The sequence below is a fragment of the Orcinus orca genome, chromosome 15 (genome assembly GCF_937001465.1).
Source record: "Orcinus orca chromosome 15, mOrcOrc1.1, whole genome shotgun sequence".
Classification (NCBI taxonomy): domain Eukaryota; kingdom Metazoa; phylum Chordata; class Mammalia; order Artiodactyla; family Delphinidae; genus Orcinus; species Orcinus orca.
This window is the reverse complement of record NC_064573.1, coordinates 21,894,988-21,967,076: the sequence shown is the minus strand read 5'-3', so window position 1 is coordinate 21,967,076 and position 72,089 is coordinate 21,894,988. Positions and strand designations below refer to the sequence as shown.

Sequence of the window (72,089 nt, the reverse complement as noted above, 5' to 3'; positions counted from 1 at the left end):
AAAGAAAATAATCAAAACAAAATGACAACCTACTAAATGGGAGGAGATATTTGCAAATTATATATTCAATAAAGGGCTAATACCCAAAATGTATAAAGAACTCATACAACTCAACAACAAAAAAATCAAACAACCTGATTGAAAAATGGGCAGAGGATCTGACATTTTTCCAAAGATGACCTGCAGATGGCCAACAGGCACATGAAAATATGTTTAACATCACTAATTATTAGGGGAATGCAAACCAAACCCACAATTAGATCACCTCACACTTGTTAGAACTGCTATTATCAAAAAGGCAAGAAATAACAAGTGTTGTCAAGGATGTGGAGAAAAGGAAATTCCTCATGCGCTGTTGGTGGGAATGTGAATTGGTGCCGTCACTATGGAAAACAAGATGGAGATTGGAAATTGAGAATAGAATTATCAGATAATCCAGCTATTCTACTTCGGTATTTAGCCAAAGAAAACAAAAACATTAATTCAAAAAGATACATGCACCTCCATGTTCATTGCAGCATTATTTATAATAGCCAAGGTATGGAAACAACCTAAGTGCCCATCAATGGATGAATGGATAAAGATGTGGTGCATACACACACACACACACACACACACACACACACACACACACACACTCACACACTCACACTCACACACAAGAATACTACTCAGCCATAAAAAAGATGGACTCTTGTCGTTTTGCTGCAACATGGTTGGAGCTTGAGCGTGTTATACTAAGTAAAATAAGTCAGAGAAAGACAAATACTGTATGATTTCACGCAAATGTAGAATTTAAAAAAGAAACCAAAAATTCTCAAAATAAATGGATAAACCAAACAAAAACAAAGATAGAGATACAGAAAACAGCTTAGTGGTTAGCAGAGGGGAAGGAATTGGGGGAACAAAAATGGGTAAAGGGGGTCAACTGAATGGTGACAAATGGAAACTAAATTTTTGTTGGTGAGCACACTGTAGTTTATACAGAAGTAGAAATATAATGTATACAGGAAACATGTAATATTATAAACCAGTGTTACCTCAGTAATAAAGTGCTTGCATATGCCAGATAGTAGGCTAACCACTTTATGAACTATGTTCTATTGGAGCCAAAAACAACCTATTTTATGATGAGGAAGATGAGGGAAAAAGTCACAAAGGAGTTAAATAACTTTTCAGATTTGTAGTCTTCACGTAGACCCTATCCAGTACCACTACTTGGAATAACGAGTTGATCATTGTTGATGGAGTTATCGGGGAACTGTTCAGCTTGGATGACATGTGTGTTAGCCTCACATCTCTACTATGTAACTCATAATGGAAACATGTCATCTTTGGCATGCAATAGTTACACTTTCCACCCACTTTGTTTCTCTGGGAGATACACTGTATTGGCAACAAGAGATCCGTAGTCTCTCTCCTGATAGTTTTGCTGAAGAAGGCACATAGATAACCAAGCTTGAAATTTTAGTCTCTTGCAGGAAAACGTACAGGCCTTGAGTCTGTGACCTGTATTCATTATGTAAACCAACTAACTCATGTCAACTGGGTCTGTTTCTTTATGAAGGGATGAGAGAGTAACTTTACATGTACTTAAAAAAATTTTTATTTTCTATTGGTGTAGAGTTGATTTTAATGTTATGTTAGTTTTAGGTGTACAGCAAAGGGATTCAGTGATACGTATACATATCTCTATTCTTTTTCAGATTCTTTTCCCTTATAGGAATTTTACATATTTTGACTTGAGCATTTCATTACTCATGTAGAAATAGTAGACAATTGTTGGATGTGTGAAAAGTATCGACTCTGAGTTAAAGAAGTAAAATGGGCTTTGGGATTGGGGCCTGAGCATTTGAGCAAAAGTAAGGATTAACTGGTAGGTGTGTAAAGGTTTGGTAGGGACATGACTTGCACATGTCAATGGGCAGAGCTCCTGGAGACCCTGTGATCCACTGTGTCTGGTGCAAGAATTCTTAATAAGATGACACAGTTCTCTCTTACGAAGAAAATGCCTCCATCTACGAGGGTAAGGTCTTTGCATTCCCTTGATTTCCACTTCTTTCCTTCATGCTGGTCCCACCCTGAAAGAACTCTCCCAAACCCTGGGTGGCAGGAACCTCGTAGAATGATAGAGGACAGGGCTGACTGTTGGAGGAAACCCTGGAGAAGGGAGTAGCTTCTAGGTCCATTTCTGCTCTGTTAAGTTCTGTCACTAGGAAATATTACTTAAAACCTCCTTGGACCTTAATTTCCTCAACTGTCAAATGAGAAGACTGCACCAGATACTGTCTAGGACTAGGTTATGTGTTACGAGGGATAGACCCCATTCTTGAAATTGTCACGATGGATCTCGATAGTGACAGAGTCTTTGATTTGCTTTTTCTTTTTTAACTCAAACTCGTTTTCTTGTTTAGAAATAAATTTATAAATAAGCAAACAGACAAATAAATAAAAGGGTGCAATTGCTTGCTTTCTAACAAGCTAGTTTTTGTGTGCTCTGGCAGGTGCTAACAGAGATTTCATACCCCTTAAGAATAAACCAGGTCTGAAAGCGATGAAAATCAGTATAAATTTTGAGAGAGGGAGCAAGTGAGAACAAAAGACTGAAAAATCTTATGAAAGAGTCAAAGATGTGGGATATTCTTTTTTCTGTCTGAATTAATAATATTGAACATACGTTCAGCTAGATAAAAAGGACCTTCCCTTTGTCTCTACTTGGTTAAAATATAAGAAAAATGTTACATTCTGTGTAAGACTTTCAGATTCAGTGTGACAATCATTTGAAATTCTAGTCAGGCTGCTTAGATTCTGTTACTAAAAAAAAAAAAAAGATTAAATCAGGAACTAAAATAAAGTGTCTAATAATTGCTTTGGGAAAAATATATTTGCTTCTATAGAGGAATGTGTCAGATACAGCTTAGCAAAATTTCGTAGTCGGGGCAGCCCTGGCCAGTTAATGGGATCAAATGCTTGGCTGACTGATTGATTATTTATGTGGAAATCACCATTATGATAAGAAAAAAGAAGTGGATTCAAGGGTTTCAAGTAAAAGGGCATCTGGAGGTGGCTAAGGGGCTAGATCTGGACAAGAGTGAGGCGAGGAGGGGGCCATACATCCCAGGTTAGAATAAACTGGGAAGACTAGTCAGTTTCTACAAGGAGGAGCTGGTTTGGGAGCCTGATGTTCCCAAACAGTGTCCACGTTCTATGTTGCCTGTAATCCCAGGTGGATTACAAATCACTCTCTTCATCTGCAAAACAAAATAGCCATTTCACCCAGATACTGCAACTCAGCTTCAGACAGACCCCAAAATTCTTAAAAATGCCAGTGCTGTTATATGAAGATTGAAAAAATGTTAGATAGAAGATGAAGCAGTTGCTGAGATACGAGAAACACAAGTCAAGGGACATTCCCTATATGTTCTTACGTTTGTTTTTTTTTTAACGTCTTTATTGGAGTATAATTGCTTTACAATGGTGTGTTAGTTTCTGCTTAACAAAGTGAACCATGTGAATGATTCACAACAAAGTGAGTAACAAAGTGAATCATGATTTGACTTTTCTGTCAAAGTGGATTTTTGTCTGATCTAAGGTAAACTTCCTCATTTACTAAGTAGAGCCATTCTCTCTTTCTGTGATTACTGTGTCACCTTACTGGGGAAAGGTAGCAGGACTAATAGTAGAAGTTTATTTTTTTTCACTTTGCCATTTAACCTTAGATTTCATGTTATTTTTATTCACATAAAATTAAACTTATAAATTTATTCATCATATCGTGTTTTTCAAATTGTTACATTTTTAAACTTTGTTCCTTTGATTTTGTCCCTCCAGTCTGCACATCAATATCAATATCTCCTTCCTCTTCCGATAACTCACAACACAATCTGCTGTGTCCTCTCATGTTTTCCCTCTACTCATCTAAGGAGCCTATACTCACATATGTACATACTGGGTTTTTCCTTGAGTCTTTGTTTGGAATTAAATGATATAAGGAATGTTTTCCTACAGCTTTTTGTACTCTACTTCATCGACATCTCTCATCTGGTGGCTTTAATTTTTTAAAATGACTACCTAATATTCACTAGTGTGACAGTGCGAAACATTGTTCAGCCTCTTCTCTAGTAGTAGGCAAAAAGTTTATTTCCAGTTTCTGTCCATTCCTAACAATTCTGCAGTAGGTTTCCAGGAAGAATTCGAAAGTGTTGGAGTAAAGACTTTATTACAATTTAACAGCTATTATTGGATTGTTTTCCAAAAGAACCACAGCAATTTGAGTTCTACTACTAATTTAAGAACTCTCTTTCCCCATAACCCTACCAACATTAGGTACTATAGTCCCTTTTAGTATGTATCAGTCTGATGTCAATAAAACGACAATCTATTATTTATTTTGCACTTACCTCAATTTTCATCAATATGAGAATCTTTTCACATATTTTTCCAATTTAGTTTTTTGTTCATAAATTTTCCTTTATGTCATCCATAATTTTTTTCCTCCTGAATAGCCATTCTTGGTAATTTATAAGAGTTCTGGATAAATTAAGGAAAATTTTCTTCTTACATCTGTTAATTTTACCTCCACATAGATGATATTGAGTTTATTTGTGGTATCTTTCTACGTGCACCCTTCTTTAACTTTTAATTTTCCAAAAAAGTTTTAAATTCTTAGCTTCTGAATTTTTAGTCCCAAGTTTCTCTGAACCCCCACATTGTACAATAATAGACTTCCTGATTTATTTCCTTCATGATGTTTATTAAATACTTAGTTTTAAAATTTAAGCCTTGGGGCTTCCCTGGTGGTGCAGTGGTTGAGAGTCCGCCTGCCGATGCAGGGGACACGGGTTCGTGCCCCGGTCTGGGAAGATCCCACATGCCGCGGAGCGGCTGGGCCCGTGAGCCATGGCCGCTGAGCCTGCGCGTCCAGAGCCTGTGCTCCGCAACGGGAGAGGCCACAACAGTGAGAGGCCCACGTACCGCAAAAAAAGATAAATAAATAAAATAAAATTTAAGCCTTAAATCCATATAAAAATTTTAATGTAAAATGGGGGCTCATTTTTGTTTTCTGGATAACCAGCTGTGCCAGCTTATTTATGAAATAGTTGATCCTTTTCTTACTAACTTTTGAAGAACTTTCATACTGTTTTCCGTAGTGGCTGCACCAGTTTACATTCCCACCAACAGGGCACAATGGTCCTTTATTCTCTACATCTTTGCCAGCATTTGTTATTTCTTGTCATTTTGATAATAACTATGCTAACAGGTATGAGGTGATATCTCATTGTACTTTTTTTTTTTTTTTTGCGGTGCGTGGGCCTCTCACTGTTGTGGCCTCTCCCGTTGCGGAGCACAGGCTCCGGACGCGCAGGCTCCGGACGCGCAGGCTCAGCGGCCATGGCTCACGGGCCCAGCCGCTCCGCGGCATGTGGGATCTTCCCGGACTGGGGCACGAACCCGCGTCCCCTGCATCGGCAGGCCGACTCTCAACCACTGCGCCACGAGGGAAGCCCCTCATTGTACTTTTGATTTGCATTTCCCTGATGATTAGTGAGGCGGAACCTCTTTTCATGTACCTGTTCGCCACCTGGTTGTCATCTTTGGAAAAATGTCAATTCAGATCTTCCACCCATTTCTTAATTAGATAGTTCCGTTTGGTTTGTTTGTTTGCTATTGAGTTGTTGGACTTTTTTTTATATTTGGGATATTAACCCCTTATCTGATACGGTTTTCAAATATTTTCCCCCACTCAGTAGGTTACTTTTTCATTTTGTTGATGGTTTCCTTTGCTGTGCAGAACATTTTAATTTGATGTAGTTCCACTTGTCCGCTTGTTTGTTTTCGTTGCCTTTGATTTTGGTGACAAATTCTACCCCCTCCACCCCCCCCCGCCCCCCCGCCAAAAAAAAATCATCATTAAGACTCGTGTCAAGGAGCTTAACTCTTACGTTTTCTTCCAGGAGTGTTCTGGTTTCAGGTCTCTCACTCAAGTCTTTAATCCATTTTGCGTTAACTTTTGTGTATGGTGTAAGATAGGTGTCCAGTTTGATTATTTTGCCTGTGGCTGTCCAGTTTTCTTAGCAGTTTTTGAAGAAATTTTTTTTCCCTGTTGTATATTCTTGTCTCTTTTGTCATAAATTTATTGACCACATATGTGTGAGTTTATTTCTGGGTGCTCGATTCTGTTCCATTGCTCTATTTTCTGTTTATATATTTGTCCTGCATCTCTTCATCTTACAAAACTCTCCTTAGCATGATAAGGTTTTAATTTTTTTTTTTACCAGCATCTCATGAATTTCTCTCTATAAAATTATACAGATTTTCTTTTAATATTTATGTTATTTAATTTTCTCACTTTATTGAATTTACTGAAACTGCCAAGTCAATTTTAAATAGTAGTAGTGATCATGGATTTCTGCTTTAGTCTTGATTTTTTTTTTTTTAGTCTTGATTTTTAATTGAAATATTTTTGTTACATATGCTTCTTGTGGTTTTTGATAAACAAACTTAATTAAATATGTCATTTATTTATAATCTTTTGTTTGGCATATCTGATGAATTTTGTGAAATGCTTTTTCAGAACCCCAAGGTATAATTATTTCTCTATTTTTATGTTTTGGATTCTGCTAATATGTTTTCTGGTATTAAAGCACTATTGCTTCCCTGGAGTAAATTCAGCTTCTTCATAGTGTACTGTGTTTCATGTATTGTCAGACTCTGTTTCATAAATTTATACTTAGAATTTTCACTATATTCATGAATGAAATTGGTCCATAGTTTTCTTTTTTATACTATCTTTTTGACTTTTGGTAATAAAGTCATGCTGATTTCAAAACTGAATTAGAGACTTCCATCTTTTGCTTAGAACAGTTTTTTTTCTTAATTTTCTAAAGGTTAGACAGATACTGAATGACTTTCCTAATTCTTTCTATAATTATTGATATAATCTCACTTTTGATGGTTCTTAATAAATGTTGGTAGTTTATGTTTGACCAAGAAGCAATCCATTTTCTCCAGGACCCCAAAATTTGCTGCCCCACAGTTGCAAATAGAATTCCTCTCCTATCTCCGCTTTTAAAATTTTTAAAAATATTTATTTATTTATTTATTTGGCTGCATCAGGTCTTAGCTGCGGCACTAGGGATCTTTGCTGCTGAGTGCGGAATCTTTCTAGTTGTGGCATGTGAACTTTTAGTTGCGGCATGCGGGATCTAGTTCCCTGACCAGGGATCAAACCCAGGCCCCCTGCATTGGGAGTCTTAGGGACTTCCCTGGTGGTCCAGTGGCTATCTCTGCTTTTAACTGCATTCTCAGGTCCAGACATTTTTATTTTTGCTCTTTTTACACAATCAGGATTACAAATGGCTTTTTATAATGTATTAATCCTTCAAAGATCTAGGTTTGGATATCTCTATTTTTTCTATTACTTTTTTATTTCACATTTCAGAAATTTCAGCTTTTACTCTATTTCCCTCTTTCTGGAATCAGTCGATGTTCCCCTTTCTCTCCAAATTTCTTAAAATAAGTTCTTAGTTCTAGTTTTTTTTCCTGCTTTAATTATGAAGGTTTTTTTAAGGCTATCCATTTTCTCCTAAATGCTCTTTTCCTTGTGTACTGTAAGTTTTGGTATAATGTATTTTCTTTTTAGTTAATTGCCTTATTGATAAATTATAATTTCCATTTTAATTTTAGCCAGAACTATGTGAGTAGTTTAATAAACAATTTTTTGAAGCAGCTAACATATTTTTGTCACAATTTTTTTTCTCTAATTTTATCGCCTTATCAAAGAATATGGCCTACAAATGTCTGCTGTAAGTTTTAAGGTTTTCTTTGTGTTCAAATATTTAATTTTTTTATATATTATAAGAATATATAAAAAAGTATGTTCTCTGAAAGATTTAAGGCTCTTTTCTAGCACTTAATTCCACTGTATTTTTACTTTCATTTATATTTTTTAGCTTTGATCTAGTGGAATTGACTAATCTGGAGAGAGTTTTGTTTCCCAGTAGAATTTTACAGTTATCCAATTATTCCTGCTCTTAATACTTTTTGGTTTACATATTTAACTAATACATTATTTGGTTTACACAGCTTAAGTTTAGGACCATTTGTATCTTTTTTTAAAAGTTGTTTGTTTACTATTTAAATTGACGGTTTTTACCTTGTTCATTGTTTTTAATCTTTAGAAACAAGTTGTTTGCTATTAATTTTGCCTCCTTTGCCTTCATATTGTTTGCACTGGACTGGTATCCCTTTGTTCGTTTCTTCATATCACACTTCTTTATCAGTTTATTGTATAGCTCTTTCCTCCAAATAGCCTATAGTCAGGATCTGCTTTTAATCCAGTCTGACAGGGCAATTGAGTATATTTTCGTTTAATGTTAGAACTTTTATGCTTGATTTTGCTTTTTGTATCAAAGTTTTTCAACTTGGGCACTACTGATATTTGGGGCCAGATAATTCTTTGTTGTGAAGACTATCCTATGCATTGTAGACTGTTTACCAGTATCACATGGCTTCTACCCACTAGATGGCTTTCACATCCCCCTCCAGTTGTGACAACCAAAAATAACTCCAGATGTTGCCAAATGTCCTGTGGTGGGGAGAAATCCCCACGCTTCCCCAACCCCAATTAACATCTGCTTTATACATTTTAAAACCCACAGTTGTCTTATTCCAGGCCTAGAAGCTCCACGCATAGGTTATTTGTGAGGGCAACTTCATCTGGGTTACATGTACCTAGGGTGACCAGCCCTCTCCTTTGTCTGGACTGAGCAGATTCCTCAGACATGGTACTTTCAGTGCTAAAATCAGGAAAGTCTTGGGAAAACCAGAGTGAGTTGGTCACCTTGGATGTACCTCTTCAGTCCTGTTCTTATACAGTATAGACTTGACCAAAGAGAACAGCACAGCAAGGTTCATTCAGCCACTAACCCAGTTCTCATTTTTCACTGTTTCCCCAATTGACGCATCCTGGTCTAAGTACATTCTGAGCTCAGAGTTGTGAAATTGTATTAAAAATCCTTAGCATTTGTCTCTGAGAGTCATACTAACATGCTTCTACACAGATATAAGGCCTATCCTGTACCCTTTTAGATATAATCATATCTGTATATTATATTATTTATTCTCTACTGTAGTTTACTCTTAAGTTTTCCTCATTTTGAAAGCCCTTCTGGATCATTTGTTGTTTCATTAATATTCCTCCCACCATCCCCCAAGTATTTTCCTCAGGATACTTAGGTAAAATACTTTCTGAGTTCTTGTTTATCCTTGAATAACTTAATTTTACTCTGTTAGGTGAATGGTAACTCTGCTAGGTATAGAATTCTTGAGTTCTTGTTCTTTTCTCTCTCGAGTTCTTTTTTTTCACGTGGTCTTCAAGCTTCTAGGATTGCATATGAACAGAATGATGCCAGTTTGATTCCTTTAGATTTGTGCTTTTTTCCCCTCTTTTTCTGACCATACCACACAGCTTGCGGGATCTTAGTTCCCCGACCAGGGATTGAACCCCGGGGCCATGACGTGAAAGCGCTGAGTCCTAACCACTGGACCGCCAGGGAATTCCCTAAATTTGTGCTTATATGATTTTTCTCTTGTCCTTGGTTTATTTTTTAAAGATAATAAGCACACATTACTCTTTTGTATCTATCTCCTCACTGCTACTAACAGTTTGGATCTTGTGATGATGGAGAGAGTGTCAGCGGAGGAAAAGAACTGCTTCTCACCTTCTTTATTTATTTTTAAATTAATTAATTAATTAATTATTTTTTGGCTGCGTTGGGTCTTCGTTACTGCGTGCAGGCTTTCACTAGTTGTGGCAAGGGGGGGCTGCTCTTCATTGCGGTGCCCGGACTTCTCATCGCAGTGACCTCTCTTGTTGCGAAGCATGGGCTCTAGGTGCACGGGCTTCAGTAGTTGTGAAGCGCAGGCTCAGTAGTTGTGGCTCACAGGCTCTAGAGTGCAGGCTCAGTAGTTGTGGCGCATGGGCTTAGTTGCTCCGCGGCATCTTCCCGTACCAGGGCTCAAACCCATGTTTCCTGCATTGGCAGGTGGATTCTTAACCACTGCATCACCAAGGAAGTCCCTCACCTCCTTTAACTTAAGGGCAAGTATCTATTTTTCAATAAATATTTTGTTTGGTTTTAAGGAATTCTCTATTTGTTCGTGAAAAAAAATCCATTTGGCATTTATCTGGGAGCTCTCATCCTCTGCTCTGCATTTCTACTGCCCTAGAGGCCCTCCCAGAGGAAATAGGCATGAGTGGGATGTAGGAGAGGAGGAGGGCGTCTTCCTGTTGCCCACATTCTGATGGTTATGAAGAACGTGAGGAGCTCTGCTTGTGGTCTAGAACCTCTTGTGGGTCAGAATGCCATCTGGATCATGTTTTCAAGAGAACATGACAACTCAAAGAATTATTCAGGAAATTCACATTCTGGGTCTGGTGTCTGAGACTTGATGTATACACACGAAATGCAGGAAAGATCCCTCCTCTCTGAGCTGAGCTCTCTTGCTTTCTATCAAAGCAATTTTTCGAAAAGCACAATTTATAACAATCCCATCTTCTGAAGAAACCAGAGGGAGTGGTAAGTAGATGAAACATCCGTGACCTCACAGCTGGAAATGGAAGGGAAACAAGTCAATTATAATGCTCTCAAAATATTAGGAGCCGTCAAGAATGCAGAGAGGGATTCTACTCCATGCTCTGGGGGCCCCTATTTTTGGATCAGTGGCTGTGAAAGTGAACTCATCCTGTAAAGTTCCATTCCAATGCTACCTTCACCGTGAAATTCTTAGCAGGAAATGGATTCTTGCTGCTCCAAATCCTGAGAACACTTTAGGTCACTCATGACACTCACGCTGTCTTAGGTCTTGAGCTATTTTTGTTCACATCTTCTTTTTCCTTCTCGGGGGTAGTTGTTACAGGCAGGGGTTGTCTGATCCATGGCTGTATTCTCCTTAGTCTTTAGCCCAGTGTCTGAAGTACAATAGGTGTTTAATACTGGCAGAGAGGTGGATGGATGGATGACTAAAAGAAAGAAACTTGAATCTTCCTATTTGATATTTTTCCCCCTGGGATAAATTTCCTTCATCTATCTTGTTAATGTTAGTTTTAGGTCTATATTCCATTCTGTTGCTATATGCCTTCCAGCCATCCATGGTTTTCCTTCTAATTTAGTTTGGTGTATATTTAAACCCGGATCAGAAAGATCTTGCATTAAATAAGCCTCCAGGGTGTCAGTAAACATCAGGTAGCTATAAGGTATCTTTTAACCATTAATTTGCTTTCCAAAAGTTTTCCGATTTTTCTTTCTCTTCACTTCCTCTTACCCTTCCTATCCTTGCATTGTCTTTACTACCCTTGGCCATCCCCTCTTACCTACCCCCATATACAAATATACCATATACCAAAACACTTTGTTTATGGACTAATACTGATATTGTGTTCCATTTCTGTGGTGAATTTCTTTAGATTTTTTCTTGTTGTTAAGATTAAAGATACTCTTCCCCCAGTAAGGAAAACATCTTAATAGGATATGGATTTTTAACGTGGGCACAGAGCCTAGGAGAGAATTGGGATTTTATAAGATTCCACTATATCACAGGGCTTTGAATATGCGTCTCTGAGTTACAACAGAAAACATTGACTGGAGTATTAATCTTTAACCCCTTCTTATTTTCAAACTATTTCTAAAAATCCTTTATTTTGATCTACATTTAAAAACAAATAAAAAGTGTTTTGCAAGTTCTAATGATTTCCAAGAATATTCCCTTAGCTACAGGTCTTAGTTACTGAGCTAACATTATGACTGAATCTACATATTGACAGGGTTTTTCTCCATCAGTCTTCAGAAAAGATGACCAAATGCATAAGACTTGAGGGAATTATGGGTCTGTGTAGAACAGGACTTCAGTTACTAGAAATTCTATATTCTCTGTTGGTTAGTAAAACTCTTCTTGGTTGAAAGGAAGAACAATCAGCTCAAACTAGGATGCAGAAAGGAACCTGCTAGATTTTCTGTACCTAACCACAGTGTTAGAAGGACAAATGTATAGTCATGCTTCAGTGCAACTGAATAAAGGGTGGGTACCAACAGCTCCTCTTTCTTCTCTGCTTCTTCTGTATGTTGGCTTCATTGATGCAAATTACATTCTGCCACAGAGCTGGAATCCTGGCCACCAGCAGCTCTGAAGCCCTGTATCTCTCACCTTGCTTCTACAGAGAGCCTGAAAGTCAATCTCTATCCAAATGTGAAAAGCATTGAGCAATACTGTAAATTGACTCATCTTGGATGAGGAATAAGGCCCAGAGCTATCAGTGGTCACCCCAGGACACTGTCAGTAAGTCTACGGTGATACCCAAATATTCAAACCCCACATTTAACATAGGAGTGGGACTGTTCCCAGAAAATTGGAGCTGCTATTCTGTGTAGACTAAATATTAGTCTTTTTTTTTTTTAATGAAGGATAAGGGGCAGAATTTTGAGAAAAGAAACTTTATGAGGAAGCATTTGTAAGGGATGAAAATTACTTCCTGCTTCTTGGTGAGGAGGTCTCCTGAGGGTGAAAATTCTAGGAATGAGTAGCAAGTAATCTCATTTTCTTCCTGAAGTTTGATTCAACTATCTTTCTTCCTTTAAACTCTCAAATTATAATCCCAGGTATAAAGTGTGTTCTCAGTAAACCCTTGTAAACTTGACTTAGAGCACTTAGCATCTGAGCTCCACTGTCCCACACATCATTACCCAAGGGGGGGCTTCAGTATTCACAGGACATGATTGTGGTTTCTCATGTCTGTCAAGTCATTCTGTATATAAGATTTGTGACGGGAGGAAATGGGAGGTAAGGATGAAGGGGATGTCCGGCTCAGAGTCTCCAAGACCTTAAATGTCCTGACTGAAAAGACCCCATGACGTGGTTAGGATGGGCCTGATCCTCCCTGTGTATTCAACCAGGTGCTTCTCTAAAGGTCTATAAAATTTGGTATTTCCCAGTTTTAAACTTGTATTTGAAGGTCCAAGAAGGCAAATTAGCGTTTGCCAATACTCGATGATACTCGAGTATTTTGTGATACTCGATGTTTTTTGTTTGGAACGAGGCCAAGAGTGTGTCCATGTAAGATGTCCCAGTTTGTCACAATCCCTGGAAATCGTGTCAAGGGAACTGGCATTGAAGAAAAGTGGACTGTTCCATGGACAGAAGCAACTCCTTCATTACATGTTCGACTGTCATGCCCCCAAAGCTTGCAGATGTCTATTCACACAAAATATCTTTATTGCCCTGAACTGAATTAATCCTCGTGGGGAAACTGAGAATCCTATCCTACTGTTCTTTTTCCTAGCCTCTTGGCATCAGAAAGACCTTTATGTTCATCTAGTTCAGTGTTTCTCAAACTCTAATGTGCATCAGAATAATTTGAGGAGTTCGCTGAAAATGTCGATTCCTGGCACCATCCCAGATGTTCTCGTGCAAGAGATTGGTAACGGAGGGCAGCAAGGAATCTGTATGTTTTTTGACAATCAGTTCAAATAATCTGAGACAGGCAGCCTGCAACCACGCTGTGACAAATCTAAGTCTGGCTCCATCTTCCTCCCGAAGGGTTGCCTTTTCTGTCAGTGGACATGTATCCTCATCAGCTGAGTAACCACCTGGCAGGAGAGGATTCCAGCATAAGAAGTAAAGCTGAACCACAATGAACATTTTTGAGTCCTAAAACCTACGTTTTGATCTTTTTTATAACATCAGTAATTGATCGTTACCCACACTCTTCTGTAATATTTCTGGTGAGATGATGCCCACTACATTACAAAATTGTCTTATTTTAAATCTAGATGAATCTAGTTAATCATACTTGATTAAATGAAAGTCATCGTCACACTGACCCCCGTTCTACTCTCTATGCTAACAGAGCACATCTCCTGCTTTGTCTGCAATGCAGCTTTTCAGGTATTTAAAGACATTCATCACATTCATCACACCCCACTAAGGGTTTTCTATTCCAAGATGAACTCTGCTAATTGTCTTCACCATTCTACGACATGGTTTCCAGGTTTTGATCCCCCAGGTTAATCTTCCAGACTTGTTCTAATCATTCAAACATGCATGTAGCTCAACACAGTGATCTAGATAGAGCTTAACTACTGGGAAAAACTAGGGTCTGGGTTTTGAGGAATGGGATGGTGGAGGAGGGCATGCGGACAGATTTCGGCCATTGCCACCTCAAACTGGGAGACCATACTTCTTTTTTTTTTTTAACATCTTTATTGGAGTATAATTGCTTTACAATGTTGTGTTAGTTTCTGCTGTATAACAAAGTGAATCAGCTATATGCATATGTATATCCCCATATCCCCTCCCTCTTGCGTGTCCCTCCCACACCCCCATCCCACACCTCCAGGTGGTCACAAAGCACCAAGCTGATCTCCCTGTGTGATGCAGCTGCTTCCCACTATCTATCTATTTACGTTTGGTAGTGTATATATGTCCATGCCACTCTCTCACTTCATCCCAACTTCCCCTTCCCCCTCCCTGTGTCAAGTCCATTCTCTACGTCTGCGTCTTTATTCCTGTTGGGAGACCATACTTCTGACTCTCTAAAAAATGACATTTGCCTTAAGGAAAAAAGTCAAAAAAATTTTTTTTGGCCCACACAGAGTCCCTGATAAACAAAACTCAGATTGTTTTTCTTTCTAGGAACTTCTGACAAGCAGGTTTTCCTCCATCTGACTTGAGTACTTGTTTTTTCTGAACTTACATGAAGTCATGTAAATGAAAGAATGGATTTATTTTGGTCAGTAAGGCATTCTTTAGACCATTCATTCCACCCCCAATCCCCATTCCATCCCCAACAATTTTCTCAGTGTGACCTAGACATAGAATAACTGTGAGTCCATATAAGATTTTGAAAATTTCTAACATGTAATATAGGGCTCCTTTAAAGTTTATCTTTTGCCCCCCACCTCCACTAATGGTAACTATGTGAGATGATGGATGTATTAACTTGATTGTGATAATTATTTCACAACATTATATATATGTGTGTGTGTATATATATATATATATATATATAAAATCACATTGTACACCTCAAATATATAGAATTTATTTGTCAATTTTACCTCATTAAAGCTGGAAAAAAATCCAAAATTCTGAGGGCTGAGAGCTAGCTTGCTTTGAATGTGGTTTCAGATAAGCAGCCACACAGACCAGCTGAATCATGCCGGCTACGTAAAGGTCTTTCTTCCCATGACAGAGTAAACCTGTTCAGAAGTGGGACCGGGAGTACTAGTCATTCTACAGAAACAGACATCAGACAAGATGATTAAATCCACACCAGCATGCAGAGGGCCCGACTTTTGACTACTAAGGTACAACACATCTCATAGGCACCTCATTGAAGAAAAAAAAAAAAAAGAATTATTTTTATTTTCAGAAAGATAAAATGGAATTGATCTTCTGGTATACGGAAATTCTTTTTCTTAATTTTCTAAATTTTTTGAATCCTGACAAGCTAGGGAACACCTTAGGTCCTTCTTCCTCCAATCCCCAACTTTCCTAAGACTGATCATCACAGAGCTTTTTATATTTTTATTTTATGGCAGCTCAAACAGAACTTGTGTTTTCCTCCGCATACCTAAGTCCCAAGGCCTTGCTGTGTATACAGTGTGGGGTGCAAATGCCATTTGATTAATGCGATTATTCCACACAGTTGCAGATAAGTTGCAGTTAAATATGAGAATACAATTAATGTAAAAATTTATATGCATTTCCTGTTTACCCTCCTCAATATACTTGTTTCAAATTATGTCACGATTATTTTAATGTCTATGTAACATATCTGGAGGTTATACCATGTTCCCCTATTTGTATCTCTATATACATTGTATATCATATATGTAGCTTATATATGTAACATAAAGCTTATATGTGTATATCTCTTTTTGTCTCTCTATCCTTTTCTCTCTCTCTCTCTCTCTCTCTCTCTCTCCCTCTCTCTCTCTCGTATAGGTATGTATGCATAAAAATTTGGCTTATGTCAGTTTTCCTGGCTTTAGTTTAGTGAGATCATTGTTGTTAATTTCAGCTGTGCTTAGAGCGAGGTAATTCAGGTGTAAATTAAACATCTAAAAGTTGTGTAACAGATGGAGGCTCCTCTAAAATATAAGACAGAGTGACCAAATGTCTTTTCCTCAAACTTGCCATCCGGGTCCCTGAACATCTTTATCTAAGAGACTCACTCTCAAACCCCTATTTAGAATGCCATGTACCTCAAATATATATTTTTCCATTCTAAGAATACAACCATTAGGGTGTCAAGAATTCATTTTCAGTTTGGGGTTAATATTCATCTAAGTCTTTGGCAGGGACAAGGCATTTTGATAATACGAATGCCTTTCTTAATTCCTCACAGCACCATTCTGAACTTTTTCTGATCAAAAAAGGAGAAAATAATTTCTCTTTTCCATTAAATATTCAGTGGGCAAATACTAATCTGAAAGAAAATTGAAATTCTCTCCATGGCACACTCAACAAATGACAGTTTAGATTATATTAGAAATACTGTAATTCTTTTCAGGTCAGTTAACTGAGTAAAAAATGGAAATCTAAAATGAAGCTAAAACATCATATTAAGTATTACAATGTGTACCTCCATCCCTCGGCAGCATGGGATGGTGGAAGGGCTGAAGGCTTTGGAGGCAGAACAGACTCAAGGGAAAATCTGGCCTCTGGCACACGCAGCTGAGTGGCCTTAGATGACATTCTTTGTGAGTCAGTGTCTTTCACCTGAATCCATCAGGTCTCTGGACCTTCCCCCAAGTGAAGGCTCTGATGAGACATTTGCAAGTCCAGAACTAAATCTAATGGGCCCTGGACCAGCATGATTTCCTCAGGGGTGGTAAACGTCCCCCATTGATGGAGAACCTCTGGATAGGATGCTCGCTGGTGATGCTGGAGGCTCAGCCCCTCTGTGGTCCTTAACGGGCTCCATTGCTCTGGACCGTGTTGGGGGCTGGAATACTTTCTCCAAAAAAGGCTGAAATGATTCTCTGAGCAGCTGTCTGTTCTCAAATAATTCTTTTGTTTGTTTATCTATCCCAGTAAGACATCCTTTAGGGCTCTTTAGTATTTGAAAGAGGTATTTATTGTGCTTTTTTCTTATCTGTTGTTTGCTTGTAAGTGTCCATGTTAGAATGAAGTGCTACCAGAGCACTGCTAATTGTTCTGCTTCAGGTTCATCCTTTTCCTGCTGCCCTGGCGGCCACATGATTGAGTCCTATCCACAGTGACCCCTCCTTCCCATCACCTGGTGCTGCATACTGTGCTTGGGTTCATGGTGGCTTCTCCCTTTTGACTTGTACCTGCATGGACCTGAAGCAGAACTGCAGCTTCACAGCTTCCTAGCCTCCTATTGTAGGTCACTGGAATTAAAGTCAGTGAGGGAAGAATTCTTTCTTTTAGACCCTCCCATCCTTCTCTACAACCTCCCTGAGGGACTCTGTTCTCATCCTTAGAAGCTTATTGGTGGTCCAAGGATCACTTCCCTTTTTAGGCTCCCATTTAAGTCTCTCCTATCTAAAAACGGATTCAGGCCCTTCTGTATCTTCCTTAAGGCCCCTAAAGTGTGAAGTTAATCTAGGGCTTGGCAAACTGTGGCCTGGCAGCCTAAAGCCTTATTGGAATACAGCTGAATCCATTCCTTTGCCCAATGTCTGTGGCTGTTTTTGTTCTGCAAAGGCAGACTGCAGTAGTTGCAACAGAGACTGTATATGTCCCATGGAGCCAAAAATATTTACTCTCTGGCCCTTTAAGAAAGGTTCCTGATCCCCGAGCTAATGTAAAGGAAAAACACCTGAGGTAAAATGGCAGTGGTGATGATGACTAGTGGAACTGTTCACCACAGATAGCCCATTGTCCTTTTAGTGGACACTTGCTGTTTAAACCCAAAGGAGTGATTCAGCCAAAGAACACAAGTAAGTGGGGAGTGGTGCTGTTCATGGCCTCTTGTAATTGCTGGTAAGGAGTTGGCCACTCCTCTATGATATATGTCAGGGTTCTCAAAGTGTGGTCTCCAGATCATCAGCATCTCCTGGAATCCTGTTGGAAATGCAGAATCTCAGGCCCCACCCCAGACCGATAAACCAAACTCTGGGGGTGAGGCCAATAATGTGTGCTTTAATAAGTCCTCTAGGTGATTCTGATGGATGTTAACATCTGAGAACCACAGATGTACATAAAAGGGTTTTGCAAACTTTAAGGAGTTAGATAAGTAAAACATTGCACATTCTGTTACATGTTGAACCAGACTTGATGATATAGAAAGAATTCTTTCTATTGAGGTAGAATTCTTGTTCTTTTCTGGTATTGAAGTAGCTAAATAGTGATGTCCAACATGCCATAGTGATGAACACATAGAACAAGGTTCCTGGGGTCTAGATTGCATCTGGAGAGAGAAATAAAAAGGTGAAGTTTATCACTGGGTAAATGGTTCAAGCAAAGAAGATTCCTCTGCATAAACTGTCCTTCACGATCTTTCAGGCTTTCTACTTGAGATTAATAGTAATCTGCAAATGTTCTTTGAGCAGTGGGTTCAGCTGTAGATATGATGATGATTCCCATTTTATAAAGAAATCATAAGATGGAAATGAAGCTTAGACATTAATTTATCCAAGCAAACCCAGCCAGTCAAATGACAGAACCAGGATATGCCCCCAGACTCTCTGTTGACAGAGGTAGTGCTCTTCTATAACACATGCTTTTCCAGGATGGAACAAATGGAAGGTTCTTCAAGACCTTAGCAATGACACCTGTTAAAACTGCTTCTGCTGAACTGTCCTGCATTTGTCTAGCCGAGTTTGGACTTAAGTGGATCTCTGACTGAATATGAAGTGATCAGAAAGCCAAGTGTCTAACAATAAGGATGTGGGTCCTCCGGAGTACAATGTGTTCTAATAACCTCAGGCAGGGTGGGAAATGGGGGGGGGTGCCCTACTAGATTCTCTGTGCTGTGGTGACCCCCAAGCATGTGGTAACCTGGGGAAAATTACTTCATTGCATCATAGCTTGAATGAACTCATGTAGGCCACAGATGCTCCCGGAACAAACCCATTTCACCCAGGGAGACTTCTGGGGAGGATGAAGCTTGGCAAAACACTTTTAAAAAAGTCAGTATTCCTATTGTTTTTCCTAAAATAAATTGCTGAAATTATCCCTCGATATAATGTTCTTGAGGATATACAAATAGTCTACAACGATAGCACATAGCAAGTATGAATTTCAGAATAAAAATCGAAGAAGCATCTCAGTGAATTGTGAACTCCTAGAGGATTCTTCACGTCCCAGTGCATGCCGCAGTGCCTTGAACACAGAAGGTGCTCAGCATATGTTCAGAGAATGATAAATCTGGCAAGAGACATTAATTATTATAGTGATGCTAGAAAGAGATTCCTAAGCACAGGAGTCTATTTTCAAGACTATTTTTAACACACAAAAGGTCCTATACTATTATGATGGATGTTAATAAATGGGTATGCTACAGATGTTGACAGCGTCTTAGTCTCTTGCCTATAAACCATCGCCTTGTAAACAAGTCTTTTTTTCCCCTCTACTGCTTCACTGTGGCCAGGTCACAGTAACCTTAGAAATGCAGGTTGCTTTTGCCACTTGATGGGTATCTTCCCTTTGACAGTACTGTCTTCTGCCCATGCCCTCCAGCCCAGATGCCCTTATAGTGCAGCAGGGGGAAAACAGTGGCAGGGGTAGGGGGAGAGTTACATTGCACCATCCTCTAGCCTAGACCTGGCCTCCCCTAGTCTAGGACCAAAGCCAAGATGTAAGAACACACTATATTAGGCTTTTCTTGATGCTGTGCTGCTGCTGTGGATGAGAATGTGAAGGAGAATGATGAAGAGGCTTAAAGGGGAAAGAGAGATGCAATCTTAAGCTCTGCCAGACACAGAGAACTTTGGAAAGAGTCCAAGTCAGCTTGGTGTAGATTGGGTCACCACTGCTGCTAACATAATTTCAGTGAAAATCCAGATCTATAGAAAAGATATAAGTAAAAGTGAATCCAAATAAGGTATTGATCTTACTTCCCACTCACCTCTCTTCTGGTGATAAATCACCCTCATCTCAAACTGCAGCTCCCCTGTGAAGAGGAGAACTTTATTTCTTGACCACGAAGATTTAACACAGTGGTCTCATCCCTTGTATGAAAGGGGCAGGCATTTCAGTGATTGAAATGGAGGAGCTGAGGACAGGGTAGTGATGTCTTGCAGAGCCCCATGTGGTGGCAGTGGTGGGGGCCTCTGTGAGAACAGCTGCACTTCCATGAGCAGTCATGGTCCCACAATAGATGTGACCACATGTGGCAGGGTTAAGGGGCTGGGGCAGGTGCTTGGGCCCCAAGGGGAAGACACTGTTGGTTGCCTACCAACCACTGTCTGACCTGTCTCCCTTGTCTCAAAGTCTTGTCTGGACCAGATAACAATGCACTCAGCAAACAGTGGCCCCCCTGGGCTATAACTGATGCACTACGATTGATTTAAGCTAGTTGTGGTTACCTTATTTTCCTCTTCCTGTGACTGATTTAGCTGCAGGCACATGACATTATTCTGGCCCTAGAGACCTAAGGAGAAATTCACTGGAGGCTCCTGGGAAAGACTTTCCTACCTAGTTTTATCTTTTTAAGGAAGGGGATTATCAATGCAGGAGAAGAGGTTTTCTGTCGCAGAATCTGTTGTATGAGAAGGTGATACCTGGGCCTGAGACTGTCATTTTGTGACTGTATTAGTTTCCTAAAGCTGCTGTAACAAATTACTACAAACTTGGAGGCTTAAAGCAAAAGAACTTGATTCTCTCACAATTAAGAAGACCAGAAGTCCAAAATCAGTATCACTGGACTAAAGTCAAGCCCCTGGAGGCTCCAAGGGAGAATTCTTGCCTCTTCCAGGTTCTGGTGGCCATCAGCATTCCCGAGCTGATGGCTGTATCACTCCAAGTTCCACGGTCATTATCTGAAAATCTTTCTCTGCTCGTGTTCCCATCTTCTTCTCTTCTATGTGTTGTCAAATCTCCCTTTGCCTCCCTCTTATAAGGATACATGTGAGTCCACTTAGAGTCCACCTGGGTAGTCCAGGATAATCTCCCCATGTCAAGATAGTTAACTGAGTCATATCTATAAAGACCATCTTGTACTATATAGAGTCATAGTCCCAGGTTTCAAGGATTAGGATGTGAATTTGGGGGGGAGGAGGGGACGTTTTTCCGTTTGCTGCAGTGACTATGAGGATAGAGCCAAAAAAAAAAAAAAAATGACTTAGAAGCCTCTCTGGAAACCTAATGCCACTGAGTTTTTGAGTTAAGCAGCCTTGGATACAGCTGCCACTGGACTTCAGGGGTCACATGGTTGAGGAACCGTCTAACATCAAAGATGACCCCGAGGGTCTTGGGGACATCCAGGTTATCGGTACAGGCCTGGGCGTCATCCAGGGGCAGATGCACACCTCAGTGAGCTCAGCCTCCTCTGCCAGGCACCCCACCCTATCCCCCCATGCTGCCATCCTGAGCGTGTGTCACCTCTGCGGAGAACGTATTCTGGCCGGAGCAGTCAGTCCCACGCCAGACTTGGATGTGGCGACCCGGTTGCTGATCAGATCAAAGGGGGCCAGGTGGTAGCCGCGCTCCTCCCAAGCCTCCCTGATGGCCCTTTTCTCCAGCGAGAGCCCGGGCTGGTCCATGAGCCTCACAGCTTGGATGCCACCTGGGCCGGGCAATGCCGTCTGCAGCTCCGGAGGCTGTCAGCGTCCTCGCCTGCTTAACAGCTGGCCAGACCCACTTTACCAATACCACGCTCCTCTGAGGAGAGTTGGACACGAGAGTGGTCATACTGTCATGTTTTGGTGAGGTCCCATGGCCTCAGGATGTCACTTGGGCCGCAATGCCATGTGAGCAGCCACAGGTAGGGGCTGCACGGTATGGGGTGCAGCACGGCCTGGGGCGGACATGGGCAGGGTCTGCCCTGGACTCCAGCCCCTCGCAGCCTTCTTTTTATATACGATAATTTACTCTCATTTTTAAAACCATGGTTTATGAGATATCTTGCTACTTGAACTTGAAAATACTTGGCTTGGGGAAAAAAAACATTTGAGATAACTTCGTGGCAATTTCTTAAAATATCTAGGGGAGAGCAAGGGGAGGAAGTTACATTTTTGAGGCTGGTTGATTTTTTTAGCGTATGAACTGTTAGGAGTTGAGCAGAGTTTCTCAAAGCTGGCACTGTTGATATTTTTAACCAGATGATTCTTTGTTGTGAGGGGCCGTCCTGTGTGTTGGAAGATGTTTAACAGCATCCCTGGCCAGTAGCATCTCTTTCCCCAGTTGGGACAACCAAAAATATCTCCAGACCTTCCCAAATGTCTTGTGGAAGGACCAGAGAGGGGCAGGATTCTTCCCGGTTGAGAACCACGAGGCTAATGAGATAATATTAGAGATTCTTAACAGAAATATGTATATATTTTGTAATAAGAGATGCCTGACGTCAAAACAGTGAGATAACATTTGGAGAATACAACTTCTTGTTGAGGGACTAAAGTTGACTTACGTGGAAAACGTGCCTGAGGTATGAATGCCACAAGATTACTTGTGGTAATATGGGTATAAGTTAGTTGATTGTGTTTAGGTATACACAACTAAAAGTAATTACATTTGGTTGTACAGAACATATTCATTCAGTGTGTTTTCACTCGAGCTGTTGTTATGCCTCACGCATCCCTGGAAGATGAGAAAACTATCTGAGGACTATTGTGGGTTTTTTTAACATCTTTATTGGAGTATAATTGCTTTACAATGGTGTGTTAGTTTCTGCTTTATAACAAAGTGAATCAGTTACACATACACATATATCCCCATATCTCTTCCCTCTTGCATCTCCCTCCCTCCCACCCTCCATATCCCACCTCTATAGGTGGTCACAAAACACAAAGCTGATCTCCCTTTGATATGTGGCTGCTTCCCACTAGCTAGCTATTTTACATTTGGTAGTGTATATATGTCCATGCCACTCTCTCACTTTGTCCCAGCTTACCCCTACCCCTCCACATATCCTCAAGTCCATTCTCTAGTAGGTCTGCATATTTATTCACGTCTTGCCCCTAGGTTCTTCATATCCATTTTTTTGAAATTTATTTATTTATTTAGATTCCATATATATGTGTTAGCATATGGTATTTGTTTTTCTCTTTCTGACTTACTTCACTCTGTAAGACAGACTCTAGGTCCATCCACCTCACTACAAATAACTCAATTTCGTTTCTTTTTATGGCTGAGTAATATTCCATTGTATATATGTGCCACATCTTATTTATCCATTCATCTGTTGATGGACACTTAGGTTGCTTTCATGTCCTGGCTATTGTAAATAGAGCTGCAATGAACATTGTGGTACATGACTCTTTTGGAATTATGGTTTTCTCAGGGTATTTGCATGGTAGTGGGATTGCTGGGTTGCATGGTAGTTCTACTTTTAGGTTTTTTTTTTGTTTTTTTTTTGTGGTACGCGGGCCTCTCACTGCTGTGGCCTCTCCCGTTGCAGAGCACAGGCTCCAGACGCGCAAGCTTAGCGGCCATGGCTCACGGGCCCAGCCGCTCCGTGGCATGTGGGATCTTCCCGGACCAGGGCACGAACCAGTGTCCCCTGCATCAGCAGGCTGACTGTCAACCACTGCGCCACCAGGGAACCCTACTTTTAGTTTTTTAAGGAACTTGCATACTATTCTCTATAGTGGCTGTATCAATTTAAATTCCCACAAACAGTGCAAGAGGGTTTCTTTTCTCCACAACCTCTCAGCATTTATTGTTTGTAGATTTTTTGGTGATGGCCATTCTGACCGGTGTGAGATGATATCTCATTGTAGTTTTGATTTGCATTTCTCTAATGATTAGTGATGGTGAACATTCTTTCATGTGTTTGTTGGCAATCTGTATATCTTGTTTGCAGAAATGTCTATTTAGGTCTTCTGCCCATTTTTGGAATGGGTTATTTGTTTTTTTGATATTGAGCTGCATGAGCTGCTTTAATCCTTTGTCAGTTTCTTCATTTGCAAATATTTTCTCCCACTCTGAGGGTTGTCTTTTCATATTGCTTATGGTTTCCTTAGCTGTGCAAAGGCTTTTAAGTTTCATTAGGTCCCATTTGTTTATTTTTATTTCCATTTCTCTAGGAGGTGGGTAAAAAGGATCTTGCTGTGATTTATGTCATGGAGTGTTCTGCCTATGTTTCCCTCTAAGCGTTTGATAGTTTCTGGCCTTACATTTAGGTCTTTAATCCATTTTGAGTTTATTTTTGTGTATGGTGTTAGGGAGTGTTCTAATTTCATTCTTTTACATGTAGCTGTCCAGTTTCCCCAGCACCACTTATTGAAGAGGCTGTCTTTTCTCCACTGTATATTCTTGCCTCCTTTATCAAAGATAAGGTGACCATATGTGCGTGGGTTTATCTCTGGGCTTTCTATCCTGTTCCATTGATCTATATTTCTGTTTTTGTGCCAGTACCATACTGTCTTGATTACTGTAGCTTTGTAGTATAGTCTGAAGTCAGGGAGCCTGATTCCTACAGCTCCATTTTTCTTTCTCAAGATTCCTTTGGCTATTCGGGGTCTTTTGTGTTTCCATACAAATTGTGAATTTTTTTGTTCTAGTTCTGTGAAAAATGCCATTGGTAGTTTGATAGGGATTGAATTGATTGAATCTGTAGATTGTTTTGGGTAGTTTAGTCATTTTCACAATGTTGATTCTTCCAATCCAAGAACATGGTATATCTCTCCATCTATTTGTATCCTCTTTAATTTCTTTCATCAGTGTCCTATAATTTTCTGCATACAGGTCTTTTGTCTCCTTAGGTAGGTTTTTTCCTAGATATTTTATTCTTTTTGTTGCAATGGTACATGGGAGTGTTTTCTTAATTTCACTTTCAGATTTTTCATCATTAGTGTATAGGAATGCAACAGATTTCTGTGCATTAATTTTATAACCTGCTACTCTACCAAATTCATTGATTAGCTCTAGTAGTTTTCTGGTAACATCTTTAGGATTCTCTATGTAGAGTATCATGTCATCTGAAACAGAGACAGCTTTACTTCTTCTTTTCCAATTTGGATTCCTTTTATTTCTTTTTCTTCTCTGATTGCTGTGGCTAAAACTTCCAAAACTATGTTGAATAAGAGTGGTGAGAGTGGGCAACCTTGTCTTGTTCCTGATCTTAGTGGAAATGGTTTCAGTTTTTCACCATTGAGGACAATGTTGGCTGTGGGTTTGTCATATATGGCCTTTATTATGTTGAGGAAAGTTCCCTCTATGCCTACTTTCTGGAGGATTTTTATCATAAATGGGTGTTGAATTTTATGAAAAGATTTTTCTGCATCTACTGAGATGATCATATAGTTTTTTATCCATCAGTTTGTTAATATGATGTATCACATAGATTGATTTGAATATATTGAAGAATCCTTGCATTCCTGGGATAAACCCCACTTGATCATGGTGTATGATCCTTTTAATGTGCTGTTGGATTCTGTTTGCTAGTATTTTGTTGAGGATTTTTGCATCTATGTTCATCAGTGATACTGGCCTGTAGTTTTCTTTCTTTGTGACATCTTTGTCTGGTTTTGGTGTCAGGGTGATGGTGGCCTCGTAGAATGAGTTTGGGAGTGTTCTTCCTTCTACTATATTTTAGAAGAGTTTGAGAAGGATAGGTGTTGGCTCTTCTCTAAATGTTTGATAGAATTCACCTGTGAAGCCATCTGGTCCTGGGCTTTTGTTTGTTGGAAGATTTTTAATCACAGTTTCAATTTCAGTGCTTGTGATTGGTCTGTTCATATTTTCTATTTCTTCCTGCTTCAGTCTGGGAAGGTTGTGCATTTCTAAGAATTTGTCCATTTCTTCCAGATTGTCCATTTTATTGGCATATAGTTGCTTGTAGTAATCTCTCATGATCCTTTGTATTTCTGCAGTGCCAGTTGTTACTTCTCCTTTTTTTTTCTAATTCTGTTGATTTGAGTCTTCTTCCTTTTTTTCTTGATGAGTCTGGCTAATGGTTTATCAATTTTGTTTATCTTCTCAAAGAACCAGCTTTTAGTTTTATTGATCTTTGCTTTCATTTCCTTCATTTCTTTTTCATTTATTTCTGATCTGATCTTTATGATTTCTTTCCTTCTGCTAACTTTGGGGTTTTTTTTTTTTTTTTTGTTCTTCTTTCTCTAACTGCTTTAGGTGTAAGGTTAGGTTGTTTATTTGAGATGTTTCTTTTTCTAAAGGTAGGATTTTATTGCTATAAACTTCCCTCTTACAACTGCTTTTGCTGCATCCCATAGGTTTTGGGTCGTGGTGATTTCATTTTCATTTGTTTCTAGGTATTTTTTGATTTCCTCAGTGATCTCTTGGTTATTTAGTGTGTATTGTTTAGCCTCCATGTGTTTTTATTTTTTACACATTTTTTCCTGTAATTGATATCTAGTCTTATAGCGTGGTGGTCAGAAAAGATACGTGATAGGATTTCAATTTTCTTAAATTTACTAAGGCTTGCTTTGTGACCCAAGATGTGATGTATCCTGGAGAATGTTCCATGAGCACTTGAGAAGAAAGTGTATTCTGTTGTTTTTGGATGGAATGTCCTATAAATATCAATTAAGTCCATCTTGTTTAATGTATCATTTAAAGCTTGTGCTTCCTTATTTATTTTCATTTTTATGATCTGTCCCTTGGTGAAAGTGGGCTATTAAAGCCTCCTACTCTGACTGTGTTCCTGTTGTTTTCCCCTTTTATGGCTGTTAGTATTTGCCTTATGTATCAAGGTGCTCCTATGTTGGGTGCACAGATATTTACAATTGTTATATCTTCTTCTTGGATTGATCCCTGGATCATTATGTAGTGTCCTTCTTTGTCTCTTATAATAGTCTTTGTTTGAAAGTCTATTTTGTCTGATGTGAGAATTGCTACTCCAGCTTTCTTTTGATTTCCGAAGTGGGTCTCTTGTAGACAGCATATATACAGGTCTTGTTTTTGTATCCATTCAGCCAGTCTATTTCTTTAGTTGGAGCATTTAATCCATTTACATTTAAGGTAATTATTGGCATGTATGTTCTTATTACCATTTTCTTAATTGTTTTGGGTTTGTTATTGTAGGTCTTTTCCTTCTCTTGTGTTTCCTGCTTAGGGAAGTTCCTTTAGCATTTGTTGTAAAGCTGTTTTGGTGGTGCTAAATTCTCTTAGCTTTTGCTTGTCTGTAAAGGTTTTAATTTCTCCGTCGAATCTGAATGAGATCTTTTTGGGGTAGAGTAATCTTGGTTGTAGATTTTACTCCTTCATCACTTTAAATATGTCCTGCCACTCCCTTCTGGCTAGCAGAGTTTCTGCTGAAAGATCAGCTGTTAATCTTATGGGGATTCCCTTGTATGTTATTTGTTGTTTTTCCCTCGCTGCTTTTAATATTTTTTCTTTGTATTTAATTTTTGATAGTTTGATTAATATGTGTCTTGACGTGTTTCTCCTTGGATTTATCCTGTATGGGACTCTCTATGCTTCCTGGACTTGGTTAACTATTTCCTTTCCCATATTAGGGAAGTTTTCAACTATAATGTCTTCAACTATTTTCTCAGTCCTTTTCTTTTTCTCTTCTTCTGGGACCCCTATAATTTGAATATTGGTGCATTTAATGTTGTCCCAGAGGTCTCTAAGACTGTCCTCAATTCTTTTCATTGTTTTTTCTTTATTCTGCTCTGCAGTAGTTATTTCCACTATTTTATCTTTCAGGTCACTTATCCATTCTTCTGCCTCAGTTATTCTGCTATTGATACCTTCCAGAGAATTTTTAATTTCATTTATTGTGTTTTTCATCACTGTTTGTTTGCTCTTTAGTTCTTCTAGGTCTCATTAAACGTTTCTTGTATTTTCTCCATTCTATGTCCAAGATTTTGGATCATCTTTACTATCATTATTCTGAATTCTTTTTCAGGTAGACTGCCTATTTCCTCTTCATTTGTGGGTCTGGTAGTTTTTTCCCTTGCTCCTTCATCATCTGTGTGTTTCTCTGTCTTCTCATTTTGCTTTACTTACTGTGTTTGGCATCTCCTTTTCAGAGGCTGCAGGTTCGTATTTACCTTTTTTTTTTGGTGTCTGCCCCCAGTGGCTAAGTTTGGTTCAGTGCGTTGTGTAGGCTTCCTGGTGGAGGGGAATAATGCCTGTGTTCTGGTGGATGAGGCTGGATCTTGTCTTTATGGTGGGCAGGTCCACGTCTGATGGTGTGTTTTGGGGTGTCTATGACCTTATTATGAATTTAGACAGCCACTCTGCTAATGGGTGGGATTGTGTTCGTGTCTTGCTAGTTGTTTGTCATAGGGTGTCCACCACTGTGGCTTGCTGGTCGTTGAGTGGAGCTGGGTCTTGGTGTTGAGGTGGAGATCTCTGGGAGATTTTTGCCGTTTGATATTGCGTGGAGCTGGGAGGTCTCTTGTGGCCCAATGTAGTGAACCTGACTCTTCCGCCTCAGAGGCGCAGCCCTGACACCTGCCTGGAGCACCAAGAGCCTGTCATCCACACGACTCAGAATAAAAGGGAGAGAAAAAAGAAAGAAAGAAAGAAGATAAAATAAAAAGTTATTAAAATAAAAAATAATTATTAAAAAGTTTTAAAGTAATAATAAAGAAAAAAGAAAGAAGGAGGAGAGCAACCAAACCAAAAAACAAATCCATGAATGATAACAAGCACTAAAACTATACTAAAAAAATAAACAAAAACGGACAGACAGAACCCTAAGACAAATGGTAAAAGCAAAGCTATACAGACAAAATCACACTCAGAGCTAACACATACACACTCACAAAAAGAGAAAAAGGGAAAAAAATATGTATATAGTTGTTCCCAAAGTCCACCTTCTCAATTTGAGATGATTCCTTGTCTATTCAGGTATTCTGCAGATGCAGGGTACATCAAGTTGATTGTGGAGATTTAATCCGCTGCTCCTGAGGTGCTGGGAGAAACTTCCCTTTCTCTACTTTGTTTGCACAGCTCCTGGGGTTCACCTTTGGATCTGGACCCGCCTCTGTGTGTAGGTCACCTGAGGGCGTCTGTTCTTCGCTCAGACAGGATGGGGTTAAAGTAGCAGCTGATTCGGGGGCTCTGGCTCACTCAGGCCGGTAGGAGGGAGGGGCACGTATGTGGGGCGAGCCTGCGGCGGCAGAGGCCGGCGTGACGTGGCAGCAGCCTGAGTCCCGCCATGTGTTCTCCTGGGAAGTTGTCCCTGGATCACAGGACCCTGGCAGTGGCGGGCTGCACAGGCTCCCCGGAAAGGAGGTGTGGAGAGTGACCTGTGCTCGCACACAGGCTTCTTGGTGGCGGCAGTAGCAGCCTTAGCATCTCATGCCTGTCTCTGGGGTCCACACTGATTGCCGCGGCTCGCGCCCGTCTCCGGAGCTCCTTTAAGCAGCACTCGTAATCCCCTCTCCTCGTGCCCCAGGAAACAAAGAGGCAAAAAAATGTCTCTTGCCTCTTCGGCAGTTCCAGAATTTTCCCCAGACTCCCTCCCAGCTAGCTCTGGCACACTAGGACCTTCAGGCTGTGTTCATGCAGCCGACCCCAGTCCTCTCCCTGGGATCCGACCGAAGCCTGAGCCTCAGCTCCCAGCCCCGGCTGCCCCGGCGGGTGAGCAGACAAGCCTCTCAGGCTGGTGAGTGCCGGTCGGCGCCGATCCTCTGTGCGGGAATCTCTCCGCTTTGCCCTCCGCACCCTTGTGGCTATGCTCTCCTCCGCGGCTCCGAAGCTTCCCCCCTCCGCCACCCGCAGTCTCCGCCCGCGAAGGGGCTTCCATGTGTGTCAAACATTTCCTCCTTCCCAGCTCCCTCCCACTGGTGCAGGTCCCATCCCTATTCGTTTGTCTCTGTTTTTCCTTTTTCCCTACCCAGGTACATGGGGAGTTTCTTGCCTTTTGGGAGGTCTGAGGTCTTCTGCCAGCATTCAGGAGGTGTTCTGTAGGAGTTGTTCCACATGTAGATGTATTTCTGATGTATTTGTGGGGAGGAAGGTGATCTCTACATCTTACTCTTCCGCCATCTTGTAGCTCCTCTATTGTGTTTTTATGACACTTGTGTTTTAGACTTTATTCCATAGCCTTGCCAACCCTTCTGGCCAGGATGATAAAGATTCTTCTGTCTGTGGAATAATCTCCATGTTAATTTTTTACACTTCCATACTTGTTTTGCTTAGGATAACACATGTGCAAACTGGATTTTCTGCATATATCTACCAAACTCCATTTGTAAATGTCTGTCCAGTGTCCCCATCTCTGAAATGTGTTTCCTTTGAGCTGTCCTTCTGTGTAACTGAATTCTGTGCATCCTTCAGGAGCTGGCTCTGCCCATGCTCACTGCAGAATGTTTCCTGATAACTCCAGTCAGTACTGCACTCCCACTATTTACTGCTTGGCATCTGTACAACTTCTTCACGTTTGATTGGAGATTTGAGATGGATATAAATCTTAGATTTTTCCTTATTTCCTGTGTCCAAGCCTTGTTTTCTCTGTCAAAGCATCAGCTCCTTGATGGAAGAACTCCCTGTCTTTACTATAATAATCTGTAACCCTTACTCCTCAGCAGCTCTGATTTAAAAAGGGTGCTGATTGGGGGCTTCCCTGGTGGCGTGGTGGTTGAGAGTCCGCCTGCCGATGCAGGGGACACGGGTTCGTGCCCCGGTCCGGGAGGATCCCGCATGCCGCGGAACGGCTGGGCCCGTGAGCCATGGCTGCTGAGCCTGCGCGTCCGCAACGGGAGAGGCCACAACAGTGAGAGGCCCGCGTAACGCAAAAAAAAAATAAATAAATAAAATAAAAATAAAAATAAAAAGGGTGCTGAGCACATGGAAGATACTCCCCAGGCAAGGTACTTGTTGAATAAAGACTATCTTAGTAGGGTAGCAGCCTGGATTTTTATTTCACTCCAAAAAGACTGCTTCCCATGGTGACTGTCTAGCATGGCTCTCAATCAGGAGTCCTGTTGGAAGTAAGCTGAGGTGGAAGGGTTTTATTCCAACCTGGGATAGGCTCAGGTGAAAAAGTTTGACACATAAATATTACACTGCATATCAAAAAATAAGTCTCATACCTTCAGAAGGCTGAGTTTGCTGAGCCTTGTGTGCTCCCAAAGCAGTTGACTAGAATCATGTATGGCAGGATTTTTCCTGAGGCAGCATCAATATGAGCAGCTCAGGATTTCGAGGTGTGGTTTCCTTCCCTCTCAAAAGGAGAGTTTCCTTCAAAAGTACACTCCAAAAATTTTTTAATAAAACAAGGTTTTCAATCTCATAAAAGGGCTCTGTTACATTGAGAAAGGGTACCCTTCTGTAAACAAAAGTGTGTTTGTCCTTAAACTCAGGGGCATTGCTTTCCTGTGAACTCTCAGCAATAGTAAATGAAATTTCCATATTTCATCAACTCCGAGACACATTCAAGAAATATTTTTACATGTATGAATTAGGGTACATCTTGCAATCATAATAGGCCAGTGATATTGGGCTATAGTGGTCATTTTGCGGCATGCATGGACATCAGAACTTGCAGAATGAAGGAATGTTAGGGACCTGGCAGAATATCCTAGAGATAACAGTTCATCAATTTAAAAATGAATTTTGATGAACTGAGTCATGGCACAGAGTAGAAATGAACACATATAATGGAGGAGGCATGAAGTGACTGTTAAGAGTCAGATGCAGAATGTGAAGCAGTGATAGAATTGGCTTATTTTTCCTCTTGCTGGATGCCCAGAGTGATGTATGGAAACTGGCTAAGTTTAAGTGAGCTTAAAAGAGCTCCTTTTATAAAATTCTGCTTTTAGATGATACAAAAGCATTGGACCATGTTTTTTTTTTTTTTTTTTTTTTTTTTGCGATACGTGGGCCTCTCACTGTTGTGGCCTCTCCCGTTGCGGAGCACACGCTCCGGACGCGCAGGCTCAGCGGCCATGGCTCACGGGCCCAGCCGCTCCGCGGCATGTGGGATCTTCCCAGACCGGGGCACGAACCTGCGTCCCCTGCATTGGCAGGCGGACTCCCAACCACTGCGCCACCAGGGAAGCCCTGGACCATGTTTTTTTTTTTATTGGCAGAAGTATTTCTTAGTGATACATCCTGTAATGGTACATCTAACATGCAGTGCTTTCTTAGATTCAGTGAAATCAGCATCAAGGGGGTTTTAATGACATGAAAAAATGAGTCAAAATTCTCATACAGTAAAAAAGACACAGTACCTTAAGATTTGGGCACAGAGTTTAAGAACTGGGAAGGAGTCCCAATTTCTAATATCCTTAGTTACTATTTAGCAAAGATGTTCATCCTCTGAATGACTCTTTCTTTACTCCTTGCTTAAGATTCTTGTATTTTAATTACTTCTGATAATTGGGATTCCATTGCTATCATTAATAAGAAGGGAACTAGTAATATTGGTGGGTCTTCTATGTTTAAAATGTGTAATCTTAGTACTGAAGCCTCAGCTGTCCTGCTTGCTGTGATTATATAACAGAGCTTCCCAACCATGTGCCATGAATCAGTTCAGGTAGAAAAAAATATTCATCCCTTTAGCCATAGAGTCTGGGGTGTCCAGAACACATTGGCAGGCTGTTTCTGGCCACGTAGAGCCTATATTTTCACTGCAGTGCTGTACAAACATTAACCTTTTTTTAGGTACATCCTAACATGGAAAAGGTTGAGAAGCACTGCTCAGATGGACAGGTTGTTAGTAGCTGTTCTGAAAGAATATGGAATAGACAAAATGAAGAACCCCTTGGTCACCGAGGCCCTGTCACTGATGGCACAGGTTATGTCCAAAAGTTTCCCAGTAAGAGTCCATACCATTACTACACTGGTCCAGGAGTATTTGTTTCCACATTTGCAATCCCAAGGAAGTCAGATAAGAATTTATACTCCTTTTGCCACCAGAGTGGAAGGAGGAACTTTGGTACTAAACATGAAAGTATTGAAACCAGCATCAGTTCTACAAAGGGGGTCCTCAGAATGGGGTCTTTGGACCAGCAGAATCGGCATCACTGGAAATTTGTTAGAAAGGCAGAAACTTGGGCCCCAATTCAGACCTCTGAATCAGCCACTCTGGGATGTGATCCCTTCTTCTATCCTTTAAGAAGCTATCCAGATGGGTTTTTTTGGTTGTTGTTGTTGTTGTTTTTGTTTGCGGTCCGCGGGCCTCTCACTGTTGTGGCCTCTCACGTTGCGGAGCACAGGCTCCGGACGCGCAGGCGCAGTGGCCATGGCTCACAGGCCCAGCCGCTCCGCGGCATGTGGGATCTTCCCGGACCGGGGCATGAACCCGTATCCCCTGCATCGGCAGGCGGACTCTCAACCACTGCGCCACCAGGGAAGCCCTATCCAGATGGTTTTGATGTTTGCTTAGGTTTGAGAACCACTGACCTATAGTTTCCAAAACATAAAAGATAACGGAAAAAATAGAACTCTTGGTCTCTTGCCTGAAATACCCTGGAATGTGGGCCCTAGAATAGGAGTCATATTTCTCCTGTCTTTTTTTGTGACTTTGGGTTAATTACTTAGTTTTATTGGGTCTCAATTTTTTTCCAGTGTAAAATGAAAGCATGCAATTATATCTTTTTGTTCCTTGTCATTTTTTTCATCGCCCTGTATTTTTAAATTTCATCAAGTGTTCTGTAGCACCTTCTGCAGAACCATGGAGGTGGGGGCATGAGTGGGAGATGGCAGGTTTTCAGGACCCTTTCATGATGCTGATGAAGGGAGGAACCATCTTCTTTCCGCATGGTCTGGCAGGAGTTCGCCCAAACAGGACTTTTCCTGCTTGATGAGTAAGAAATGACTGTGAAGACGATGTGGGCCCAAGACTTCATTACCAGCTTCTGGTTTCTAATCCTGGCCCTGATAGTAACTCTCACTGTGATATCAGGCAAGTCTTAATAACTCTTTGGATCTCAGTTCTTTTACCTGTGATACAAGAAATCAACTAAGGAAAGAGAGCTTTATGTATCTAGAACAATGATCAGAGAGCAGATAGCCAATAAATCCTCCATTTTCTTTCCTTCTCAATTCAGAAATTCCATTCTTTGGAATTCTTTAGGGTTAAAGATTGCTCTGCAGACATTGAGTCTTGATTGCCACATGATTATTCAGGTTCCTAAGCTTTTCCCCCGAAGGAAACACTTGTTGACAGTAGTCAGTGTTCTTGCTGGCTTGTGTAGTTGGTAGGCATATCCAGTGAAGTCTGCCTACCCACCTTCAATCCGCTATTTATTGCGAGCTGTAGGCACTTTTTTTTTTTTTTTTGTAGGCACTTTTGACATGGATGTGTGGATATCAGTAATATGTCTTACTTTAATTAAAATTGTTTTACCCATGAGAGATTAGAAGCAATTTCTTTTTGGTATTTACATATTATTTATTTATGATATTTTTCATAGACTCTCACAATTTTTAACATCAGTGATGTACCAGACACTTTCCAATAGGTTATTCTATTTAATCCTTACAACAATTGGTGAAATAGGTGTTATTGCCTCCATTTAAGATGAAGAAACTAAGACTCAGTTTGAGTAACTTTGCAAAGGTCACTCGGTATGTGACAAAACCAGAATGTCAACCCAAGTGTTTTCCTTTCCAGAGTCTACGTTCTTTGTACAGAAGCAAAGTTTTCCTAAAAACTCATGTTTGCTGGGTAAATGGCTTTAGTGTTTACTTAGGGGTTTCTCTAGTTGAGGAAGGTGCTGAGAAGGTGTTAAAATTCAAGTTTAATCAATCAGCCAATTACTATTTATTGAATGCCTGCTGGGTGCAAGGATTGCACTTGGCGCTATGGGAAGTGAACAACAACAAAGAAGCTCAAACTGATCATAATGTAGTGGAAGAAGAGAAACACACACACATAAAGTGACGCTCGACTTGTGAGGACCCAGAGAGAGTTCCAAAGGAGAGGGAGAGGGGAAGAGTGGCAGGAGACCAGGGCTACGCAGCTCCCTTGCAACTGGGCTGGTCAGGAAATGTTTTTTCTGACTTGGCACGTGTATCAGGTTTTACTCTGTTTCTGGCATTATCTTAATTTCTACAGCAGCCCTGTCCCCATTTTAGAGCTAGGTAAACCAAGTACCAGAGAGATGAATTGAGCCTCACCCATACGTACAACTGGCAAGAAGTAGGAATGGGAATCACACCTGGGTCTTTCAGAGTCCAAGTCTGATCCTCCTTCTATGACACCATTTATTAGAACTAACTCTAGAAAAGACTTGTTAACATTTATGCTTTCCCCAAAGTAGACTTGTAATCATGTAAATGCCAAGAAATGGGGGTTTAAAGACCAGAAGATGTTATTTACTTATTCAGAGTTTCAAATAGTTGCATAAGGAATGAGCAATGTTCTGGTGAAGGAGAGGTCTTTGGTTTTTGTGGGTTTTTTAAAGCTGTTATGCCAGTGTTTATTCAGGTATGTGCTAAGGATTCAGACATTAAAAAGAGCAGTTTAGAATCTTGTACAGCTCTTTAGAGAAAGTCCTACTCCCCAAATATTTATCCATGCACGAAATTGCCTTCTTGTTTGGGAGGGGAGGTTGCAGCCTTGGTTGGTGGAGGCTGCTGAGAGCCCTGGGCAGCCTTGGACAGTGAGGCTGGGCTGACAAGGGGTTAAACCTGATTGGGGATGGGGAGTAGGCCTTCGAGGGATAAGGGTCACCGCAGAGCTCAGAGCAATACCTTCTACTTGGGGAGTCACCAGTGAGGCCAGGCCGAGGAGCAATTTTCAGACATTTCAGAAAGTTCAGGCAGTTGCTAAGAAGCCTGTCGCTGGGGTGATGCCAGGAGCCTGGGCAGTGGCATCCGTCTAATTACTTAACTGCAGTTATAACTTTCATGGGCGTCAGCCTGCAGGGCTTTGATGGGAGGCAGCAAAACCAGACAGTTAGCAAGTGAGACTTGCCCACTGCACGAAAAGCAAATGTCACCACAGCCCTGAAGAGTGAAGCCACCCCAAAAGGAAGCACAGGCACAAACTGTTGGCTCAAGGAGAAAGTATTCAAGGGGAAATTCGAAGTGCTTGTTTTTATTTTGTTTTGCTGATAAAGAGCATTTTTAAAGATGAAGTCCTTTTGGAAAGAATGCAGGTTTTTTCTATATTTTTATTACAGTCATCTAAAACTTATATATGCTTATAGAAAAAAAAGGAAACAGGAATAAATAGAAATTGAATGGCTGAGTTTCAAAAAAAAACAGTATTTTGAATAAGAATGTCTAACCTTATCAAAGAGTCATCTAAGTGTAAGGGGGTCCTTACTGCTCATGGTACTTCTTGATAATGGAACAGAATTACCTTCCATGGTAGGCATGGGAATGGTCCCAATTTGAAAAGTCAAAATGTATTAAAATGTCCTTTCGAGATCAAACAAACTAAAAACTTGAAACCCTGTAATACCTACCACAAAGATATATGTGTATTTAACACTCAATAAATATTTATCGCTAAATCAATCTTTTTTTCAGAAGGCTTGCGTCAGAATCCTGATCTTCTGCATTCTCATAGTATCTCTGTGTTTAGTCTGGTGTTAATTTTATTCTAATACACAGGGAACTGTTATATACAACTATTCAGTTACTAGAAATACTCCATCACAGTGTCCCGTGCCTGCAACATTATTGTTAAGTGGACATGATATAATATGTATAATTAACAGATATGAATACCGCAAAATGGGCCAGCTAAGAACCAGTTTTTCCTAATGAATCACTGATAATGCAAAGTTCTCTTGGCTGTTCCCAGTGTAAAATATGCGTGGGTCACTACTTCCTACTTTTTGATTCCACCCTGGTTTATTAGCTTAGATACATGAAAGTTTCCCAAACGACACCGTTAAGCTATTTTGGCAGAGAGAGAGAGAGAGAGAGAGAAAGAGAGAGAGAGAGAGAGAGAGAGAGAGAGAGGGAGAGGGAGAGAGAGAGAGAAAGACTGGGAATTTAGATCTCCTCTGCTTCAGTCATCTTAAGGGTGGAGATATTAAAACCCATAAGGCGGGCTTCCCTGGTGGCGCAGTGCTTCAGAGTCCGTCTGCCGATGCAGGGTACGCAGGGTCGTGCCCCGGTCCGGGAAGATCCCACATGCCGCGGAGCGGCTGGGCCCGTGAGCCATGGCCGCTGAGCCTGCGCATCCGGAGCCTGTGCTCCGCAACGGGAGAGGCCACAACAGTGAGAGGCCCGCGTAACGCAAAAAAAAAAAAAAAAACCCATAAGGCAAGCAACTAAAAATAATTCAAGTAACTAAATTTTAGATCCAGAAAAAAACTAGTTATTATCAAAACCAGCCAAGCCTCTTCCTAGTGGATGTGGAATCTGAGGCCAGAGAAGGTCAGTGACCTGTTCAAGCTCGCCCAGCCAGTGGCAGACTTGTGCTGACCACCCAGGACCTCCTCAAGGTTATCAGATTAGTGCTTTACCCACCACGCAACATTTCACAGCAGTTTTTCTGACCATTGACTTGTGTTGCACGTGCCTTGGTAGCCATGCTGTTTTCCCTTGGAGACAAAGGGATGAACTGGATGGTTGATCAAGTCCCCTTCTGGCACAGGGGGCTGAGGCCAGCTGGAAGATTTCTGCAAAGCCTGTCATTTTCCTCACCAGTAAATGAGCAGTGCCCTCACTTACAAGCAAGTGCCACAAGGTTATAAAAGAAAGAGAACCAACAGCAAACTTTAGTCACCTTAGAGACATTTAGATGACTTCCAGGTTTTAGTTAACTTGAGCGTTACGTTAGCATTCTTACAGCCACCAGGCAAAGGTGTGACTCTGACCTGTTAACGGAGGTCCTCTTGGCCCTGTGCTGTGGCTCTCTGAATGAGGACCTTTGATCTCTTCTTATTGGATCGTTCTTCTACCTTCTCCCAGTTGGAGTAATTTCTGTCTCCACTTGGATATGAACAGCACTTTCTTATCATATGTTCTCCTCTTTTCCTCAGTGCTTCTGTGTTTTCTTGAATCAAAAAAATCAAGAGGGAAAAAAAATCTGCCAATTTTCAGTGAAATGATGAAGAAGGCTTTTAGCAGAGCCCTTTTCCTTTGTTCACGATTACTTCCATTTCCTTATTCTACATTCACTACCTAATCTATTCAGTATAGCTTTTGCCCTTTATGATAGGTGGTCTCCCATAGTCTCCACTTGCCCTTGTACATTAGCACCAAGCCTTTCTTTAACCCAGTCTTTTTACCTGGACTCCAGACCGTATCCGCCTGCCTACCAGAAACTTTCATCGAATGCACCTCACACTCAGAGCCTCCAACATGAATTTCTCACTCCCTCATTCCCTTTTATTCCTCTAGAATCTATGAAGTTACTCAAGCCATGTGCATAAGCTTTCATCATCTCTCTCTCACTATCGTCTCTTAACTCTACTTCCCAAGTAATGCTGCAAAAATCCCTTCCTTTCTCTTCCTATTGCAACAACCTTTGTTTATCTTTTCTGGAGTCATGTAACTGCCCACCTTGCTTCTAGTGCTGCCCCCTGAAGGCCAGCATCCATCCTGTTTGAAGTGTCATCTTTCCTAAAACACAAATCTTTTTTCTGCCATCCCCATGTTTATACGCCTTTGACGGCCATCATTGCTTTTTCGGAGTAAGTCAAAATTCCTCTCTCTGATGTGTCTCAGTTTGTTTTGTAGCTGATAGAATAGGTAAATTCTCAACATTGCTTCCAAATTCAGGGCGTTATTAACAGACATTTGATCAGAGGGATGATGTGAGTCCAGGAACATAACGCCTCCACCCCAGTTTTTTCCTGTCCCTCCTGGTAGAGAAATGTACCAGGCAGAGTTAGGGTTTTCAACCCTGCATACAGGGATAGGATGCCATGCGGATGACTTGAGTTGAGGCTCTTTTGTGTCTGCCTCTGTTGTAACTTGTGTGATGAAGTTAATTCTCAATAAATACTTTTGTTTCTTGGTAGACTAATTGCCTTTCATTTTAATAGTTGGGCTCATCAGAGCATTCAACCCTTGCATTTTAGGCAACGTCATACTGTCCATATATAATATGCTTTTAATAATGAAAGCATTTGACTCTTACCTAAAATAAGCAGTTCTCCTATTAGTAAACTTTTTAGAATAGTACTAATACATAATTTATATTATTGGCCTTCCGGAAATTTCTCCCAGGGCAGTATGCACTGGGAACCAGATCAAAGGGACGTCTTCTATCTGTTGCCAGCTTCTCTATCACTCTGTCCCTTTATTTTTTTAAAGTCAGGTTTATTGTGGTATAATTTATATGCAGTAAAATTCACCCTTTAGTTGCATAGTTCTATGTGTTTTGAAAGATGTGTACATTTGTTTAACGACCCACCATAATCAAGGTAGAGAACATTCCCATTACTCAGAAAAGTTCCCCCATGCCTCTTTGTAGTCAATCCCCTCCCCACACCTCGAGCCCCTGATCTTTTTGTCTGCTCTTATACTGCCTTTTCTATAACATCACATAAATGGGATAATTCGGTGGGTAGTCTTTTGACTTCAGCTACTGTCATTTGGTGTGATGCATTTTAGAGCTGCCCACGTCATGCACGCGTTACTTTATTCCTTTTTCTTGCTGAGTAGTATATTTCACTATTTGCATTTCACACTTCATGAGTACATGTGTACATATGCCACAGTGTGCTGATCCGTTCTCTAGCTGATGGACACATGGTGTGTTGGATAGACTCTGACACGGGTCCCCACGGTCCCTGCCTCCTGTGTTCATGCCTTTGATTAATCTCCTCCCCATAAGTGCAGGTGGGACCCGTGACTTCTTTTTAACCAATAGAATATGGCAAAGGTAGTGCAATGTCACTGTACTGATTATGTTACCTTATATAAGATTATCTTAGAAAACTCACTTTAGAAAGTCCCTTTGCTGGCTTGAGAAAGTAAGCAGTCATACTAAAGAAGTCCACATGACAAAGAGCTGAGGGTGGCCTCTAGGAGCTACAGACAGCCTCCAGCTAACAGGCAGCAAAAAGCTGGGGTGCCACAGTCTAAGTGAGCTTGGAAGCAAATTTTTCCCCAGTCAAGCCTTGAAGTGAGATTGCAGCCTTGCAAGAACCTAAGCAGCTAAGCTATGCATGGACTCCAGACCCGCAGAAACTGAGATAACAGATGTGCATTTTTAAAAGCCATTAAATTTGTGTCAACTTGTCATATTTGTTGTAACAGCAATAGAAAACTAATATGGGCTGGTTGTTTCCAGTTTTGGGTGATTACAAATAAAGTGTGGGTATTGACCTCTATTTTTATTTCTTCTGGATAAATATCTAAGAGTGGGGTTGCTGAGTCATATGGTTAGGTTAACTTTCTAAGTAACTGACAAACTGTTCCAAAGTGGCTGTGCTATTTTACATCCCCACCAGCAGTGTATGAAGTTCTAGTTGCTCCATATCCACAGCAGCAGTTGGAATTATCTGATATTTAAACGTTTAGCCATTCTAATAGGTAAATAATGGTATCTTATTGTGGTTTTAATTTGCATTTCTCTAATGAGTAGTGACATTGAGCATTTTTATGTGGTTAGTTTTCTATCCATCATCTCTTCTTTGAAGTATCTATTCAAATTGTTCACCCATTTTAAAAAATAATAAGTTTTGTCATTGAGTTGTGAGAGTTCTTCATGGATATTGGATATAATCTTTTAACAGATATGTGTTCTACAAATATTGTCTCCCAGTCTGTAGGTTGAATTTTCATTTTCCTAACAGCGTCTCTCAAATATCAGTAATTTTTAGCTTTGATGAAATCAAAGTTAATATTTTTGTTTGATGGATAATGCTTTTGATGTTATATCTAGGAAGTCTTTGCCCAATCCAAGGGTACAAATACTTTCTCCTATATTTTAGTCTAGCAGTTTTATAGTTTTACGTTTTACTTTTAGATCTCTGATCCATTTTGAGTTAACAATTGTACAAGGTACAATGCATGTGTTGTTTTCCTTTTTGTCTACAAATTTCAATTATTTCAGCAAAATTCATTGAAGAGACTACACCATTGCAAAAATCAGTTTCTCACACACACACACACACACACAGTTCTATTTCTAGACTCTCTATCCTGTTCCATGCATTTGGGTATTTGTCCTTTCACCAATAATACATTCTCTTGATTATGGTAGTTTGAAAAAAGTCTTCATAATCAGCAGTTGATGTTTTTCAACTTTCGTTTTTTTATTTTTTTTTGGAAATAATTTTGGCTATTCTAGTTCTCCTTCATATAAATTTTGGAATCTGTCAATTTCTACAACTCTGCCTACTAGAATTTTGATTGGTATTGCTTTTAATGTAGAGACCAATTTTAATGTAGAGACCAATAGAGAAGAATTCTCATGTTAACAATAGTAGGTATTCTAATCTATGAACATGGTATTTAGATCTTCTTTGATTTCGCTCAACAATGTTTTGGAGTTTTCAGAATATAAACATTACACATATTTCTGTTACATTTATCCCTAAGAATTGTGTATTTTTTATGCTTTAGTAAATGGTATTGTATTCTTAAATTTTCAATTTCTAATTAGTTATTGCCAACAGATAGAAATACAATTGAATTTTATGTACTGAAATTCTGCAACTTTGCAAATTCAGTTTTATAGTTTTTAGCAGATTTCTTGAGATTTTTCCATATTGATAATTGTGTTGTCTATTAATAGAGATGGTTTTATTTCTTTTCTAATATGTATGTTTTTAATTTCTTTTTCTCACCTCTTATTGCACTGACTGCAATCTCCAATGTGATGCTGAATAGGAGTGGAAGGAAGGCATCCTTGCTTTGTTTCCCATTTCAGGGGAAAAGCATTCAGGCTTTCACTATTAAATATGATGTTAGCTGTAGATTTTTTTTGTATATTACTTGTATAAAGTTGATTGTTTCCTTTAATCCCTAGTTAGAGATTATTTTTTTTAAATCGTGAATGTTTATTGAATTTTGTCAGAACATTTGTCTCCATCTACTGAAATGATCACATGGTTTTCTTCTTTAGTGTGATAATATGATGAATTACATTTACTGATTTTTTTTAAAAAGAATTTTGAATCAGTCTTACATTACCAGGATAAAACCCACTTGGTCATGATGTGTTATCCTTGATGTTCCCAGCTCTAATTTAGCAATACTTGGTTGAGGTCAACTCCTCTTTAATTTTGTCTTCCACTGTGCAATCCATCCTCTGGTCTTTCTGCAGTGCTTTTAGTTTCCTAACCTGGACTTACTGCCTCACATCTTGTCAGACAAATTTTGGGGTGTTTCCTTAGCCCACCAAAAGCCCAACTCATTAAGAATTGTATCCTCATTTCTCCCAAGAGGGTTGAGGCCTTGACAGCCATGTTTGTACTATATGACCCTGGCTATAGCTGATTGGACCAACAGCAGGCACCTGACCTAAGTTGGACCAGTCATTTCCTCTTTCCCAGGAACTTGGACCTGAGATTCAAAGATACCAGCTGGTTTGAGCTGATTGCTAGAAGTGAGAACATGTCAGGTCAGGAGCAAACTACCATTTTGGGATAGCCAAGTTGAGCCAATGCAAGAATACTAGAGAAAATACTTTGGTTTGGACAAACAGAGACAGGAGACGATTGAAGTTCTTCTTTTCTTTGGGTTTCATGATTCAATCCTATATTCCTCCTTCCCCATATATTTCCTTTCTTTCTCAAGCTACTTTTGAATCAGGTTTTCTACTTGGAAATAAAACTGTCTTGGCCAAGTTATACTTCAATGACTTTGCACGCTCTGTTCCTACAGCTTAGAGTGCCATACTCTAACTGCTTTGCTCCTGATTCTTCTAGAGATTTAAGCATCTTATGCTTGGGTTAAACTTATCCTGACTCTCCTCTCAGGTAGAGGCAGTGTTTCATTATGATACCTATCATTTACCCCTTCTATCACACTTATTAAACATTATTATAATACTTGAGCTAGATTCTGAGCTCCAGGAATTTGGTTTTTAAAAGTATTTTGTATCTCCTGGGACTAGTGTTTGGCCCATACTTATATCCTGGTAAATGCTTGGAATTAATAAATTTATCCAACGAGTTAATTCAAACACTCTGCTTTTGTAACCACTTCAAGGGCCTTTTATCCCTCACCTTCAGAAGCAAGGGTTAGAGAGGTAACACTTTCAACTTTTCTTTGTCTCTGTCTTCCATAGCACTGGTTCTCAAAAATGGTTGTATATTAGAATCATCTGGTGGAGCTTTTAGAAAATCTTGATACTTAGGCTGCTCCCTACACTGATTAAAGCAAAACCTCTAGGGAAAAGACCCAGAACTAGATTTTTAAAACCTTAATCACTTGGAAGGTGAGGCTTATATAATATAAGCAATGCAATACTGATGCCTGGATCACACTCCCATAAATGCTGAAGTAATTGACCTTGGGTGTGACTGGAAGGCAGGGGTTTTAAAAGCTCCCCAGATAATTCTAATATGGAGCCAACTTTGAGACCCACAGTCCTAGCAGTGTCCTTATTCTCTGGTTCATAGAACAGTTCTTTAGGAACTGAAAATGCATGGCAGTAATGGAAAGTTACACCTTCAGTGTTGCATGGGAAGCAGGTGGGGAAATCTAAAATTTAGATCATATGGCCTCATTTTGCAGGCCGGGGAACTTGGTACTAATTTCATGTGTCTGATGCAGGAATATCACTTACACACCTGCCCCAAGTGTTTCCCTCTCACAAACTGAATCATAACCCTGGTTATAGTTCACAAGGATCCATAGCTTGGTAAATACAAAGTAGGCCACAGATGCTGAAGGGTGGTGACTTGGAAGCTGCTGACAGAAGCAGCCCATAGCCTTCATTGCACTGTCCTTGGTGCTGACTTTGGTAAGGAAAGCAGTGCCTCTACATCTTGTTGATTTCTCTGTTTTGACTCTAGGAATTAATGGTGTTTCTTTGCTTAACTTAGAAATTAATGATGTTTACACTGATGAGGGAAAATTAATACTATTGCATTGTTATGAAACACAAAGTAAGGATAAGAAATATTTAGGTTAGTAATCAAGAACATATCTTCTGATGAGTTTGACTTGCCCCCTTTTAGCTAGTTTTATGCATGACTGCTTCCTAAGAATGCCCAGTGGGTTACAGATGACAGAAAGGAACCAAAAATTATGATCGCTTTACTGAGGCATGGCAAAGCTGCACACGGGTGGAATGGAACAGTGAAACAAACCCACGGTGGGATTTCTTTGTTCTCAGCATTCATTCTGGGCCTCCCTTTGTAATTTGCCTTTTGAGCATCTTAGAATCAGTTTTTTTTGTACCTAAATTTTTTCTTGTTACTCAGCTACTATGGTTTTACTGTTTGATGTCTCCCTAATTGTCATCCTTTCTGGACTCAAGCCTGATCTCTCTCAGGTACTTGATTTTGCAAAACCCAAAGCCTTCATCCTTGTTGCTGTTGGGCAAACACTTACAAAGCAATATCATAACATAATCCCTTAATAACACAGTACTCTGTTTCAGATAATTAGAATATACATTTCTTGCCTAGTCCTTTACTCCTTCTAACCAGCCCGCCGTAATGATAGTCTTTATCATAGTGGAGTTCTGTTAGTCACGTCTCAGTGGTTTAACCAGCCAAATGTTTACTTCATACTCATGGACTATGTTGATTGTTGGTTGACTAGGTTTGGTTCTGATTTGTCTACTCCCAAACTCAAGGTATTAGAGCAGCCACTGTCAACAATATTGTCAGTATCTGTGGCAGAGGGGAAAATAATGTAGGAAGTTATAGACTAGCTCTGTCATCACTGGTCACATTTCACTGGCTAAAGCATGTTTTAAGATCATGCCTATTTCAAGGAGACAGAGAGGGACCTTCAAGGTGACAGAGGAGTGAGACGTTGAGATCACCTTCCTCTCCACAAATACATCAGAAATACATCTACATGTGGAACAACTCCTACAGAACACTTACTGAATGCTGGCAGAAGACCTCAGACTTCCCCAAAGACAAGAAACTCCCCAAGTACCTGGGTAGGGCAAAAGGAAAAACAGAGACAAAAGAATAGGGATGGGACCTGCACCAGTGGCAGGGAGCTGTGAAGGAGGAAAGGTTTCCACACACTAGAAGCCCCTTCACTGGCGGAGACAGGGGTGATGGGAGGGGGGAGCTTCAGAGCCATGGAGGAGAGCGCAGCAACAGGGGTGCGGGGGGCAAAGCAGAGAGATTCCTGCACAGAGGATCGGTGCCGACCAGCACTCACCAGCCCGAGAGGCTTGTCTGCTCACCCTCTGGGGCGGGTGGGGGTTGGGAGCTGAGGCTTGGGCTTTGGAGGTCAGATCCCAGGGAAAGGACTGGGGTTGGCTGTGTGAACACAGCCTGAAGGTCCTAGTGCACCACAGCTAGCCGGGAGGGAGTCTAGGAAAAAGTCTGGAACTGCCTAAGAGGCAAGGGACCATTGTTTCGGGATGCGTGAGGAGAAGGGATTCAGAGCACCGCCTACACGAGCTCCAGAGATGGGCACGAGCCACAGCTATCAGCGCAGACACTAGAGATGGGCATAAAATGCTAAGGCTGCTGCTGCAGCCACCAAGAAGCCTGTGTGCGAGCACAGGTCACTATCCACACCTCCCCTCCCGGGAGCCTGTAAAGCCCGCCACTGCCAGGGTCCTGTGATCCAGGGACAACTTCCCCGGGAGAACACACGGCATGCCTCAGGCTGGTGCAACGTCACCCTGGCCTCTGCCGCCGCAGGCTCACCCCGCACTCCGTACCCCTCCCTCCCCCAGGCCTGAGTGAGCCAGAGCCCCCGAAGCAGCTGCTCCTTTAACCCCGTCCTGTCTGAGCGAAGAACAGACGCCCTCAGGTGACCTGCACGCAGAGGCGGGGCCAAATACAAAACTGAACACCAGGAGCTGTGCGAACAAAGAAGAGAAAGGGAAATCTCTCCCAACAGCCTCAGGAGCAGCTGATTAAATCTCCACAATCAACTTGATGTACCCTGCATCTGTGGAATACCTGAATAGACAACGAATAATCCCAATATTGACACAGTGCACTTTGGGAGCAACTGTAGACTTGGGGTTTGCTTTCTGCATCTAATTTATTTCTGGTTTTATGTTTATTTTAGTTTAGTACTTAGACCTTATTATCATTGGTAGATTTGTTTATTGATTTGGTTGCTCTCTTCTGTTTTTTTTAATATATATATTTTTTCCTTTTTCTCTTGTGTGAGTGTGTATGTGTATGCTTCTTTGTGTGATTTTGTCTGTACAGCTTTGCTTTTACCATTTGACCTAGGGTTCTGTCTGTCCCTTTTTTGTTTTTTTTTTATTATAGCTTTTAGCGCTTGTTACCATTGGTGGATTTGTTTTTTAGTTTGGTTGCTCTCCTCTTTCTTTTCTTTTTAATACTTTATAATTTTTTAATTTTTAATACTTTTTATCTTTTATTTTAATTATTTTAGTTTAGTTTAGTTTCTTTCTTCCTTCCTTCCTTCCTTCCTATCCCTATTCTTCTGAGCTGAGTGGTTGACAGGGTCTTGGTGCTCCAACCGGGTGTCAGGCCTAAGCCTCTGAGGTACAAGAACTGAGTTCAGGACATTGGTCCACCGGAGACCTCCCGGCCCCATGTAATACCAAACAGCGAAAGCTCGCTCAGAGATCTCCATTTCCACGCTAAGACCTAGCTCCACTCAATGACCAGCAAGCTACAGCGCTGGACCACCCTATGCCAAACAACTAGCAAGGCAGGACACAACACCATCCATTAGCAGAGAGGCTGCCTAAAATCATAATAAGTTCACAGGCACCCAAAAACACACCACCGGATGCAGTCCTGCCCACCAGAAAGGCAAGAGCCAGCCTCATCCACCAGAACACAGGCACCAGTCATCTGCACCAGGAAGCCTGCACAACCCACTGAACCCACCTTACCCACTGGAGGCAGACACCAAAAACAATGGAAACTACACACCTGCAACCTGTGAAAAGATCCCAAACATAGTAAGTTAAGCAAAGTGAGAAGACAGAGAAATACACAGAAGATGAAGGATCAAAGTTAAAAACTCACCAGACTAAACAAATGAAGACGAAATAGGCTGCCTATCTGAAAAAGAATTCAGAGTAATGATAGGAAAGATGATCCAAAATCTTGGAAACAGAATGGCGAAAATGCAAGAAACGTTTAACAAGGACCTAGAAGAACTAAAGAGGAAACAAATAATGATGAACAACATAATAAATAAATTAAAAATTCTCTAGAAGGAATCAATAACAGAATAACAGAGGCAGAAGAACGGATAAGTGACCTGGAAGATAAAATAGTGGAAATAACTACCACAAAGCAGAATAAAGAAAAAAGAATGAAAAGAACTGAGGACAGTCTCAGAGACCTCTGGGACAGCATTAAATGCACCAACATTCGAATTATAGGGGTCCCAGAAGAAAAAGAGAGAAAAAAAAAGGGACTGAGAAAATATTTAAAGAGATTATAGTTGCAAACTTCCCTAATATGGGAAAGGATATAGTCAATCAAGTCCAGTAAGCACAGAGAGTCCCATACAGGATAAATCCAAGGAGAAACATGCCAAGACACATATTAATCAAACTATCAAAAATTAAATATAAAGAAAAAATATTAAAAGCAGCAAGGGAAAAGAAACAAATAACATACAAGGGAATCCCCATAATGTTAATGGCTGATCTTTCAGCAGAAACTCTGTAAGCCAGAAGGGAGTGGCAGGACATATTTACAGTGATGAAAGGGAAAAACCTACAACCAAGATTACTCTACACAGCAAGAAGCTCATTCAGATTTGACAGAGATATTAAAACCGTTACAGACAAGCAAAAGCTAAGAGAATTCAGCATCACCAAACCAGCTTTACAACAAATGCTAAAGGAACTTCTCTAGGCAGGACACACAAGAGAAGGAAAAGACCTACAATAAAAACCCCAAACAATTAAGAAATTGGTAACAGGGGCATACACATCCATAACTACCTTAAAGGTAAATGGATTAAATGCTCCAACCAAAAGACATAGATTGGCTGAATGGATACAAAAACAAGACCCATATATATGCTGTCTAAAAGGGACCCATTTCAGACCTAGGGACACATACAGACTGAAAGTGAGGGGATGGATAAAGATATTCCATGCAAATGGAAATCAAAAGAAAGCTGGAGTAGCAATTCACATATCAGACAAAATAGACTTTAAAATAAAGACTATTTCAAGAGACATAGAAGGACACTACATAATGATCAAGGGATCAATCCAAGAAGAAGATATAGCAATTGTAAGTATTTATGCACCCAACATAGGAGCACCTCAATAGATAATACAAATACTAACAACCATAAAAAGGGGAATTGACAGTAACACGATCATAGCAGGGGACTTTAACACCCCATTTCACCAATGGACAGATCATCAAAAATGAAAATAAATAAGGAAACACAAGCTTTAAATGATACATTAAACAAGATGGACTTAATTGATTTTTGTATGGCATTCCATCCAACAACAACAGAATAAACTTTCTTCACAAGTGCTCATGTAACATTCTCCAGGATAGACTATATCTTGGCTCACAAATCAAGCCTTGGTAAATTTAAGAAAATTGAAATTGTATCAAGTATCTTTTCCGACCACAATGCTATGAGACTAGATATCAATTATAGGAAAATATCTGTAAAAACTACAAACACATGGAGGTTAAACAATACACTACTAAATAACCAAAGATGACTGAAGAAATCAAAGAGGAAATCAAAAAGTTCCTAGAAACAAATGACAATGAAAACACGATGACCCAAAACCTGTGGGATGAAGCAAAAGCAGTTGTAAGAGGGAAGTTTATAGCAATACAATCCTACCTCAAGAAACAAGAAACATCTCAAATAAACAACCTAATCTTACACCTAAAGCAATTAGAGAAAGATGAACAAGAAAACCCAAAGTTAGCAGAGGAAAGAAATCATAAAGATCAGATCAGAAATAAATTAAAAAGAAATGAAGGAAATTTTAGCAAAGATAAATAAAACTAAAAGCTGGTTCTTTGAGAAGATAAACAGAATTGATAAACCGTTAGCCAGAATCATCAAGAAAAAAAGGAAGAGGACTCAAATCAATAGAATTCGAAATGAAAAAAGGGAGTAATAACTCACACTGCAGAAATACAAAGGATCATGAGAGATTACTACAAGCAACTCTATGCCAATAAAATGGACAACCTGGAAGAAATGGACAGATTCTTAGAAAAGCAGAATCTTCTGAGACTGGACCAGGAAGAAATAGAAAATATAAACAGAGCAATCACAAGCACTGAAATTTGAAAGCACTGAAATTGAAACTGTTATTAAAAATCTTCCAACAAACAAAACTCCAGGACCAGATGGCCTCACAGGTGAATTCTATCAAACATTTAGAGAAGAGCTAACACCTATCCTCAAACTTCCAAAATATAGCAGAGTGAGGAACACTCCCAGACTCATTCTATGAGGTCACCATCACCCTGATACCAAAACCAGACAAAGATGTCACAAAGAAAGAAAACTACAGGCTAATATTACTGATGAACATAGATGCAAAAATCCTCAAAAAAATACTAGCAAACAGAATCCAACAGCACATTAAAAGGATCATAAACCATGATCAAGTGGGGTTTATCCCAGGAATGCAAGGATTCTTCAATATATTCAAATCAATCTATGTGATACATCATATTAACAAACTGATGGATAAAAAACTATATGATCATCTCAGTAGATGCAGAAAAATCTTTTCATAAAATTCAACACCCATTTATGATAAAAACCATCCAGAAAGTAGGCCTAGAGGGAACTTACCTCAACATAATAAAGGCCATATATGAAAAACCCACAGCGAGCATCATTCTCAATGGTGAAAAACTGAAACCATTTCCACTAAGATCAGGAACAAGACAAGGTTGCCCACTCTCACCACTATTATTCAACATAGTTTTGGAAGTTTTAGCCACAGCAATCAGAGAAGAAAAAGAAATAAAGGAATCCAAATCAGTAAAGAAGAATTAAAACTGTCACTGTTTGCAGATGACATGATACTTTACAGAGAAAATCCTAAAGATGCTACCAGAAAACTACTAGAACTAATCAATGAATTTGGTAGAGTAGCAGGATACAAAATTAATGCACAGAAATCTCTTGCATTCCTATACACTAATGATGAAAAATCTGAAAGTGAAATTAAGAAAACACTCCCATTTACAACTGCAGCAAAGAGAATATCTAGGAAAAAACCTACCTAAGAACACAAAAGACCTGTATGCAGAAAATTATAAGACAGTGATGAAAGAAATTAAAGGTGATCCAAAAGATAGATATACCATGTTCTTGGATTGGAAGAATCAACATTGTGAAAATGACTAAACTACCCAAAGCAATCTACAGATTCCATGCAATCCCTATCAAACTACCACTGGCATTTTTCACAGAACTAGAACAAAAAATTTCACAATTTGTATGGAAACACAAAAGAACCAGAATAGCCAAAGCAATCTTGAGAAAGAAAAACGGAGCTGGAGGAATCAGGCTCCTGGATTTCAGACTATATTACAAACCTAAAGTAATCAAGACAGTATGGTACTGGCACAAAGACAGACATATAGATCAATGGAACAGGATAGAAAGCCCAGAGATAAACCCACACACGTATGGTCACCTTATCTTTGATAAAGGAGGCAAGAATATACAATGGAGAAAAGACAGTCTCTTCAATAAGTCGTGCTGGGAAAACTGGACAGGTCCATGTAAAAGAATGAAATTAGAACACTCCCTAATACTGTACAGAAAAATAAACTCAAAATGGATTAAAGACCTAAATATAAGGCCAGACACTATCAAACTTTTAGAGGAAAACATAGGCAGAACACTCTATGACATAAATTACAGTAAGATCCTATATGACCCATTTCCTAGAGAAATGGAAATAAGAACAAAAATAAACAAATGGGACCTAATGAAACTTAAAAGTTTTGCACAGCAAAGGAAACCATAAAGAAGATGAAAGAGAACCCTCAGAATGGGAGAAAATATTTGCAAATGAAGCAGCTGACAAAGGATTAATCTCCAAAACATACAAGCAGCTCATGAAGCTCAATATCAAAAAAACAAGCAACCCAATCCAAAAATGGGCAGAAAACCTAAATAGACATTTCTCCAAACAAGATATACAGATTGCCACCAAACACATGAAAGAATACTTAACATCACTAATCATTAGAGAAATGCAAATCAAAACTACAATGAGATATCACCTCATGACAGTCAGAATGGCCATCATCAAAATATGTACAAACAATAAATGCTGGAGAGGGTGTGGAGAAAAAGGACCCCTCTTGCACTGTTAGTGGGAATGTAAATTGATACAGCCACTATGGAGAGCAGTATGAGGTCCTTAAAATTCTAAAAATAGAACTACCATACGACCTAGCAATCCCACTACTGGACATATACCCTGAGAAAACCATAATTCAAAAAGAGTCATGTACCACAATATTCATTTCAGCTCTATTTACAATAGCCAGGACATGGAAGCAACCCAAGTGTCCAACAAGAGATGAATGGATAAAGAAGATGTGGCACATATATACAATGGAATGTTACTCAGCCATAAAAAGAAACGAAATTGAGTTATTTGCAGTAAGGTGGATGGACCTAGAGTCTGTCATATAGAGTGAAGTAAGTCAGAAAGAGAAAAACAAATACCATATGCTAACACATATATATGGAATCTAAAAGAAAAAAAAATTGGTTATGATGAACCTAGGGGCAGGTCAGGAATAAAGACGCAGATATAGAGAATGGACTTCAGGACACAGGGAGCGGGGAATGTAAGCTGGGACAAAGTGAGAGAGTGGCATGGACATATATACACTACCAAATGTAAAACAGATAGCTAGTGGGAAGCAGCCACATAGCACAGGGAGATCAGCTCGGTGCTTTGTGACCACCTAGAGGGGTGGGATAGGGAGTGTGGGAAGGAGACGCAAGAGGGAGGAGAAATGGTGATATATGTATATATATAGCTGATTCACACTGTTATATAGCAGAAACTAACACACCATTGTAAAACAATTATACTCCAATAAAAATGTTTTAAAAAAAAAAAAAAGTGGCAGAGACATGTAATCTTAGCTCTGCCCAGAAAGAAAAATGGGGACATTTGGAGAACACATGGGAAATCGTGTTTGGGGTATTAGGATAACAGTTTACCCAGAAAAAACACTAAGAATTACACATAAAAATAGCTAAAAAGACACATTAGCTAAAGACACATTTCTGAAAGCAGCACATTTCTGAAAATGAGAGACCGTATCAGGCATTTCTAAAGATGAAGTGAGGGTTAACAAGGTGAGTGTGGATTTGACCTTGGAAAAGAGGCCTAAATATTTAGGGCCCACATTAGAAGTTTGTCTTTGTAACTAACACTTAAATTGAGAGCCAAAGAATAAAACTGCTGGATGCAATAAAAAGACAAGTTTGAAACCTACACTAATAGATGAAGTAATTGGGGTCCAGACAGGGGAAGTGTTTTTCCCTCTAGTATTCCAAAATGAGTAAGAGGCAGAACTAAACATAGAACCCAGTTCTGATTCTGGGTCCAGTGGTCTTTATGTCATATAGTAGTATTTGTCTTAATTTACTGATTCTAAGGAAAGTTTGAAAAAGTAGGTTCTCATATTTTCCAACTATAACAGCTATGGACTCAGACTATGTAAACTTGAAAAAGGTTTTCTTCCAAGTGTTCTTTCTGCCTCTGCTCTTTGGCTGCGGACACCATCCAATTTCTAATAGGACTTAGAATCCCTTGCTTATGGCTTCTAAGTATTAATTTGCAGTGTAGATTTTTTCCCTGCATTTTGTTTAATGGATGAATTAGGTTTGATCCACATTCTAGTAATGTCTTATAAAAGTATAAGTTTAGAGTACATAATCTGTCAGCTTGTGAGGAAATCATTTTCAGGCGAAATAAATTCACCCGTCAGAAGATAGGATTAGTCAGGCTTGACCTGCCAAGTTGAATCAGACAGTTCTATAGCATCAGATGTTCCCGGCATTGACTTTTTAATGAGAAACGGGTCTGTAAGATCTGTTTTACTCCTCTGTAAAATATTTTATGAATTTGAACAAAGCTTTCCATCATTTAGATATTGTCAGGAGCTAAAGATGGGTTAGGCTGAGTCCAAGTAAAAATTAGCTTTCGATGGCCTGGCCAGGGGGAACATGTCTAATTTGTTAACGTGCTGACCTTCTTTCTTCCCTAAGCCAAAAGGCTTTAAAGACCATACACTAGTAAATACCTTTTATAAAGAAAAGAAAAAGACCAAAGCAACCCAGCAGAAGCTCTTTGGAAAAAATCTCATAAAGTATGCAGTCCCTCCTGCTGGCAGGGGAGGGTTGGGAACAAAGCATCTGGGCCTCTTGGCTTTCATGTCACATCCACAGCTCCAGTCCTTAAATGCAGCTTTGGGGCTTGACAACTAGAGTTGACTAGTTAAGTGGGTCGTAAGTTCCATCTTTAAATCACCCAGCTGTTCTCTTTTCTCAAGAATAAAACCAACGCAGCTGGTAGGTGGGAGTTTCCCACTGTGACCCAGGAAGCCAAGGTCTGGAGACAGGTGTGTAGGGGGAAAGTGCGGCAGGGGGGGAAGAGGGAGCAGCGAGGGGGAAGCAGGGGCCTAAACCTTCTCCTGGTCTACCGGAGCACTGTGCTGGGGCTGCCCGCGGACAGGGGTGGAGGTGCCCCAAGTCGTTATTTGGAAGGAAGCTTATTTCTTGCTGTGCTCTGCAGTTGGGGAGGAATGGAGGGACAGGGCATAATAGGATCATTGAATGTTAGAGCTGGAAGAGGTCCCATGAACTGAGTCTAATCATTTTGGAGATGATGAAGTGAAGGTCCACAGGGGGACCTGCTTGGCCCATGGACACAATTGGAGCCTAGTTATTCTAACTCCACTGAGATCTCTTCTTTGTCTAATAACTCGCAAGGCAGTGTGGGACAGATGCATACGATCCAGACCCTGGCATTAAAGACCCTGCAAGATCCCTGGGGAGACAGTATAATAATATAAACAACTTATAATAAATAATGTTGCTAGGCACAGAAGTCCTTATTGCTATACCACTGAATATGCTGAATGCACCTGAACAAGGTACTTAACCTCTCTGTTTCTTGGGTGCTACCTCTGTAAGAAGATATTAAATATTTACATACACACAAATATAGGTAGTAACTAATAGAATTAAATATAAAAATTTAATATTTAGAGAACTTATGTTCATGGCCCTGGGGATGGGGAGAGAAGGTCTATAATTTACTTTGGAACTTTCCCCAACAGGGCTGTTCACAGATCAGAGAGAACACTGAGGTTCTACTGTGGCATTTACCCTCTCCTGGCCCTCCCTCAAAACAGGGTCCTTCTCTGACCGTCTGTCTTTGGGGTCTTACTTACCTCTGATGTATTCCTTTGTGAGAGACCCCCATACTGCCTTTACCCAAGACCTTGGTGAAGGAGTGTGTTTCTCTCACTCTTTGAAGCACACAAGGTGACAACATAACTAGTCTAACAGAGTGATCGGTGTTAGAAGGTGAGGGTCAGAGAGGAAGTGGCTACTCTTCCTTGTCTTCCCCTTTGCAAGGTGACAGGTGATTTAGTGGGTACCTTTGTGATCTAAGCCAAAAAAATGAGACAAATTATAGTAACCGAGGACTATGTCTTGAGAACTCTGACAATCCTTTAAGGATTCCTGCATTGATGCAGTGAGTCCCCTTGTCTATATATAAACATTATGCAAACAGGTGTAGAATGGAGCCGGGAAACCTGGATTTTATTCTTCCCTCTGCCACAGCTGTGTGATCTTGGTGAGAACTTATATCTCTGATTCCCAGTTTCTTCATCTTTAAACGGAGACAATTTTTCTTCTCTGTGTGACCTATAAGGTTGTTAAGGGAGTGTAATGAAATAATGTATGTGAAGGCACTGACTATAAAGAATATCACACCTGGGAGGAAAGGAACCCTCCTGCACTCACGGTGGAAATGTAGATTAGTGCAGCCACTATGGAAAACAGTATGGAGGTTTCTAAGAAACTAAAAGAACTACCATATGACCGCCAATTCCACTCCTGGGTGTATATCTGAAAAGAGAGAAAAACACTAACTTGAAAAGATACATGGACCCCAGTGTTCATAGCAGCATTATTTACAATAGCCAGGACATGGAAGCAACCTAAGTGTCCAGTGACAGATGAATGGATAAAGAAGATGTGGCACATATGTACAATGGAATATTACTCAGCCATAAAAAGAAACGAAGTTGAGTTATTTGTAGTGAGGTGGATGGACCTAGAGTCTGTCATACAGAGTGAAGTCAGAAAGAGAAAAACAAATACTGTATGCTAATGCGTATATATGGAATCTAAAAAAAAAAAAAAATGGTACTGATGAACCTAGTTGCAGGAGGAATAAAGACGTAGACATTGAGAATGTACTTGAGGACATGGAGTGGGAGGGGGAAGCTGGGGCGAAGTGAGAGTAGCATCGACATATATACACTACCGAATGTAAAATAGCTAGTGGGAAGCAGCCGCATAGCACAGGGAGATCAGTTTGGTGTTTTGTGGTGATCTAAAAGGGTGGGATAGGGAGGGTGGGAGGGAGATGCAAGAGGGAGGGCATATGGGGACATATGTATGCATGTGGCTGATTCACTTTGTTGTACAACAGAAACTAACACAGTACTGTGAAGCAATTATACTCCAATAAAGATCTATTAAAGAAAAAAAGAATACATTTCTATAATAATGTTTCACTCCATATAAGGTGAATGCAGAAAGGAAACTAGTAGTTGAAATATTACTGCCTAGTTTCTTTCTGTTTTTTTCTTTTTAAATTACAATGATATTTTATTTTAAATAGTCACAACATCTGACACTTCGAAAAAAGATACCACTAATAAATAACAAAAGTGGAAATATCAAAGTTACAACAGACAATGTTTAGCTGAGAATCACTTCAACAGAGTAAGACTCGAAAGATATCAGACAAACCAATACTTGTTTGGAATAAGGTGTGCAACTTTCTTACTGTATAGGCTTACAGACAAGGCCCTGGTTCCACGTGATCAAGGTTACAGTCATAAAACCTAAAGTTTTAGCACAGTTGTGCTTCAGACTAAATTTTCAACAGTTGTGCTTGTCTACACAGGATGTCATGGACTGCCCCCTGCAAAAAATTACAACTTGAAAGATTTCTTTCAAGCATTACCGGTATCCAATATGTATACATTCTTAACATTTCTGAAAAGAGAGCAAAATTAATAGGTGCTGGTATTCACATCTGACTTCTCAGGTTTTATGACTGACAAGTCTTAATGCTCCTAGACTTTGAGGTGTACAAGGTAGCAGTATTTTAAATTTAAGTAGAATGTGGGGAAAATTAGGATCAAATGGGCATTCATTTCTTGACTGTAGCGCCATTAGCCCTCAATTAGCTCTTTATAGGGAATGGTTAAGCCATCAAAAACTAAACCAACAGTTTTTATATGAAAATGCTTCTCCATACTAGTAACACTTTGAAGTCACTAAAAACTAAGTATTTACCTTGAAATGAACTGACAAACAGAACAAAAACAAATTATGAAAAATGCTAATCACCTAAATGGATCCATGTCCACCCTTTGTGTCTGCTTCATGCATTCTACCCACCCACAGCACTCCAAAAAAGGTTCAGGTTATTATGTCCCAAAGTAATGGATTCCTGAATTACTTTTAAAGAGAAAACTGCTCTGTAGTATATAAGCTACTCAGGTCTACACATTCTAGAATGATGCACTTCAATTGTCCTAGCTCTCAAATTTGGAAATCTCCTCAGGTTCAGTCTCCTTTTAAAATCTTTCCAAATAAACATAATTAGAATTTGTGATCCCTAGATTCAAAGACAGTACAGGTTATATGACACTCCTTTTTTTTGGATTAAATAAAAGCCACAGGATTCTGAGTGGCTAAAAACTAAATCTTAATTATGTGTGTCTGCATTGAGTAAACATTTTTAAGTTCTTTCTGCTGGACTTCATTAACTACTTCAGGTTCTGCAGGGCTCTTCTGAACCCTTGCCATGGCAAAGCTTATCCCCTGGGTTAATCCAGCTTAGGTGATATTAGCGGCCTGGACAATGGAACTTCGAATCTTTGCAAAGGGAGAGACTGCTCTGCTGCTACAGCTCTCTAAAGGAGAAGGAGTTACGTGAAGCCCTCTCTCAAGTTCAAGTGTGCCAGATTCGGAGCCGGGGGTCTTTTGAGATACAACTGAATGCACTGGTTCAACTGACAAAAGCTGTGGGCCTGTTGCAGACAAAGACACATCTAATTGAGATGGTAGAGAAAGTATCTGTTCCATTGATTCAAATTGAGTGTCTTCGTTAGAAACTTGATTGGTCATGTGATTTCCTCCCTCACTAGCCTGAGAAACAGACCTGGTTTCTGACAGCTGGCTCATTTTGTTTTGTGCATCTTGAACAAATCTGTGGCAATAAATATCCGTGGACTTGGCAAAGCCAGTCAGTGTTGTTTATGTTGTCAGACGAAGGACTTTTCTTCAGAGAAGACTCATAGCCTTTTCCAGGCCCACTTTCATGAGCAATAATAACCTCTGAAGGAACATGAATGCTAATATCAGTGTCGCTCATACACTGGGATCGACTGCCTAATCGAGGTATTGAAGCAATACTACCACAGCTAGGAAGCACATAGTCTACTGGCCCTGCATTCTCTAGAGAGTTAGCTAGCTGCCTGTCTTCATCAGACTTGGAATTCATCAGAGTAAGGAATTCATCAGAGGGGTGTGAGTCATTCTCTGAAGACATTTCCCCATCTGACTGCCTGGGCTTTCTTATCCATCATACTAGTGTTTTCCATGATTTCAAGACTCCCAAAGATTTACTTTAAGTTTGGTTTTAGAGAGTTAACTTTCATTTCAGGTTTTGTAAAGTTCCCTAGCTTTCATAGATTGCCAATATTTATATTGGATTTGGTCTGTTTCACTTTTTGATTTAGAGATGAAAATTTGCTCATTAAATTTTTTTTCCCCTGGGCCAAAGAGCCTTGGTTTTGAGATCTGATGCCAATGATGTTTTCATGAGGTTTACTGCTCCTCCTCTCAAGCTTTCTCTCTGTTATAGGTACATCTAATCCCATGGCTTGCTTGGCCATTTGCAGCATCTCTGCAGTATCTGCAGAAAAGATATTGAAGGGTATCTTTTCCATCCTCTACTGGATTGCACACTACAGCTCTCAGGGTGTGGAAATAGCCACTTGCTTCTTTATATCTGTAGTGCAGTTGCATGCAGGAGAACTTTGCCTTACCAAAAAGAGTGGGTTCAGGACCTATTTCAGTTTTTCCAGGTCTTCTGGACCTAGTCGTTGATACTGGTTTACTTTGTCGACTTCATCATCATAATAGGCTACATAGTAGGCGGAGGTAGAAAGCAGCGACAGCACGTCCACATCTCTGTGAACAGCATCAGTGAAGGTGCACTCTTAAAACTGTTGCTTGAGCCAAGCCATAAAAATTGCCTCAGGACACGTATTTTAATGTGAAATAAATTCTAAACCTACTAATAAGTGTTACTTTATCCTAGCTGCTATTTTGACACTAATATTTGCATGGGTCAAACATGATCTCAGTCAAAAGCATTTTGTCCAGAACGAAGAGCACTTGGCACGTAACAGGCAGTCGAGAAAAATGTCAGCCCTCCACCCCGCCCCACATTTTTACCGAAGTATAAGCTACAGTAAATAGTTAATTTCCCTCCCCGCCACCGTCCACCCCACTTAAACAGAAAAAATCCCCCAAAACAAAAAACCCACACTTTTTTTTTTTTAAACACGGACAAGAAAAAAAAGAAAACCTCTTTCAGGGCTTCCCGGCCACGCCTGTAGCTTGGAAGCAAGGGCTGCGCTCCTCGTTTTTCTCTTCCCGCCAGTCAGGCATCCCCTCTTTCCACGCGATGAACACGAACACCGCCAGCACCGCACGCAGCCTCGCCCCCGCGACAATGCCACCGTCATCGGGGGACATTAACAGGAGGCTTTGGAAAAGCAGTAATTTACAGGACAAATACAACCTCACAGGAACTTTAACCATAAGTCCTGCAACAGGGAGAAAAATCTTGAAAGTCTTCGCCAGGCTGCCTGCCTTCGGGCTGGGGCTCGGCAGCGTTGCCCGTGGTGTTCGCCGGCCGCTGGGCGGTCGGAGGAGGCCGGTGGGAGCGCGGCCTCGCGTCCGTCCGTCCGTCCGTCAGTACACCAGGCGAAGCTCAGTCAGAGGCGCCTGCAACAGAGCTGACGCCTAAAGCGACTGCGGAGACTGGGGCAACTGCCTCTCTCTTTTTTTTAATTGAAGTATAGTTGATTTACAACGTTGTGTTTCAGGTGTACAACGTAGTGATTTAGTTACACACACACACAAATATACACACACACACATATATATATACATTCTTTTTCAGATTCTTTTCCATTGTAGGTTATTAAAAGATATTGAATATAGTTCTCTGTGCTATATATTTATTTCATTTATTTTATACATACATTTAGTTCATTTATTTTATTTGTGGTGGTGTGTATCCGTTAATCCCAAACTCCTAGTTTATCCTTCCCCCATTTCCCTGTTGGTAACCACAAATTTGTTTTCTATGTCTGTGAGTCTGTTTCTGTTTTGTAAATAAGTTCACTTGTATCATTTTGTTTAGATTCCACATATAAGCAATATCATATGAAATTTGTCTTTTTCTGTCTGACTTACTTCACTTAATATGATAGTCTCTAGATCCATCCATGTTGCTGCACATGGCATTATTTCATTCTTTTTATGGCTGAGTAATATTCCATTGTATATATGTACCACATCTTTTTATCCATTTGTCTGTCGATGGACATTTAGGTTGTTTCCATGTCTTGGCTATTGTAAATAGTGCTGCTGTATACATTAGGGTGCATGTATCTTTTTGATTTAGAGTTTTCTCTGGGTATATGCCCAGGGGTAGGCTTGCTGGATCATATGGTAACTCTATTTTTAGTTCTTTTAAGGAACCTCCATACTGTTCTCCATAGTGGCTCATACCTAGCCTCTTTTAATAAAAATTAGCTGATATTTTTGAGCCCTTAGTATGTGTTAGTCACTGTTCTGAGAGTTTAACATGCAATCTCACTTCATCTTCACAAGGGCTTTTTGAGGAAGGTATAGTCTTAAGCTCCATTTTACAGATGGAAAACTAAGGAGTACAGATGTTATTTGCCCAGAGCCCCACCTTTAGGGAGTGATGGGCTGGGGTTCAATCCAGGCAGTCAGCCAACAGAAACTATACTATTAACTAGAGATTTCTGGGAGTCCCTGAATGTAGGCATATGGGTAGCTCTGTATACCATGATGTGGCTTGATGGGCTGAGTGAAGGCCACCTGCCCATAACTTTCTCCCTGTGCAAGTGTCATGATGGTTCAAATCCACCATATTGGTTTCCTATGGCTCGCATAACAAATTACCACAATCTTGGTAGCTTAAAACACATTTGTTCTTTCCTAGTTCTGGAGGATAGAATTTGGAAATCAGATGTCATTCGGGGCATACTTCCTCTGGAGGCTCCAGGGGACTTTCTTGTCTTTTTTACCTTCTGATGGCCTTTGGTGTTCTGTGACTTACAACAGCGTCACTCAATCTCTGCCTCCATCTTCACATGACCTTCTTCTCTGTCTTCTTCTCTTCCTCTAAGGCACCAGTCACTGGATTCAGGGCCCACCCTAAATCTAGGATGGTTTTGTCTCAAAATCCTTAACTATTTACATCTGCAAAGACCTTATTTCCAAATAAGGTCACAGGACATTACACACACCACTTAAGATATATTCTTTTAGATTTAGAATCACTCTGTCCAGAGTCCAATTTTAACAATCAAAAAGTAGGAAAGACTTTTTGTGAATGGATGTGTTTTGGGGTCATTTATTCTGGGGCTACAGCAAACCAGGAGTCTTGAAAGAAGACAGGAAGTGAAGATGAGACACAGAAAAGGGCAGATGAGAGGGAAGGAATTGAACACACATTTCAGTTTATTTTGTAGTTTGGATAAAGGTTTTGCTGAGAGTATATTCTCCTGAGTGGCCTTCATAGAAGGGGATAGAAGAGGCAGTCAACCACCCGGTGAAAACCTCCGTCTACCAGTTTTCTAACATGAGCTCTAACTTGCACTGGGGCCTGCATACTTTTTTGAAACTATGTTCAGAGGTACAGACTGTAAATCTCACTTGCAGCAACAAAAACAATTTCTAATTGCATAGAAAGCAAATTGCCGCCATCAAGTCGAGTCCACTGCCCCCTCATTTTATGGAACATGTAAATTGTCTCTCTTACTCTTAAACCTCCAAAATGTCACTTTGCATCTGGCTCTCTCCATGAATATTTTTTGGAGCATTTTAGGAAAAGCACTGCTCAATGACTAAGAAAGGATTGTACTGAACATGAGACCAAAACCATATCCCACTGAGATCTCAGTGACTGAAGGCCAGCCTTTTACGTCTCATTGCCTCGGTCTCTCCATGAGCCAGTTTACCTCCCAGGGATCCTGTGAGTATTACAGATACACATTTAGACAAAAGCAGGCAACCTCAATGCCAAGGACGTGTAGGGAGCTCTGTGTAGTTGTGTGACTAACTGCATATATGTGCCACGGTGGGAGGTGTTACCATCTTTCTAAACAGGCAGGGGTTTGTACACGTCTAAGAAGCAGGTCTTGTGTAGTAAGACATCGCCAGTGCCCTCATCCTTGTACTGTACAAGAAGAGGCTCCAGAGCTAGCACTTAAACGTGTTAAACTGGAAAGAGTACTGTACTGAGTTTGCAAGTGTTAAGAGCGTCTGGATTTTAAACTGATGAAGATGATGCCGAGTTAAATGACTTGCCCAAGGTCAATGATTGCATTATGCCATGTAGATTAAAATGGAAAGGCTTGTATTATAATGTTCATTCATCCAGCATTCATTCCATTATTCTACCTTCAAAATAAATCCTAAATCCAATCACTTCCTACCATCTGTACCACTACTGGCCTTTTCCAAAACATCATTCTTCTTGCCAGAGTTTTTGCAATAGCCTTTAGCAGTTCACACTCTTCCTATCCTTGTTCATCCCCCAGCCTCTAATCTGCATAGAAATCTGAGTTATCCCTTTAAGCTGTTAGGTTATGTGCTTCTATGCTCAGAACATTCAATGGCTTTTCGCCTTAGCGAGAGCAAAAGCCAAAGTTTATTAAATGATCTGCAGTGCCTTGCACGACCTGATCTAGTCTCCTACCTTTCCCTGCTTTGTTCACTTCAGTCCAGCCATACTCACTTCTTTTCTATTCTTTGAAAATGCCCCAAATGCCCTTATTTCAGGACCTATAATGTCTTTTTTTTAAAGGCAGCCTCAAGTCTTGCTCCATCGTCTCCTAAAAGTCTCGGGTCTTCCCTCACAGCACTTTATAAAGTAGCACCTCTCATACCCTTAATCGTCACCTACACTTACCCTAAATCATTGCTATCTGTAGCATTTGTCACTTCAGAATATAATGTATATTGATTTACTTTTCATTGCCTGTATCTCTCTTAAAAATGTGAGCTTCATGAGATAGAGTCTAGGACTGTTTTTCCACCTCTGTATCCCCAGTGCCTAGAAAGGTGCCTACCATGTAGTGGAAATTTAATAACCCATTAGGTAATTGAATGACCCCCATTTCCTTGGACCTAATGGGAAATGACAGTACTGCCTTTGCTTTACTTTCCTTAGGGTTCTCTCTGTGGGTATGTGTGGGGTCATATAAAGTCCTAGAAATGAAAGAGCTTCATAAACTGTTAAAGTGCTATACACAAATGTGAGATAAGTTATTATTTCTAGGCTATGGTCTCAGGTGATTCTAGAGCAGAACTTTGCCTTGAATTCAAGAGAGTGGGGTGGCATTCCCCTGGATAACTTTGGGATGCACTGTGAATTATAAGCTAATTTAAAATATTAGAATCTGTGGATTTGTAAATAATATAAAAGGTAAAATAAGCCTAAATTTAAATTTGGTATTTAAATTTGTTTCAGCCCATCCCCGACATCTAGCCTCTGCTTGAATGCTGCAAGTGGCTGGGGGTTACTCCGCTCTTCTTTAAGGCAATCCTTTCTGGTGATGGATACTGCAGTCGCCAGAACATTCTTATCTGTGGTAAGTTGGTATCTGCTCATCCGTGACATCCACACAGTAGTTCCCTTCCCCCCAGTCCCTGCTGCTGAATCCATGTGGAAATCTTCTAGTCTGACCCTCCAAGGTTTCTCTCTCAGCCATCTGTATCAGTTCAACTTAGGACATACCTCTTCCCCCACTAGAAATCTGAGGACTGCTGCTTTCTGAATACACTAGACCGTTCTGACAAGAACGGCAATGATCATTGAAACTACAGTTCAGGAAAAACGTGTGCCAGCTGCCTCCCACCAGGGCTCCTTGTGCTACTTTGCTGCTTCCATGACAGGGACGTACCAACTATCAGACATTCCCTCCGGGTCCCCATTTCGTCTCTCCTCAATTGCTCCCAGTTGTAACCACTTATTTTCTTACTTCTTTGCCCCGATGCTCTCCCAACCCTCCTCTCACTATCTGCAGGGGGAGAAATTGTTCATCTCCTACCAAAGTGGCCTGATTCCCCCACTGATTTTCCTAGCTCTGACAGTAACTGGCTCTGTGACCTTGAACAAGTCATGTCTTCTTTCTGTAACTGGCTATTCTCTCAGGTCTTCCCCAGATCTGAAATGTTAAATTTAAAATTCCGAGTGAATCCTTGTTCTAAAAATTAGAATGAAAAAATGCTTAGACACAAACCTGGTTAAGAATTTAATTGGATCAATATTTGAGCACGCCTCAGGGGCCATATGTGTATGGTTCTAGACACTAATGTGGGTACAGAACAATCCTGACCTGCTTTCAAACCAATTAGTGTTCCTAGAGAAATAGATCAGATATGTGAAACAAGAACCATTAATTTTGGAATTAAATTCTACTTGGATAAATCAAAAAGGAAAAAGTGACAGAAAACTGTTGGCTGTCTGTCTTGGAAATTTGAATTTCATATTGATTCATTATGGCAAGACTTACTGGTGAAAGGCACAGAATTTAGAATCAGAGTGCCTGGTTCTAAAACTTATTCCCCTTTTCACTAGATAAGTGGAAAAGGGCCACATTATTTGATTTCTCTATTGCTCAGTTTCTTTATTTGTAGATAGGTATGATAAGATTACTTTGTAGATCTGTTCTGAGGATACATGCAGTAATGTATACAGACTCCTGGGCAAAAGCCTGCACATAGTGTGTGTTCATTGAGTGGTTGCTTGTTCTATTCTTGTTGGTGTCCTTAATCCCTTTATTTCTTAGAGTCTGTGTTGTTTTTCCTTTGATATCAGTTCTCCTCCTTTACTAGTGTTTCTAGTGTTTCATACAGTCCTTACGATCTCAGTGCTTGAAGTTCTAAGATACTTTCAGAGTATGAAAAAACTCAGCACATAATTTTCAACTTTGGAAGACTTGTGGTAAAGTGGGTGGAGTCATAAGCTTGGGGATGGAGGTGTAAGTCCTAGGATATGATTGTAGCTTAGGGTGATTTAAATTATATAAGTAGAAAAAATCAGGTCCCCATAAAAGATATGTTATTATTTCTTTTTTCTTTGAATTATTTTGTATTAAACAAGAACAGCAGGAACTTTTTTGTATTTCAGGCAGAAGAATTGTGTTGGCTAAATATGGTCACGACTCTTTTGTGAGCAATCAGAGATTTTTCTCCTTTTATGATTGAAGACATATTACCAAAGAATATAAGGAAAATACCTTAATGCTAGATGCATGTTATTCAAGGTCCTGAGTATGGCATCATAGTACTTTTGTTGAAGAAAGGAAAGGGTAACCATAACATTCAAATTTAGGCACACATAATGGTCTTCTAGTCAATGGTGTGCACACTAGAAACGAAATATTCTGTTTCTGGATGTTGGTCTTTCTTGCTTGAAGATTATACTGCTTTTACCCAGTTTCTAGCCTCTCTTTGTCTCTGGGTAAGGAGAAAGGTCTCATTGTTTAGTCAGTCTCCCTCCCTTACGCATCCACAATTGCATTAGGTGGTTGGATTGACAACGGCGCAAAACCTCCCTACAATAAGAATTCTACACTTCCATTCGTGTTTGGAGGCAGGGATCTCTTCCATGTACCCCTAAGCCCCTACTGATAATGATAATTATCAGTACTGCCGGCAAGATGTAGTTTTCAGCACCAAGGAGAGCTCCTACAAAGTGAGTTATAATGAAAAAAAGCATTATTCTTATCTTGGGCAGTGTAGGTCTATACTATTGGAATCTACTTCCTGGGTCTATGTTCTCACTTGTTTATTCACCAAAATTATTTCCTAAGTGCTTACTAAGTGCCAGGAATAATGCTAAACCCGAGGGATATGATGGTTAACATGGCATGTGCCATCTTGTCCCATGATGCTCTAGACCTCAAAGGACAAGCACTCTCAAACTAGCCTATAATCTTTTAGGGTCAGGTGGCAAACAGTCCCTTAAAAGTGGAGTCATTTCAATACTTAACAGCTACTTACTTGAAGTCTCATAGAAAGGACTTTTATATCTTTTGGCTACTTATCAGTATAACCATTAAGTCTCTTTTATGGTCAAAAAGCTATGATGATGAATATGAAGAAAAGTGAAGTAATAAAAACCCAAGCAGAGGCTACTGTACAGTGTCACTTCCACTATATTCTGTTGGCTTATGCAGCTCTCAGCTCTGCTCAGAAACAAGAGGAGGGGACAAAGGCTTTACATATTGATGATGTGATCTTGAGTGGAATGATCACACTATAGAACAGCATGTGGCATGGGGTATACTGTGGCCATATTTTGAAGATATGTACTCTTCTAGTTCATTTTATCTTTCTGTAATTAGTCCTAATATATTTAATTTTACATATGGTAAAACTGAGTCTGAGGCTACTTAAGTATTTAACTTTCACATATGGAACTTCTCAGGGAAAAGTAAAAAAAATCCTGTATCTATCACAGATTTTCTTATGATACACAGAGATCCTGTTTTGGTTACTAATGCTAATTATATTGGGATCCAAAGACTCAGTAAATATTTGTTAAGTGACAGAATGAACAAAGGATTGAATGAATATAGATTGAGGTGCCTGAGTCTTCCTGGGTGTTGTAGACATATATAAAATATGGTTTTGATATTTAATGACAACATTCTAAATTTTATGGTTTGATTGTGTATTGATGAAAATCATATAAGCAATAAGGTCAGGATTAGTTGGTTACTAGACCTATCTTGTGTCACCTTGGGAAAGGCAATTGTTAAATATTCAGGAATTTTGCCTTCTGGTGATTAAACAGTTGGTAATGGAAAGTATGTGCACCACAAAATTGACAAATACTATCTATAAATATAAGCTTACTTTTTGTTTTCTTTTGAGTGGTACTAGTTTACCAGAATACCACTGGACCATGGTGCTTAAGAGTCTTTGCCTCATTGGGGTGACATGATTCCCACTCTACAGAAGTATAGACAGTGTAGTATAAATATACATGATAAAGTATAACTGTATATATAGAAAATTACAACTGTAATATAGAAAATATATAGAAAATATACAACTGTATATATAGAAAATTACAATTAAATTGTAATTTAAGGCATTTAAGGTGTTTGAAGACCTTATTCTTTAGATCAATGATGTGCTTGGTTTTAAACAAGTTAGTTACAATTGTGGTGAAGTTGGAAAAATATACAGTAAAGCAATAGTTATGTCCTGAAAAATCTCAGGAAGGATTGAATGTCCCTAAGAGGGGAAGAGAGGGATGTCAACTGAAGATGGTGTTGACATTTTGTGAATTCATCTAGAAATCTTGAAAGAAGATGAAGTGTCTCAGTATTCTATCTGCATTAGATCAAATACACATCTCTCAAGCTAGCTGTAGAGTCGTCATTCTTGGGGACAGGCCAATACCAAGCAAAGATGAGCAATATTTAGTTCAGGGTCTCAGGATACATCAAAATATCTTCTAGATATGCAATTATGAAGTAGTCTAAAAGGTCAAAGAATGCATTATTCATGAAATGCTGAAATACCTATATTGTATTATTGAAACTGAACATATTGTGATATATCTAAGGGGGGTATACTGTATACAAATCCCTGTCATCCTCTAAGTTCCCTCCATTTTCTGAAACAGATTATACATTTTAAAGGAATCTATTTAGGTATAAATTATAGCTATTAAAATTTTTTTAATAAGTTGTGTATTAGGCTATGTTGAATAGACTGAACATCTAGAAGTTGTTAGAAAAGAAGAAGTTCTGCACTATTTTAACAAATAAATTTACATCTCTATAAGGAGATCAAGTCCACATATAACATTTTTGCCTATGAAGTCTCAGCATGCCCTGGTCTGGACTCGTAGCAGTAAATACATATCTTTCTATAGGTTACACATTTGGAGTACAAAGTCAGTAGTGTGTGGTGTGCAGAATGTGGGTGGTAGGTTTCCTAGCCTATGGCGTAGAACATAATCTTGAAGACATGATACTTCTTGGGAAGGATTAGTGCAGTTTTCATAATTGTTACCTTGTGTACCCCACTAGAGTAGTTTTAACAATTGTTAACATCAATAATTAACATTTTGTTTTTCTCTCTCTCTTCTCCTCAATTTCCTCCATCTCTCCCTCTTCCCCACCCACCTACCATTTATTCTTTTGCTGAATCATTTAAAAATATATTATAGACATTATGATACTTTATCCCTAAATATGTCTGATACATGTCCTAAATACAGGGACATTACCCCAACTAGTTACATTACCATTATCGTACCTTAAGGAAATTAACAATAATGTCTCAGCACCATCTAACATCCAGTCCATATTCAAATTCTCCGATTGTCCCCTCCCAAAAAAGTTTCAGATTTTTTTTTAGAAAACAAAATCTAATCAAGGCTCATAGTGGTGCCCCTGTTGAATATTACAGTTGAGAAAATAGGCTAAAAAAATTAAGGTCATGCAATCAATCATATGCTGTGAGTTGGATTTAAACTGACTGGCTCCAAGGCCCTTATTCACTTCATGCTGTTGGAGGAGACTCCCAGGGACTATGAGGGAGACAGAGACACAGAGAGAGACAGGCTGACTATACCTCGAGGTCACATCTTATTGGGTTATACTTTTACGTAAGCTTTCGGTGAGAGAAAATTAGGTGGCCGTGATCCTCTATTGGTTCAGACAGAATTTAGCCATGTTGAAAGAAGACAAGAAGAGAGTTTTGTTTCTGTTTGTGTTTTTTAAAAACAGCATGAGTGAGAATACCCAGTTAGCTGAAGTCTTTTGGAGACCTGAAGAAAATGCAAATGTTTGCTATGGGCACTTCAGGACTTTTTCAGTTCTCTCTGCTCCTTCTTAGACCTTAAATGGCCAGTGTAAGTCATTTCTGTGTAATCCTGAAGAAGAAATGTCAGTGTTTTCTATCTGAGGGGGGCCCCTGTTTGTGTCTGACTCACCAGTGAGGTCCCACTGGATAATTTGGAGCTTTCACCAGCTTTGTGATGATGAATTTTTCTAATATTACAGAGTCCTAGTTGTTGATGTTTCTTTCTCCATAATTTGAGAGCCCTTAGTAGTACTTTGCAAATTTCCAATAATTAAGCTACTTTTCAGAGTTCTCTCATCTCTTAGGATACTTCTATTGTGCTTCTTTTGTTTAAATAGGTGATATGTGATCTTCTCAGTGATGCAGACTTGGCCCATCATTTGTGCCAAGGCAGTTACTTGGTTATATACAACAATTTAAGGTGCCTTAGGGTCTGAGATCCATTTTAGAGCAGCTTAAACTCCCTTGGTGAAGCCATACTTCTATCTACAGCTTTTCAAAGCATGTGAGTTAGTTTCTTGTGGAATTAAGCCTGCTACTAAGTCCCAAAGTCATGTTGTCTCAATATTCATCTCGCAGTATATAATCTCAAACTTTCTCTAAAAGATAATCTTCATTCCTGAAACTGTCCATGAGGAATTATGGTATTTCACAAATATTTTTACTTAAAGAATGTGAAGTTGTTAACAAGGACTACGTAAGAGACAATGCCTCCAGCACAGGTCTGTGCTATTTAACATTCTGATTTCTAAGCCCTAGCACCTCCCCTATGATTGGATGAAGACTCAGAAATCCCTTGTCCTGGAGAGATATTTGGGGCTAGCAGAACTTTGGGTCCTGTTTCTCCTTTGTGAAGTGAGAATTTACTCTCTTCATCATGATGGTGACACTGGTAGTCTGCTATACTTAATATCAGAGACACAAGCGAGAGAAATTTTTATTAGTAGTTCTCTTGCAGAGATGAATAGTATTTCCCTTAGGCCTGCTTCAACTAATATGTCAACCTCCCGAGATAATGCAGAAGTAAAATCATGTTACAATTACTAAGTAACAGGTATCTAATTTAGCATCTTCTTATACTAGATGCAGAAATATTAGGCTTTCTATTAGTTGGTATTATGGAACTCCATGATAATGTTGACCCCTCTGAGGGCATATATGTCCCTAACTATTTGACATTTGCATTGGTTTGTGTTGAAAAGAGGTGTCAGTACTCAGATAACTGCAGTGACGAAGGAGTTAACAGCACCAGAAGCCAACAAAGTGAGATGCTGGCAGCAGATGGTGTTGTCAAATAGAGGTATAATTGCATTTTTTAAAATCCCTTCAAAATAGTCTCTCAAGCCTACTTAGATGACATTTAGCAGGCTCTGGAAATCACTTAAATGGGTACAGAAATAAAAGAATTACAGAGGAAAATGTCACCATCTGAATTTGTCTTGAGTCTTATTGAGTCAAGACATCTGAGGCTCTTGTTAATACTTCGGAACTATTTACAGCCCATTCAGTAGAATGTGTCATTGTTGCATTAAGTTTAGCTCATTTTGTGGGGAAGGTCTTTTGTGGCAGTTTAGAGAATGGAATGGATTTAGTGCACTAAAATATGAAGTCTATGGGAAAAGAAGTATAAATTATCTTAAATTCAAATACAGAAAAATCTCACTGGAGCTTTTAGAGAAAGGTAATTAATGCAATTGAAAACTACAGGAAAAATAGCCTCCTTTTGTTTTCTCATTTTATAGTTTGTCACTCTTATTGAATATGACTCAGCAAGAATGAAATGTAAAGTGCTTTTATAGCATTTAGAAATATTGGCAATATTGATAGGGAATATAAGATTTTTTTGATTGGGTGAGGGTATAGTATATATGAAAGACCTGAGAAGTATACTCACAAAAATTTAGAGCTAGGACATGTGCAATTATTAAATTTGACTTTTTTATTTTACAGGTAAGGAAAGTAAAGCCCGAACATGAGCCTGAGCTAAAATTCTTATCTGGCTTCAAGGATATAAACCCTTTGCAATTATTCAAAGTTTAAAAGATTTTACGGGCAAATATATCTATATGAACCAGTTATCTTACTACAGCCATGAGTATAAGCCAACCCCAGCATTTTGCCCTAGCAAAATCCTAGCGGGGGCAGGGGATGGTACTGATGAGGGCATAGGCTTGGTATCAAGCCCTGACTCTATTCCTTATTAACTTAAATGAAGTTACTTAACTTGTCTGGCCTTGTTTATTTTGGTCAAGTACACAGTTATTACCATGGTCCAAGAGCTGTCTTTCAATGGCAGAACTATGGTAAATGCTGAAGAAGACATGGTTTTACCTCCAAACTCTAGGAACCACCTTTTTGATTCTCCAGTTGTGGCTTGCAACAGGTTATATACAGAATTATAACTTGTCACAGTTTTTTTTTTTAATATCACTGGATCTGTTAGATCAGCAGTCCCTAACCTTTCTGGCACCAGGGACCAGTTTCATGGAAGACAATTTCTCCACAGACAGGGTGGGGGATGATTTCAGGATGACTCAAGTGCATTGCATTTATTGTGCACTTTATTTCTATTATTATTACATTGTAATATATAATGAAATAATTATACAACTCACCATAATGCAGAATCAGTGGGAGCCCTGAGCTTGTTTTCACTAGCCACTCACTGATAGGGTTTTGATATGAGTCGGCAAGCAACTGATTTATTATGGTCTCTGTGCAGCCAGATCTCTCTGCTAATGATAATCTGTATTTGCAGCCGCTCCCCAGCGCTAGCCTCACTGCCTCAGCTCCATCTCATATCATCAGGCATTAGATTCTCATAGGGCGTGCGCAACCTAGATCTCTCGCATATGCAGTTCACAGTAGGGTTCGCGCTCTTATGACAATCTACTGCCCCGCTGATCTAACCGGAGGTGGAGCTCAGGTGGTAATGTGAGCCATGAGGAGTGGCTGTAAATACAGGTGAAGCTTTGCTTGCTCGCCTGCCACTCACCTCCTGCTGTGCGGCCTGGTTTCTAACAGGCCATGGACCAGTACATATCCGTGACCCAGGGGTTGGGGACCCCTGTGTTAGATCAGAAGTAGCAAAGATACTTACATTAGAGACTGAACAAACTGAAGAACTTTTTGTTGTTTTATGACATTGGTTCCCAAACTCTGATCCCTGGACCAGCAGTGTCAATATCACATGAAAACTTTCAGACATGCACAGTTTTGAGCCACACTCCAGACCTACTGAAACAGAAACCCTATGAGCAGGGAGCATCAGAAAATTTTAAACCAGAAATCTGTTTAAGCAAACTCTCCAGGTGATTCTGATGTGCGCTAAAGTTTGAAAATCACTGTTCTAGAGCACAAAGTTGTCAACTTTTTTATCATCTGGTACATGGGTCAGAAAAACATGTCCAGATGTGTTAAATTTTGCCATCATAATACAAATAGACATATTACAATTGTAGAGTGGGCAGGGAGTTACTTGTCTTCCTCTTTAGGGTGTATTTCTTGACATCAACCAGATCGTTCCCCCAGAGTCTGCTGAAATGTCAGGCCACTGTATTTTT

The 72,089-nt window shown here is 39.9% G+C and overlaps 2 pseudogenes; both read right to left on the bottom strand.

The window, feature by feature from the left end:
- Nucleotides 1-21,330: 21,330 nt before the first annotated feature.
- LOC117200014 (uridine diphosphate glucose pyrophosphatase NUDT14-like) lies at nucleotides 21,331-36,368 on the bottom strand (annotated as a pseudogene).
- A 20,528-nt stretch (nucleotides 36,369-56,896) lies between these two features.
- LOC101281558 (phosphatidylinositide phosphatase SAC2-like) lies at nucleotides 56,897-59,040 on the bottom strand (annotated as a pseudogene).
- Between the last annotated feature and the right edge of the window lie 13,049 nt (nucleotides 59,041-72,089).